Source organism: Coregonus clupeaformis, unplaced genomic scaffold (genome assembly GCF_020615455.1).
Source record: "Coregonus clupeaformis isolate EN_2021a unplaced genomic scaffold, ASM2061545v1 scaf1916, whole genome shotgun sequence".
Lineage (NCBI taxonomy): Eukaryota > Metazoa > Chordata > Actinopteri > Salmoniformes > Salmonidae > Coregonus > Coregonus clupeaformis.
Genome location: NW_025535370.1, coordinates 5570 through 77658, shown reverse-complemented (window position 1 = coordinate 77658; position 72089 = coordinate 5570). Strand labels below are relative to the sequence as shown.

The following is a 72089-nucleotide window of genomic DNA, read 5'->3' as shown; positions in this document are numbered from 1 at the left end:
GTTTTAAAATAATTAACAAAATGTTAATGATTAAAACAAAAACTAAATCAAACCCAGTTCAGAACTATTGCCTTTTTGAGTGAACTTTGGAGATGGCGGCCCTGTGGAAGTCCTTTGTCCAAAGCTTGTTGAATGCATGCACTGAAACAATCAGAAAACTAAATGTGGATACTGTAAACCATTTATATTTTGGCATCTTAAAAAGGTAGAAATTCAGTTATGCCTAATATGGCAATTCATATTTTTTCCCCAAAATGAATTATTGTTTCTCTAAAAAATGCTGGGTTAAAAATAACCCAATTTGGGTAATTTCGACAACCCAGCGCTGGGTCAAAATTGCCCAAACACAGCATTGGGTTAATTCAACCCAGTGGGTTTGGGTTGTGCTTCTAACCCAGTGCCTTGGGTTGAGCGCTTGACCCAACTGCTGGGTAAATTAGACTATATTGGGTTAAAACAACCCAGTGTGTTGGGTTGTGACATAAACCCAGCACATTGGGTTGGGGGATTGACCCAGCAGCTGGGTAATTTATGTAATCCTTCGGTTATTTTCAGTGTCATCCTAATTTCAATGTTGCTTGCATGTGTCTGCCTTCTCTACCATCCCACCCCCTCCCTTTCCTACACACACAATCAATATACAGATGTTAAATTTCAAATTTATATTACCTGCATTTCAGAACATCCATCACATCAGAGAATGTACAAGAATATATAAATATTTTTAAATAGCACATTGAAACAAAGCCCTATTGTCTAAATATTTTACAAGATTTTATAAGATAGGATTGATTAGAATGTATTTACATTATTTCATGAACCAAACAGTCCAAACATCAGACTAAAGCCTCAGTTGAACTTGATGTGCACACTCAGATTGCAATTTGAGAAAAACAAAGCATGTGTGTGTGACACTGTCTGTCTTAAGTGGTATTAACACAGATCTGTCTATCAGACAGTGCCAGAACTAATCAATGGATATTCACATTCACTGACACACTTCGGCTATCTTAGGTGACAGCACACACACACCATGCTGTTTTTCCATACAATAATGGTCTATATTTGGGTCGAGTTAAAATATTGTTACACAGAACAAGTGTAAAATATTACATTTGAAGGTCATTCTACTAAGGACATGGACTAATGACTCATTCCTTAATAACTGTATTTCATTCATAAAGCACTTTTCACAATCCCCAAAATGTAACATTTGTATTTAAAATATATTGTTGTGATAGAATGGAAGCGTACCAGCACGCGCTTCAGTAGTTGAACTAAAGGCAAGCGAGCCACATACCGTACTGTAGGCAAAAAGCAGGCACAAATGTACTGAAAACAAACTAAAAGTAAATCTAACAGAGCTATAAATAGTGCCTTATGAGCATATTAGCATTGGCTCATCCATCCATTGATCTATTAATTCACAGGAACACATCAGCCGGAGGGCTTTGCTTCCTCCTGTCACTTCTCTCACTACATACAAGAGCAGATACTTATGCACTATTGTTCAGTGGAAAAAATACATTCACGCAACAGTCTTACTGCAGGGGATTCTGTTCCTGGCAGCTGATATAATGTGATCTGTAGGAATTCCCATGCTGGGGCACAGTGGGAAAGTTGATAAACACAATAGGACTTGAAACACACATCCAGTGCCCAAAGCAGTGTACCTTGCTCCAATGCCGGTCCACTAATGAATATAAACACCTGTGAGCAGTCCCCAAGAGCCAACACAAATGGGTAGGGTCTGGTCACCGCGCCTGTTGCAGGTACTCAACCATGTTGGTCCCAACCTGTTAGAGAAATCATTTGATTTTAGAATATGAGGACTTGTGCAAAGTATGGAGGCACACTGACAATGCCATCACTTACACCATTTATTTTGTATATTTTATAGCCATTTTAAAGCCATCAATCAACACCCAATCCCTGTTTGATGCCTACATCTTCCATTGATTTGGGGCTGGGGCTCATAGGTTCATTTACACAACCCTAACCATGTTACCATCCAACCATTTCCTGCGGATGAATTACCTGATGCATGAAAAAAGCAACACAATCTCACACTCAATTCGTGCAAATATGTACAAACAGTATTTCAGCAGATTTTGTGCTGCTTAATTCGTGTGAAAATACATACATTTTTGTGAGTCTTAATTTGTAGGAAAATACACAGATATTTGTGCGACTTCATTCATAGAAATGGGGGCAAACTTCAGAATAATCTTTTGAACGTTATTGGAGCAATGCATTTTGGGCAATGGTGTTCTACACTGCCTTTTTTTGTGTCCCACATTTATTTATATTGGGGAAAAAAACTTGTTAACAACCCCAAATTGTTAATCAACCAGGTTGTCACGGAATATTTACAATATAATAGCAGCCTTAAGTTTATTTTCCATTTTTATTGATGCCAATGCTGTTTTCTATGCTTGTTTTTGCTTAATACTTTGGGATACCGGTGCTATGTCGGATTGATATATCTAGTGAACAATGGATAAGCAACAATGGGCTTGACAGATAGAAGTAGTCACTACAGGTGTGATCAAGCCTTACATCAAAGTTGCCTGAAGCTGAATGGAAAGTGCTATGCCCTGACCAGTTATTCAGAAGAAAATCCTCTGTAACTAGACATTTATATAAGTTAACTTACCAGTGTGGACCCAAAACAAACACATTCTACACAATTACAAACAATTACAAATGACCTGTTTAAAGTGTTATTAAAACCATGGTGTTACTGAAGCTTATATATCAAATAACCTAACAATGATCCAAATCATATGGGTAGACAAATAATGTGTGTTATGCAACAAGACACAACTAACCTTTTTTTAGAATGCAAACCAGTAATATGAATCACTGTTGATCCATCCTGTTCTGATCTAATGAGATGGATGTAGGATTTCCTATGGCCTAGAATAGAGAGGCCTTTCCCAGTCTTGAAGGATGAAGCTGACACACCAGCCTTCGCTTTAGCTTCCCATCCTGTCCAGCTCCGACCTTCTAGCTGCTGCCGAACCTGCTGCTGGCAAACGCCCTTCACTCATCAACCCCAGACATGTCTCATCATCATTACACACACCTGGTTCCAATCCCCACTCTATCACTGTATATATACTCCCTCTGTCATTTGTCTTTGTCAGTCATTGTATATGTTGCTTGTTTTTCTGAGAGGAATCTCTCCTATTTCCTGAGTACTTTATATTTTGCACTGTGGGTTTCGTCCCGCTTTAAGCTATGGCGCTTTAATAAATTCAGTAGTTCTAAACCTGCGACTGCCTCCTGCCTACTCCTCTCTACACTTGTGACAGAAGCTAGGCCCTTCTTGGTTCTCATTGGAAAAGATTGAACTCAAGTTAGGGGTTATACAGTGCATTTGGAAAGTATTCAAACCCCTTGACTTTTTCCACATTTTGTTACATTACAGCCTTATTCTAAAATGGGATGAATTGTTTTTTCCCCTCATCAATCTCAGCTATCATAGCACAAGTAAATAAATCTTCAAACATGCTATTCTGTTATTTTGAAATAAACTGTCTTAGTATCATGTTTTTTTATGACCTTCCTAAACAAAATATGAATGGATTTGTTTGTGATTGTGTATATTAAATTGATTTATTAGACTGGCGGCTATTGGTAGGCTACTCATCGAGTCCCGGCTATTCTACTCTTAATATGCATATGGTGCAGCAGACATCACATGCTTATATTCCCCAGCCACTTACAATATGAATATGATGGAATATAACAGAATACAAAATAAAGGATATTTCCCCCAAATCGGTATTTGCTGATTGTTATAAGTAGGCATGGAGCTGTGGTTATTGTAGGAAAACAATATATTTTGAAAGAGAGACCATCTGTAAAACATTTTGTGTTGTTTGGCAAAACTAGGTTAATTAAAAACCTTGGAATATGCTCTTTCGGATAGGGTATAGCAATCAAAACGTCTGGCCTGCATGGACCTCTGTAGGATTATTTGGAAAAGTAAACAAGCACCAACAAGCTTCTCAAAGATGCCCTCTGGTGGTCGAACTATCATTAATGGAAACAATGGCTGACAGTAAATACTATGATGTCATGCACTCCAACATGCCATACCATTCCGCAGCATCCCCGCAAGCTCTGTTATTAAAACCATTGTCTTACTGAAGCTTATATATCAAATAACCTGAATGTATGACGCACATTTTAAAAGAAGACCCACTTTATGTAAATAAGGTATTTCTGTTTTTTATTTTCAATACATTTGCACAATTTCAAAAAAATCAGTTTCACTTTGTCATTATGGGGTATTGTGAGGATTTATATTTATTTAATCAATTTTAGAATAAGGCTGTACTGTAACAAAATGTGGTAAAAGTGAAGGGGAATACTTTCCGAATGCACTTTATGTCAGACTCTCCTGTACCCCAGAGGTTGTAAATAAACCCCTTTTAAGGTGATACAACTTGTATCATTATTACAGGGCTGTGAAACCCATAGCAGAATGGCTTCAGACTGAGCATTTCTCACCATTAATTTATGGAGAGCAATTTCCGTTTTATAACAGGTAGTGTCCATTTATTTACAGTAGTGTGTTGATTAATTATTGCTTTCTTCAGTTGAAATACAGAATATGTATAAAAATGCCAAATATACCAAAAGCTAAATCAAGCAGAGATGTATGACTATTTAACCATGTTAATCATTACTGAAACATGCAAACTACAAACATTTAACCAGTTAAAGATAATGAATACATGACAACTAGATAAATATTTTATAAAATATCAGAGTTGGCTATAACATGAGTACAAACAAAGTGAGTGTGTGTATATCGGTGTAAGTGTTTGTGTGCGTGTGTGTATTATGGTGTGTATTATAATTTCCCATCATAAAAATGTATCCCCATTCCCCAATCAAATACCTTAATCGATACCAAAAATAAATAAAACATCTGTATTTTTTCTCCAATTTGGCAACCCGCATAAATTTCAACATACCTTGTATAAAATGCATTATGAAAGAAATAGTGTAATGTACACGAAAAGGTGGAGCCTTGTATTAAATGCATTATGAAGAAAATTATGGAATGTAGGCTCCACAAAATATGAAATGCGTTATGAAGAAAATTGAGTAGGCCTACTGTTGCCTACACGAAAAAAGGGCCTTTCTGACTACAAATGCACCAGTATCCCAAAGTATTAAGCGAAAAAAAAGCATTGAAAACAGTATTGGCATTTTTTTTTTTAAAGCAACGTAAGACTACTATTATATTATAACTATTCCAGTGACAACCTGGTTGATTAATAATATTGGGTTGTTAACACGTTTTTTTTTAGATATATAAATAAATGTGGGATACAAAAAAAGGCAGTGTAGAACACCATTGTGTTATATCTAGCCTAGTTGTAAAAGAACGGACATCTGCACAGTTTCACATTGAACATCACTCTGTCGTTTAATGACATGTGCCACGCATTCTGACAACCCATTCATCCGTAACGCAGCACACTGTCGTAAACCATAACAACGTACAGTACGACGTACAGCACGTCGTACCATACATAACATTTCCCCCCTTTTCCAAAACCAGGGACTGGTACCATATATAAAATGTCCATAGGGCAAGAACCTAGAGTGATACCTGTAAGAAATAAACATTAACCCTTAAACGGATGGACTCTCCAAACTAGCCAGTTCAGTCCATTAACCTGGAGGTTGACTAAGACACCTAACGGAGCCTAAGAATGAAAAGAGGTTAAGTAGTCCCCCAGATAAGCAGGGCGAGTTCGTGCCCGCATAGGCCTTTCTTCCACCGTCACCGCTTGTGGCTCTGGCCCTTGGGGAACCCACAGAGGCTGGGGCTCAGGTGGTAGTGGTGGAGGAGGTCCATCCGGTGGCGTCTCTGGCCTGCATGTCTGTTTTGTGTGCCTTCGTGTTCCTTGAGGGGCAGGGACTTTTCTGAGGCGGCTGGCGTGCCAGCGTGATCCATTGCTCATCATGAATGTGGCGGGCCCCAGTTGTCGACTGACCTGCAAGGGGTCCGACCAGAATGAGGCCATTTTGTTGCACCGCTGAGGCCGTCGGGCTCGGACCCAGTCTGACACTTGAATGATCGACTTCTTCACCCTGTGTGCCTTGTCAAAACGCTGTTTCATTGCTCTTTGGTGCCTGGTCACTGCCTGCTGTTCTTGGGTGCGCCTAGTCGCCGGTTCTGCTACTCTCTGTGTTCTGAGTCTGTCCAGTGGCAGTTCCATCTCACGACCTAGCATGAGGGATGCCGGGAGACCTGTGTTGTTGTGTGTTTGCTTGCTCTGTAGTGCATTAGCGTTTGATTCAAAGCAGTTTGGAACGTGCACCCCTGGACCAGGTGCGCTCTGATGCCGTTCTTCAGCGTTTGGTTGAAGCGTTGCCCACCCCTCCGTTAGCTTGTGGGTTGTAGTAGGCCGTGCGGATGTGTTTGATTCCCTTGTTGCTGAGATATGAGGAGAACTCGGCAGAGGTTAGCTGGGGCCCATTGTCCGTGGTAAGGGTGAGGGGTAGGCCCCACCTTGTGAACAGGCTGTCTAGGATGTCCACGATGGCCTGTGCTGTGACAGTTCCGACAGGAACCACTTCTGGCCACTTAGAGTGGAGGTCATACACCACCACCAGGAAGCGCTGATGGTGAGGGACTGCGTGTCCATGGATCTCGCCACAGATGTCCAGTTGGATGTGCTCCCAGGGGTGGGACGGCCATGCGAGAGGCTGCAGGGGGGTGGGGCGGACTGTCCTGTTTTCCCACTGAGGAGGCATGCAGCACAATCCCCTGACCAGGGCTTCAATGTCGTGGTCGATGCCTGGCCACCACACAAGGTCTCGACATCGCTGTTTGACCTTGACTATGCCCAAGTGACCCTCGTGCGCCATGGATAGAACACGCGCACGCAGGCCACTCGGGACCACAGTGCAAAACCCTCGAGAGACACAGACTTCTTCCCAGCAAGAAAGTTCGTGCTTCACTCTGGCGAAAGTCGCCAGCTCTTCCGGCACATGTGCTGGCCATCCAGTGCGTATGTAGGTGCGCAGGGTAGACAGTGTGGGATCCTGTTCCGATGCTTGCTTCAGCTCCTCCAGTGAGACGACTGACTGAAGAGGAGCGTAGAGCATTTGTACAAGCTCTGTTTCGTTGTCGTCTGGCAAGACGGTTGGAGTAGGAGCGTCAAAGGAGCGTGAGAGGAGGTCTGCCACCACGTTATCCCTCCCCGGAGTGAACTTCAGCTGATAGTCATACTGTCTGAGGCGGTCGGCCCATCTGTGCAGCCGAAGTGGCTTGTGGCCAGTTCCTGATGCTGACAGTAGCGTTGTGAGGGACTGGTGGTCGGTTCGGAGTGTGAACAGACGGCCATATAGGTAGAGGTGCCACCTTTCGCACGCCCAGACACAGGCCAGTGCTTCTCGTTCGCCCACAGAGTACCGTTGTTCTGTGGGGCTCAGGGCCCTTGAGGCGAAGGCGACGGGCCTCTCAATGCCATTCTGCAGCTGTGAGAGGACAGCTCCTAGTGCTCCAGCTGAGGCGTCACATGTGACAATGGTGTGGCAGACGGGGTCAAAGTGAGCCAAGACTGGGGCTGTGGTGAGCTGGCTCTTCAGTGAGCGGACCGCGTCTGAGCAGGCTGCCGTCCAGGCCCATGGCTCATCCTTCTTGAGGAGCTGGCGAAGGGGCGCTGTGGTCTGAGAGTAGTGGGGCAGAAACCGGAGGTAGTAAGCTGTCATGCCCAAGAATGAGGCCACCTGAGAGGCTGAGGTCGGTTCCGGGATCCGGTGGACGGCTTCAATGTTCGACATGAGTGGGGCAATGCCTTTGGCCGACAGGCGGAAGCCCACAAACTCGACGGCTGGAGCTGCAAAGGTGCACTTTCCACCGTTCAGGGTCAGGTTGTTCCGCAGTAGAGCACTGAATACTCTGTGGAGTCGATAATCATGGATGTGGAGGTCAGGGCCGTGGACCACGATGTCATCCAGATAGACCGCCACCCCAGGTATTCCAGCGAGGATGGTGCTCATCACCTTCTGGAAGCAGCTGGGGGCGGAGCTAAGTCCAAAAGGCATGCGTGTATATCTGAACACGCCAGCGTGTGTGACAAAGGCCGTGAGGTCTCTGCTAGCTGCATGGAGGGGTACCTGAAGATAACCCTGACGAAGGTCAAGCTTCGTGAAGATCGTGGAGCCATGGAATTGTGCGGTCAGCTCCTCAGCTGTAGGCAAGGGGTACTTATCCGGGACAACGGCCTTGTTCACAGCACGGAGATCCACACAGGTCCGGATTCCACCGGACTTTTTGGTTGCAATGACCAAGTTTGAAATCCAGGGGGCAGCGTTGACTGGCTCAATGATGCCTGCATCCAACTGTGACTGGAGATCTTTTGTGACATCATCACGCAGTGCAAAGGGAATGCGCCGCAGGGGCTGCATGACTGGGGTCACTTCCGGATTCACTAGGGGCCTGTGAGTAAAGGCTGTGAGGCAGCCCAGTCCATCAAACAGAGTCGGCCAGTTCTGTTGCCATGTGCAGGTAACCTGGTAGATAGCTGACCCACTGTCATCTCTCAGTGTGAATCCCAAGCCTGTGAAGAGGTCGAGGCCCAGGAGGTTGGCACCCCGCTTTGCAACATGAAATGTGAATGATGGCAGATGTTTGGTGCCGTAGTGTACTGGGACCTGGAGGGTGCCTACAATGTCTATCTTAGATCTACCGTACCCACACAGGGCAGTGGAGGGCTGTTGGAGTGGTAGGTGACTGAAAAACTTGTAGTAAGTGGCAAGGTTGAGCAACGACACCGCAGCGCCAGTATCCAGCAGCAAAGGCAAACCCACCTCACCCAGCTGCACAGTGCATGTCCTGAATGACACATGGTTGGTGGAGACGGTTCGGATTTCCGTGTGTTCATGTTGAGAGTGAGATGAAACGAAGGGCCTGTTCTGGGTGGAGCTAGTAGCAGGGGCAGAACGACACACTTTCGCAAAGTGATTGTATTTTGAACAGTTCTTGCATATTTTCCCACGGGCTGGGCAGTTTGAAGCCCTTGAATTGTGAGAGCTAGCCCCACAGTTGCCACAGCTAGTTCTGTTTGTTTGTCTGTGTGCCTGCTGCACGGGCATGTCGGTGTCTGTGTCCATGCAGCTATCGACGCGGGAGGGCGTGCGCAGCGCGTGATCGTTGTAGTGCGCCTGCTCGGGCTGAAGCTGCTGTGTGAGAATGGCTGGGGGCCGAGTGTATGCTGCAGAGCTGTCTGTTAGCATAGAAGAGCATTCCAACGCCGCTTCAACCTGGAGTGCTATTTTAATAGCTCCATCTAGTTGTAAATTATCCGATTCCAAAAGCAGTTTCTCCCTTGTCTTTTCACATAACGTCCCCTCTATCAACTGATCCCTGATGATCTCGTCCTGAAGTGTCCCGTAGTTACAAGAGCTAGCCAAATCCCTCAGATTAGCCACGTAGCTTTGAATGGACTCACCCGGCCGTTGGTGTCTCTTCCGTAGCCGGTAGCGTCGGAGGAGCACTCGCTCTTTCCCGGCGAAGTGGTTCCGTAAGAGGCTGACTGCAGCAGTGAATGTAGGAGCCGATCCAAGCGCTCTGAAAATCCTCTGTCCCTCTGTACCAAGGCAGTGACGGAGCAGTGCTGTCCTCCGCTTGTCGGAGATTGTAGAAAAGTCCATAGCTTCTAAATAAGTGTTAAAACTATCAAGCCAGTTATTCAACGGGACTGGAGGTTCGCCAGGCACGGCGAGGAATGGTGCTGGCGGTGGTAAACTGAATTCAGCCATCTTCGTCGCCAATGTTATATCTAGCCTAGTTGTAAAAGAACGGACATCTGCACAGTTTCACATTGAACATCACTCTGTCGTTTAATGACATGTGCCACGCATTCTGACAACCCATTCATCCGTAACGCAGCACACTGTCGTAAACCATAACAACGTACAGTACGACGTACAGCACGTCGTACCATACATAACACATTGCCCATCATTCATTGCTCTAATACATTTCTAAAGATTGTTCCTAAGTTTGCCCCCCAAATTTATTTTCCTATGAATTAAGTCGCACAAAAGTGTGTATTTTCTATAGAGCGAGATACCTGCCAAAAGGTTAAATGTACGTATCGTTAGGATCGTAAAAAAATCCATACATAAATTGATAGGATCATAAGAAAAGCCTTGCATGAAACATGAAACTGAAACGTGAAATTTCATCTGTGAACATACAAACACCATGTTACGATTACGGACTAACATTTTAGGCTTGAACAAATCTTGTGTTGCAATTCTGACGTACAATAACACCTTTTTCAGAGTTTTGGCAGTTTCATCTCACCAACAAAAAAACATCCACCAAACGGCCTGTGAGGAGTGCTACCAGAACAAGCGTATAAAAACCAGAAGTCAGGGAAACCGGAAAGAGGTATCCTGCACGTTTTCAAGTTAAAAGTCTTCATCTCTATTACTCAGTTGAGTTTACTTCACATTTAGGTAGTTAATGTAATGGATTTGTTTGCCAGCGCAAGTCTAGTTAGCACTAGCTGTATTGTACCTACAACAGTGACGTTTCAGTCAGATAGGTATATCTCTACAGCATGGGCATCCCCATGCATGCACCTTATCAAAATATGACTAATTCAATATTGCACCATCCCATTCTCTGGGCTCTGTCTGTAATCATAACCAGCGGTATCTACCAGGAATAATTAAACATAAAATAATAATATATGTTTGATGAGTGTATGAATTATGTATGATCACTGGAGTCTTTGCCACTATTTATTTTATTTTTATAGAATATTTTTTAATTTATTTCATCATTCAAAATCTTGCTAAAGCATATTCTGTAGGAGGGGTTAATATGATTTTAAAATAATTTGACATGATTTATATGAATCAAGTCATGAACATATGGACTTTGAAATGAACAAGGGAGAGGTTAAACGTAGGTTAAGTCTGGCATAAACGTATTCCCACACTTTACAATAACTCTGTTGCAGTGGTCTTAGGTAATCTCTGTATAGGCTATTCCCTCCATCGCAACACTGCTGCCCAGTTGAAGAGCTTGTGATCTCCATGCAGCACCACAGGACTATGCGCCTTTGGAAAAGCACCCCTCAGCCTCAGAATATGCCCTTCTGGAGGCATGCAGCCATAGAGTCATTATACCCTAATGTAGGCCTATTTGCCTACTAGACAATTAAAGTTCAGAGCATGCATGATGCGTGCAACTCGTCATTCCAACATATTTGAACATTTCATTCATCCTTCATTCAGTTCAGTCAGTCAGTATGTCATCCATTGTCATTTGTCAGAGTAGGAACTAAATCAAAGAGAATAGAACAGTCTTATCCATTTGTTTAAATCCAAGTCCAATCCGACTCCCGAGTGGCGCAGTGGTCTAAGGCACTGCACCGCAGTGCTAGTTGTGCCACTACAGATCCTGGTTCGAGTCCAGGCTCTGTCGCAGCTGGCCGTGACTGGGAGACCCATGAGCGGCGCACAATTGGTTTGGCCGGCAGGGATGTGGGTTCGTTTCCCACGGGGGGCCAGTATGAAAAAAAAAAAAAACATGTATGCATTCACTAACTGTAAGTTGCTCTGGATAAGAGTGTCTGCTAAATGACAAAAAAAAAAAGTGTGTATTGAAAATTATCTAAATTCTCCAAAGTTCTTTAGCCTATCACTTTAATAATTCAATGTTTAATTTAGGCCTATCCAAATAAAAAATAGGCCTTCAACTTGTAGGCATTGTAATTTAGGCTATCATTTTGGGTACTGGTGTCTTGTGGAATAACTTGTTTACTCTATTTGTGTTTTATATCTTTTTATTTTAGGGCTACCCTTAAAAAGAGACACTAGCTCACAGGCCTCTAAATATAGCCTCTAAACAAAATAGTTGAAGAAGCACGTGTAGTGGCTGATGGGGAAAACAGATCTGGCAATAAGAATAGGCTATAGATAGTATTGACCATTTGGGACCCCTTGGCTATTTCGCTCAGGACAGGTTATAGCCAAGACTTAATTAATATTTTGTTGTGTCTCATTTATTGATATGGATATAGCCTCTTCGTGATCGGCTGTGCAATGAAAATGCCTATAACAAGCCTACATACAGAATGGAATTCACTAATAAAACAGTAAAAATGCCTAATATAAGGCCTACAGTCCGTGCTCCCAAATACTGGAAAAAATGTGATTCATTAGGTTACATGATCACCACAGTAGCCCCATGTGGCTATAACAATAAATGATGCAATTATATGGCCATTAAATAACACACAACAGCATGGCATGTTTAGATGGCAGAATAGGCCTAAATCATATTTACTTTCTATTTTGCAGCTCAGGCAGTTATTCTAGACAAGGTTCTTCTGTGTCTATTATTCTCACACAAGTCATTTGCTGAAGGCCCAAGCCTATACTACACCATCTACTGGTATAACGTCGTTATTGAATACAGTTCTACAACAAGCTCTAGACTTTTATTTTGGAAATTAAACCGGAAGCTGCAAAGCAACTCTAACATCTGGGCTAGAGTTGCTTGATAGACTAGCTAACTTCGACTAGCTAGGTTCGGTTCAAGTCCTTTCCAGATGCCACATTACTGACAAATGTTTGTATGCATAAAAAAAGGCCTGTAACCGAGTAAATGGAGACTAAATAAGAATTTAACGTGTAAATGTTCATTCATAGTCGTAACATAAGGTTTGAACGTTTACAGATCTAATTTAACATTTACTTTACATGTTTCACGCATTGCTTTTCTTACGATCCTAACCATTTACATATGGATTTTCTTACAATCCTAACAATACATACGTTCAACCTTTTGGCAGCTATCTTGCTCCATACTTTTCCTACGACTTAAGTCGCACAAAAACGCACAAAATCCACTGAAATACTTTTTGTTCATATTTGCACGGATTGAGTGTGAGATTCAAAAAATGACACAATTGTATAAATGCCTACAGACAATTTGTTCGATGGACATGGTGGTTGTTATTGTGTCATTAAAATTAAGTATGCGAGAAATGGCGGTGGAAACTCCTTTATGCGCAAATATTGATATAATAACCATCATATCGAAGTAAACTTGGAGTCACGCAATGATATGTTGTGTGGTCCTCCCACTACGACTCGGGAAAGCATGCAGTTTGTTAGGCTACAGATTAAATACATTTTGATGAACTTCACAGGATGATGAATGAGCTTGATGCTCCTTTCCAATAAACATTGAGGGTCTTATTGAGGTGACATGATGAGCGATACTTGGCTGCCGTTTGACAAATACTATCGCTCTTATCCATAATAATCTCATAATGTAGATAGCCTACCCCCACTGTATGTGAGAGCTGTTGGCTAGAGCGCATGTGCCCAAAACCAGAGTGGGCACATTTGCTATATGGGTCAATATCACCATAAGGTGCCTTTGAGACTTCCCCATTTCCCCCCCAAAAAGCTGAGATTTTCCATTGAACTTCATATTCATTGTATTAAGTATATGTTATGCTGTTAGAAATGCATATTGGTCAAGCTCCCACACTTTTTATAAATTAACTGCAAGCAGACAATTTACATGCAAACAGCAAAATATGTCCACCCTGTCATGGACAATTTCAAAGCAGAATAAATACATTGTAATTACATAGTGATTATAAAACGTACATTTTCAGAAAACTATTTAGTCACTGTTACGGATACAGGTATCCTGTGTTTTTGTGTGTTTCTCTCCTTCTGCCCTAATCACAGGTGTCCTGTATGTTCCTGATTGGTGGTCGTTGAGGTGTCTGCTGATTGGACCAATCAGTGAACATTCCTGTGCATTGCACCACCTGTTACTCGTTTGTTCAATCACACATCCCATTGTATAAAAACCAGTCTTGTGTTTGTTGAGAGAGAGAGAATATTTCCGTATGTGAGTATGGACACGGTGGTGTCCTGGTTTTGATTACTCACTAAGTTGCTGTTTACTATGATTGGTACTTCTGTTAGACTACTGTTTTGTATGTGAGTAATGGATACTGTGATGTCCTTTGTTTAGAGTACTCACTAAGTTGCTGGTTACTCTGTTTGGTAACTGTTGTGTGTTTCTGGGAAAAGGGGAGTTTGAGCTAGCTGCCCTTGGGCATACATTTCCCGTAGAAAGAACTGTCTATAAACACTAGTTAGACCTGAGCGGACCACCCACTGTATTTTTGTATGGTAGCAGTAGCCTAGCGGTTCTTGAGGCAGGCAAGATCAGTTTAGGGGTGTTTTACACTATGGTTTCATTTCTTGGGTCCTGCTCAGCCCTTTTTCCCCAATCCTTTACCGTGTGTTCAGAAATAAACCATTTGTGTTTGACGGTAGTTCATGGTAGTTGTGTCCTATTTGTTCTCACTGTTCCATGCCACACTCCTAATTTGCATAATTTATGTTACGGGTCTCATGTCCATCCACCCTAGACGTTTAGAGCCACGGGGTTCGTAACATAAAGTGGGGGTTCGTCCGGGATCTATCCCATGTTACTCATGCAAATTAGTAAGTGTCTGGTTCAGTGTTGAGCTTGGCAGCGGTACTACCTGTTTTTTTTTGTGTGTTCAGTAGTCGACGGCTCGTGTTGCTAGTAGGATGGCTACTTTTGAGTTGGAGGCATTTTTGGAAAACCCTACGTGGGAGGTTTTTGATAATTGCCGTAGAGTGGATCTACAGGCTTTGGCTGACCACTTTTCTGTACCCATACCGAGGGGTTTAGTGAAAGCAGAAGTTAGGGAAGTAGTGCTAGCGATATTGTTAAACGAGCGAGTGCTTGAGTTACCGCCGCCTGAGTCTGCTGCTCCTGTAGGGGATGTGGTTGCTGTTCCTGTAAGCCCATCAGTGTGAGGACGAGACTAAGGCTCCAGCCACATTGCCCCGTTATGACCCACTCTCCCCACTGACTGACAGTGATGCCAGGATGGATGTCCGCTCGACACGGCTCCAAATGGAGGCGGAAGAGCGGGCACAAATCAGGCAAGACAAGCTGGAGATGCGTAAAATGGAGCTAGAGGCAGAACAGGAGACGTGTAAGCTAGAGGCAGAACAGGAGACGCGTAAGCTAGAGGCAGAACAGGAGACGCGTAAGATGGAACTGGAGATGCGTAAGATGGAACTGGAGGTGCGTAAAATGGAACTAGAGGCAGAAACAGCGAGGTTAGTCTCTGCTAATACTATGCCTGCTAGTGAGCCATCCTCACCAGCTGTGTCATCTGCTACGTTTGATATTAGTAGGCAGATCACCTTGGTACCTGTGTTCAGGGAGTCAGAGGTTGATTCCTATTTCAGTGTGTTTGAACGTATAGCGGTAGCATTGAAATGGCCCGAAGAGGTATGGTGCCTATTACTTCAGTGTAAACTAACAGGTAAAGCCCAAGAGGTTCTGGCAGCGCTACCTCTTGAAGACAGTTTGAATTATGAAGTGGTCAAAGCTACTGTTCTTCGTGCCTATGAGCTTGTTCCTGAGGCATATCGACAGAGATTTAGGTCTCATAAAAAGTCTCCTACTCAGACTTATGTGGAGTTTGCAAGAGACAAAGGAAATCTGTTTGACAAATGGCACAGTGCTAGTAAGGTAACTGATTTTAACTCTCTACGGGAGTTAATCTTGTTAGAAGAGTTTAAAAATTGTTTACCGGAACGCATTGTAGTTTATCTGAACGAACAGAAAGTATCCTCACTGTCGGAAGCGTCTGTATTGGCAGACGAGTTTGTGTTGACGCATAAGAGCGTGTTTTCGGCTCGTACGGAGAGCAGGGCTGCGGAGTTGCTAACTTTTAATCCTAGTCGACCAGCAGTACATCCAGCACGCCCAAAAGATGTGCGTCACTGTTTCTATTGTCATAAGGTGGGACATATGGTTAATGATTGCTTTCTGCTAAAACGCAAACCGGGGATGCCTCAGCACGCCAGGCCGCCAACGGGTGTTGGGCTGATTCGTACGGTTGTAAGGCCGGAATCAAGACCGAGGCCTCATACTGAATGTGGTTTGAAAGTCCCTGTCCCAGATCACAGTTATGAACCGTTCATTTTTGAGGGGTTTGTTTCTATATCAGATGACGAAGCGTCTCAGCGTCCAGTTAGAATCCTCAGAGATACTGGTGCGGCGCAGTCGTTCATACTATCTGATGTGTTGCCCTTGTCTAATAATACATATTGTGGTTCCAGTGTGTTAGTACAAGGAATTGAAATGGGTTTCGTCCCAGTGCCATTGCACTTTGTGAACGTACACTCTGAGTTAGTCAGTGGATTGTTCAGAGTGGGCGTACGTCCTATGTTGCCAGTAAAAGGTGTGACATTTATAATGGGCAACGATATTGCCGGAGGAAAGGTAATACCCGTATTGGAGGTATTGGATAAAAGTGACCAGTCTCTCTCCGAGGAGCTGGCACAGGGTTATCCAGATGTGTTCCCCGCTTGTGCTGTCACACGTGCTCAAGCACGACAAGTGGGTGAAGTGGTAGATTTGTCAGACACGATTCTATTCAGAGAGTGTGACCCAGAGGATAGTTCGGGTGCTACCTCTGGTAAGCTGGTGCAGTCTGACCAACAGCCCAGAGAAAGGAAGAAGGATGTGGAACTTGTTGCTGAGGCAATACAGTTACCAGTTACTCGTGAGCAGCTGATCGCTAACCAACTGGTTAACACAGTATTGGCTGGGGTTCCTAATTGTAGTGCTTACCTTGATGATCTGGTAATTTATTCAACTGAGTGGTCTGATCATGTTAACACTCTAAGGGTAGTGTGTGAACGTCTAGCAACCGCTTCTCTAACCCTGAACTTAGCAAAGTGTGAGTTTGGGAAGGCCACTGTTACTTATCTTGGTAAACAGGTCGGCCATGGTCAGGTGCGCCCTGTAGATGCCAAGGTCTCGGCTATAAACGCATTTCCCGCACCTACCACCAGAAGAGAGCTACGCCGTTTTTTAGGAATGGTTGGCTACTACCGTAGTTTCTGTAAAAATTTCTCTGCTGTAGTTGCTCCATTAACGGATTTGCTCAGTCCGGCGAGAAAATGTGTATGGTCTGAAGGGTGTCGTACTGCTTTCAACACTGCTAAAGCACTCTTATGTAGTACTCCTGTTCTTGCTGCGCCAGATTTTGAACGACCGTTTAAACTGGAGGTAGATGCAAGTGCCAGAGGTGCTGGGGCTGTTCTACTGCAGCAAGACCAGAGTGGAGTGGACCATCCTGTCTGTTATTTTTCACGGAAATTTAACAAATGTCAGACAAACTATTCCACCATTGAACAAGAAGCTCTAGCTTTGTTGTTAGCTCTGCAGTACTTTGAAGTTTATGTTGGTTCCAGTGCATTACCAGTGATAGTGTATACTGACCATAACCCCTTAGTTTTTCTCCACCGGATGTACAACCAGAACCAACGCCTTATGCGTTGGGCACTTGTCGTGCAAAATTATAATTTGGAGATCCGCCACAAAAAGGGGTTGGATAATGTGTTGGCAGATGCTTTGTCTCGTGTGTAATGATCTAGGTTTTTTTTGTTGTTATCCCGGCAGGATGATTTGTGAATTTGGGTGTTGTGATAGTACGTGTGTCGCAAACCATTGTGGTTTGCTCTTTTAAGGGTGGGAGTGTTACGGATACAGGTATCCTGTGTTTTTGTGTGTTTCTCTCCTTCTGCCCTAATCACAGGTGTCCTGTATGTTCCTGATTGGTGGTCGTTGAGGTGTCTGCTGATTGGACCAATCAGTGAACATTCCTGTGCATTGCACCACCTGTTACTCGTTTGTTCAATCACACATCCCATTGTATAAAAACCAGTCTTGTGTTTGTTGAGAGAGAGAGAGAATATTTCCGTATGTGAGTATGGACACGGTGGTGTCCTGGTTTTGATTACTCACTAAGTTGCTGTTTACTATGATTGGTACTTCTGTTAGACTACTGTTTTGTATGTGAGTAATGGATACTGTGATGTCCTTTGTTTAGAGTACTCACTAAGTTGCTGGTTACTCTGTTTGGTAACTGTTGTGTGTTTCTGGGAAAAGGGGAGTTTGAGCTAGCTGCCCTTGGGCATACATTTCCCGTAGAAAGAACTGTCTATAAACACTAGTTAGACCTGAGCGGACCACCCACTGTATTTTTGTATGGTAGCAGTAGCCTAGCGGTTCTTGAGGCAGGCAAGATCAGTTTAGGGGTGTTTTACACTATGGTTTCATTTCTTGGGTCCTGCTCAGCCCTTTTTCCCAATCCTTTACCGTGTGTTCAGAAATAAACCATTTGTGTTTGACGGTAGTTCATGGTAGTTGTGTCCTATTTGTTCTCACTGTTCCATGCCACACTCCTAATTTGCATAATTTATGTTACGGGTCTCATGTCCATCCACCCTAGACGTTTAGAGCCACGGGGTTCGTAACAGTCACTTTCTCAACAATATATTTTAGTTTATGGGAAAAGTATTTGGATAATAATGAAATTATGGCAAACTATTTGTTTCTCTATAAAATCTGCGAGAGTTGCACTTTCTTTTCTAAATAAAATCTAACAAAAAAGATATCTGGTCAAACTTTCAAACAATACTATTTGGCCCTCATTTGTTTATAAAGGAATCACACAAAAGATTTTGCTAACTTGTGAAAATAATTTGTTTATTTTCATAGAACATGAAAATAACAGGGTGGACAGTGACATGACCGGGTGGACCCTGGGCATGACAGGGTGGACACGTTGTGAAATGTCATTGAATGGCCTCATAAATGCAAGGAACAATGCAAGAAAATGATGTAAAAATGCCTTTTCCCATGTAGGGGGAAATTACAAGTTGAACAGACTGTTTTTGATCCACTCTACCTGCATGCAGCCACTGAATAAAGATGCCCAAAATGAGACATTAATGTGGCCTTCTAGCGTTAAACTCTGTACATCATTCTGCACAGTGAAAGTCAAACATTCAACTGTAGAACAAGAAGAAAAATGTTTTTTAAGTGGAGAACAGTTGATTTGAAAAAACAGAATATTACAGAAAGATCACTTGGACGCATCTCCAAACAGTCTCTCCCTTTCTGCAGAGACATGGCTCAGTTCTGCAGTTGCTGTTCCACATACTTCCATGCAGACACTTCAATCTGTACAGAGCGCTTGTTCAGAGCCTGTGGTTCTTGTATTAGGCAAAGTACCTGCCAGTCATGGTACCAACAGATGTCGTCCCGAAGACTTGGCCATTTGAACTTGTTTATGCCATGGCGTTGCATTCACTTAACTTTCACACTGTGCCCTTCTGCATCCATGATGATACCTGGGTATGCTTCATTGTCATAATTAACGACGCACCACTCTCCAATGTGCTTTACCTCAATCATTTCTGGTCTCCTAGGATTATCTGGTGTCTTTCCACATGCTGGGGACTTGTCAGATGAAACAGGAACATTAGCTAGAGTGACCTCTTGAAGGTTAATGCAGGGGCAGTCCAAAACACCTTCCTCCCTTTTACACAGACATGAAATGTCTCTGTATTTCATTTGGCCGGGTGTCAGACTGATAGCTTGGTAGATTCTCATAGTGCCTTTTATGGCAGCTATTGCAGGTACCTCAGGCAGTAGCAAAGCACTGGCCCTGTTTCTGGCTCTGGCTTGACTTTTTGCCTCTCTCCATTTCTTTCTTTTTGCCCTCTTCTCTCTCTCACTGAGCTCATTGACACCCTTCTTCTTTCCAGTCTCTCTGTCTTTTTTCCATTTGACCCTTTCTTTCTCAAGGTACTTTCTTCTTCTGTCTGGGTCAGCATCACGACGTTCCCAATATCTCCTTGCTATCTCAGCTCCTTTTGATCTCATTCCTTGAAAAAGATGATTCAAAATGTTCCCTTACACACTTTAATTGGCAGTCCCGGTAAACTAGGCTTGCATTATCAAACTAGGTTTGCTGATACCGATATCGCCAAAAAAATTGTCCATATTGTCCATTCTTACTATGTATAGCATGTTATAAAATGTGTGTAATAGCTGTTGTAATATGTGTAACATTATCAGTATGTGGCCTAAACTATGCACATGTCCTTCCTGTCATGAACCATGTCCACCCTGTCATGGAAGGCTTGCTGACAGGGTGGACAATGACAGGGTGTACATTTTTGGCTAATGTTAGCATTTAATGAGCACATGGTGGACCTTCACTTAGCAACATACTACAGTTAGCAAGCTGACTGTGTACTGTTTTACAAATATATTTCAAAGTTCTGATAGGTTTTTCTATCAATTGATATTTCACTATGACAGAGTGGACATGTTAAGCTTGACAACATCCAACTACACACATAATATGATAAATTATGAAACATAAGTGTAAATACTTACTCTGCAACTAGACACTGCTTCAGCCTTCATTGAAGAAAGACAAAATGCTCATAGTGATGTCACTGAAAACATCAGTGGGTTTCTTAAAGGGGCAGTTACCCCATAATGACAGGGTGGACAGCAATTTCAGGGACACATGCAAAATGTTCAATATGATTATGAAAATACAATATACATGATCAAAATTACTTGTTTTATCAAATAACTTATTGTGGACAGTAAAACCATGTAAAAAAGAATTGGATTTAGTATCATTTAACCACTTATTACACACACTGTAGTTAGCAGAGCAGTGTGTGGGACATGCCAAAATCACGTACATCCAATGAAAATTTTTTTTGAAAATGAAGGAAACACTTTTTTAGAGACTTATCATTCTACTGATATGTGTGCAAATGTTTGGCCACTTATAATAAGACCTCAGACTTTCATTATTCTGCTACATTTTCATGATGACTGAGTGAGTCTGATGAGGACACCAAAGGCACCTCATAGTGATATTGACTCATATAAAGCAACAGTTTGTGACAAAACCATCATTAGGGTTGAAATGCGTAAACGGCAAAAGTTATTTTTATGTGCACTATGTCATCATTTATCCTCTAAAAGTATGTTTACTGGAAACATCTCCGGTGAGAAAATGCACATATTGTTTTTAGCAGACTTTAGAATATTCACATGAAAAAATTGGATGGAAACCTTCCTAATGTCTTGGAGTGTGCAGTTATGCCTAACAGATTTTGGAATGCTGTTCCTTTCATTCAAGGTTTATAAAATGCCATAATCTAATTTCCCCATCAATCTATGCCTATCCACTATTTAAATGTACAGGCAGCTAGTCAATGAAGGACTTTCTTATCTCATTGAAGCTGGGTCAGAATGTCTTCCTGCCTATCTTGTAGACTGGTGTTGGGAGGACCACTGGCAGAAGTCTTAAAGCATGTCACCTTGTGTATCTGGAGTAGGGTTGACCCCAATTAGTCGACTAGTCCATTGTTTTGTCGATAGGCTTTTGGTCGACCAATATTTTGTTTAGTCGAGCAGTAGCAAATATATTTTTCTTTTTTTATGGCACAGGAGACACCTGTCTGATTCGCGCCCATCTCAGTGAACTAATCCATTGTGGAGGCTGAGCCTAATCCATTGCAGAGGCTGTGTGGATGGCACAGTCCAAAAAGAAGGGGAGTGTGGCTACAATGCACAATGCATGTACGCCCTCTCTCCCACCAATTTGTGCACATTCATTGTTTCATAACTTCATTGTGTGAATTGTTTGCCTTGATTGTTAGTGTCTATCAATTCCCCCTTACATACAGTACCAGTTGAAAGTTTGGACACACCTACTCATTCCAGGGTTTTTCTTTATTTCTACTATTTTTTTACAGAGTAATGGTGAAGACATCAAAACTATGAAATAACACATATGGAATCATGTAGTAACCAAAAAAGTGTTAAACAAATCAAAATATATTTTATATTTGAGATTCTTCAAAGAAGCCACCCTTTGCCTTGATGACAGCTTTTCACACTATTGATATTCTTGAGGTAGTAAACCTGGAATGCATTTCAATTAACAGGTGTGCCTTGTTAAAAGTTAATTTGTGGAATTTCTTTCCTTCTTAATGCATTTGAGCCAATCAGTAGTGTTGTGACAAGGTAGGGGGGGTATACAGAAGATGGCCCTATTTGGTAAAAGACCAAGTCCATATTATGGCATGAACAGCTCAAATAATCAAAGAGAAACGACAGTCCATCATTACTTTAAGACATGAAGGTCAGTGAATCCGGAAAATGTGAAGAACATTGAAAGTTTCTTCAAGTGCAGTCGCAAAAACCATCAAGCACTATGATGAAACTGGCTCTCATGAGGACCGCCAAAGGAAAGGAAGACCCAGAGTTACCTCAGCTGCAGAGGATAAGTTCATTAGAGTTACCAGCCTCAGAAATTGCAGCCCAAATAAGTGCTTCACAGAGTTCAAGTAACAGACACATCTCAATATCAACTGTTCAGAGGAGACTGCGTGAATCAGGCCTTCATGGTCGAATTGCTGCAAAGAAACCACTACTAAAGGACACCAATAAGAAGAAGAGACTTGCTTGAGCCAAGAAACACGAGCAATGGGCACTGTCTGTGATTTATTTAGAATTCAAGGCACACTTAACCAGCATGGCTACCACAGCATTCTGCAGCGATACGCCATCCCATCTGGTTTGGGCTAAATGGGACTATCATTTGTTTTTCAACAGGACAGGAATGAGTAGGTGTGTCCAAACTTTTGACTGGTACTGTATATAACAAAAAAAATAGGAACAAAAAGGGTCAATGCCAGTAGAGAAAGTACAAAAGAATGTACAGTATGTACAATAACAATATCAATAACGATAGTGATACTGGTGATAGACAAGGTAGTTACAGTATATGCATTCAATAAGGGGTAAACTCTCCTTCCAGACTCACATTAAGCATCTCCAATCAAAAGTTAGATCTAGAATCGGCTTCCTATTTCGCAACAAAGCCTCCTTCACTCATGCTGCCAAACATGCCCTCGTAAAACTGACTATCCTACCGATCCTTGACTTCGGCGATGTCATTAACAAAATAGCCTCCAACACTCTACTCAGCAAATTGGATGTAGTCTATCACAGTGCCATCCGTTTTGTCACCAAAGCCCCATATACTACCCACCATTATGACCTGTACGCTCTTGTTGCCTGGCCCTCACTACATATTCGTCGCCAAACCCACTGGCTCCAGGTCATCTATAAATCACTGCTAGGCAAATCCCTGTCTGATTTTAGCTCACTGGTCACCATAGCAACACCCACCCGTAGTCTGTGCTCCAGCAGGTATATCTCACTGGTCATCCCCAAAGCCAACACCTCCTTTGGCCGCCATTCCTTCCAGTTCTCTGCTGCCAATGACTGGAACGAACTGCAAAAATCTCTGAAGCTGGAGACTTATCTCCCTCACTAACTTTAGGCGTCAGTTGTCAGAGCAGCTTACCGATCACTGCACCTGTACACAGCCCATCTGTAATTAGCCCATCCAACTACCTCATCCCCATATTGTTATTTATTTTGCTAATTTGCAGCCCAGTATCTCTATTTGCACATCATCTTTTGCACATCTATCATTCCAGTGTTAATACGAAATTGTAACTATTTTGCACTATGGCCTATTTATTGCCTTACCTCCATAATTTACTACATTCGCACATATACGCACACACTGTATATATATTTTCTGTTGTATTTTTGACTTTATGTTTTGTTTACCCCATATATAACTCTGTGTTGTTGTTTTTCTCGCACTGCTTTGCTTTATCTTGACCAGGTCGCAGTTGTAAATGAGAACTTGTTCTCAACTGGCTTACCTGGTTAAATAAAGGTGAAATAAAAAATACATAAAAAAAGTGGCTGAGCAGCAGGATAAAACAATTAATAGTAGCAGCAACATATGGCGTGTGTGTGTGTGTTAGGAGAGATTCATGTAATGTGCATAGAGGCACTGCAGATAGTCCAGATGACTGGGAACTCGCCCCCAGTGATGAACTGGTTCGTCCGCACCATGCATGAACAAGGGAATCTATATTCGGAGTGCCTGCTTCTGTCCTGCCCTTGATTTTGTGCAGGGCATGTGATGTCCATGGCCTCTTCATCGCAAAACTCCCTGATCTTCTCAAAAATATACGTTTGTCTAGTTGTGTCCAGTCCAGGTGGTGCTTGTACAGGCAGACCATCTATGGGAGGAAGGACGTCAGCGTTGCGCAGCAGCTGAAACCTGGTCCCGACTGAGTCCGAATGCTCCTTGGCGACAACACCGGCCTTCAGAGCTGTAAAACAATAGACAACAAATAGTGCATAACAACCTTGCATAACATCAATTGACCTCCCAAGTTTAGATAATAAGAATAACCTCATACAATGCAATGAACATGATATTCACCTGAAGTGCTGGTACTGCTTGATCTGTGGCAGCGGCCTGAAATACGGAGTCAGGTGTTATTGCCAGCGATAGCTTTCCACCAGCACCGTACCATCCTCCAGTCTAACCAGCTGTGGGATGTTGACCCCTTTCACAGTGCTGTCCTTCACCACACCAGCAATCTCTCCACAGATTCCTGAAGGAAGACAGCCCGACTACATGTACCTCTGAACAATACACAAATGTGAGATCAATAAAAGTAGTGACAATCATGTTGGAGGGAAATGAAATAATCAAAATATGTTGTTTATGCTTTACATACCAAGTGTTGTCATCGATTCCTTGAGAGGATCCACACCACTGTTTTTGTCACATGAGATGGCAGCAGCTTTCCACCAAAGTATTTGTGTCCTGGGTGGCGTCCTGGTAATACTATTGCATTATCCTCTGCATAGTTGTTGATGAAGTTCACAACTCGCTGCAAGTCCACGTTTCAGGTGTAACCTGTGCTTTCTTGGGCCGGCTCTCTTTTTGATGGGAGGCATTAGACCATTGTCCTTGTATGACTGGTGGAGGAGAGTCAGGCGTGTTCTACTGATGCTAAAAGACAAATTCCAGATACAAATATTTTAGCATTATTATACAATAGATGGCCGTAATCACCACCAGACACACCTAGCTAATTTGATGGGTCAATCTGGCGAAGTGGAGTATTGTTAAGACGTAGCTAGCTAGCTAGCTAGCTAGCTAAAGAATGAACCATAATCCCAACCCATAGAGTACTAGCAATACAAACCAATTGTCTTAGCTAGCTAAAGATAACCAACTAGGTTCAATGTTAGTTAGCTAGCTAACATTAGGCTATAACTAGCAATACAAATGGATTTCTGAGATATTATTACTACACAGATCATACACGAAATGTTAGCTAGCGAGCCAGCCAGCTAACATTAGCTAGCTAGCTAACAGTACGCATTAACTTGCAATGAAAATGACTTTCTGACTAAATTAGAAACATATAATATCTGAAAATGTAGCTAGACTGTTACCTGTGTACATGGATGAACGCTTCACGGCAGACTGCAACCCCTTTCATTAAATAAGACGTCCTGTGTCGTTTTTGTTTTGTTTGTACAGCTTGCTCGGCCCATTGTGTCAAGTCACTCTGGTTCACACTAACCGTGTGCAATGCCTTAAGAATCAACAGACCTTTCTCCCTCTCTGTCACGGATGCCATGGTTGCCCTTAGTTTGAAGATGTAATACAGAGAAACACTTTTGCAGTTCTCCATAATATATTTGTAAAAAGCTTCAGTAGAAAATAATATGTACACATACCTTGCAGCTCATGTTTTAGACAGAAGGTGCTACATGGCAGACCAATCCGAACTCATCTCTCGGCATGTCCAGCCCATTCATTATCTCAGCCAAGCATGTCTAGCGGGAAGGTTCCTGTCTTTTTCCGTGGCTAAACCAACTAGTTTCGTAATTTAACAATTGTATTTGTATTTACAGATGGCATACAAGTTTGTTATTAAGGCACATGAAAGTTCACATGTTCCAGAAGGCATTTCTGCCAAAAAACGCATTTTGATACAAATAAACGTCCAAATGCCTCTCCTGTGAAGTATGACATGCCTATTCTCCTAAAACAAGTCACAAATAGCCCCTCCCCCCCAAAGCTCTGTCCCCACTCTCGAAACATCTATTTATCTGTTTTACTTACCCTCAAACTTTAGCTAGCTACTGTTACAGACACTGACATAGTAAGCTAGCTAGCCAAACGTTGACAAAAAACATACAATTAGTTATATTCCACGACAACACTTGCAAGGCTAACATTAGCTAGCTACTGTAGTTAACTTTACAATATCGCCAAAGATATTAGCACAGAAAATTTCTAACTACAGTAGCTAACGGTCGTTAGATAGCTAATGCTCAACCTAACGTTTGCTGGCTACCTAATTTTTTTGCGTTATTTGTAACTTATTTTGTACATAATGTTTATTTATTATACCCTGATGAAGACAGCTTGTCTGTCGAAACGTTGGTTATTAAGATATTAAATTATTGCATCTGAGCTCCTAGAGTGTGCGGCTTTCCTTTTCTTTTTGAAGTACATAATGTTTCTGCCACCGTCTCTTATGACCGAAAAGAGTTTCTGGATATCAGGACAGTGATTACTCACCTCGTACTGGACGAAGATTTTTTCTTTAAAGAGATTTTCTTCAGACACCCGACAAGGCCCAAATGCCCGTCATTCGCATGAGAAAGAAACAGAGATATCGGGGACGTAGGTCGGGGTGCCTTGTAAGGATCCGACGGCGAGTGCATAATCTGCATCTACCATCAGTCCTATTAGCCAATGTACAATCATTGGATAACAAAATAGACGAACTAGGTTCACAGATATCCTACCAACGGGACATTAAAAACTGTAATATCTTATGTTTCACAGAGTCGTGGCTGAACGATGACATGGATAACATACAGCTGGCAGGATATATGCTGCATCAGCAAGATAGAACAGCTGCCTCCGGTAAGACAAGGGGTGGTGGTCTGTGTATATTTGTAAACAACAGTTGGTGTACGAAATCTATATTTTTCGTAGCTGCCTATTTACCACCACAAACCGATGCTGGCACTAAGACCGCACTCAATGTGTTGTATAAGACCATAAGCAAACAGGAAAACGCTCATCCAGAGGCGGCGCTCCTAGTGGCGGGGGACTTTAATGCAGGGAAACTTAAATCCATTTTACCTCATTTCTACCAGCATGTTAAATGTGCAACCAGAGGAAAAAAAACTCTAGGCCACCTTTACTCCACACACAGAGATGCGTACAAAGCTCTCACTCGCCCTCCATTTGGCAAATCTGACCATAACTCTATCCTCCTGATTCCTGCTTATAAGCAAAAACTAAAGCAGGAAGCACCAGTGACTTGGTCAATAAAGAAGTGGTCAGATGACGCAGATGCTAAGCTACAGGACTGTTTTGCTAGCACAGACCTAATTTCTACCAGCATGTTAAATGTGCAACCAGAGGAAAAAAAACTCTAGGCCACCTTTACTCCACACACAGAGATGCGTACAAAGCTCTCACTCGCCCTCCATTTGGCAAATCTGACCATAACTCTATCCTCCTGATTCCTGCTTATAAGCAAAAACTAAAGCAGGAAGCACCAGTGACTTGGTCAATAAAGAAGTGGTCAGATGACGCAGATGCTAAGCTACAGGACTGTTTTGCTAGCACAGACTGGAATATGTTCCGGGATTCTTCCGATGGCATTGAGGAGTACACCACATCATTCACTGGCTTCATCAATAAGTGCCTCAATGACATCGTCCCCACAGTGACCGTACGTACATACCCCAACCAGAAGTTATGGATTACAGGCAACATCCGCACTGAGCTAAAGGGTAGAGCTGACGCTTTCAAGGAGCGGGACTCTAACCCGGATGCTTATAAGAAATCCCGCTATGCCCTCCGACGAACCATCAAACAGGCAAAGCGTCAATACAAGACTAAGATTGAATCGTACTACACCGGCTCCGACGCTCGTTGGATGTGGCAGGGCTTGCAAACTATTACAGACTACAAAGGGAAGCACAGCCGCGAGATGCCCAGTGACACGAACCTACCAGATGAGCTAAATCACTTCTATGCTCGCTTCGAGGCAAGCAACACTGAAGCATTTACATTTTTACGTCATTTAGCAGACGCTCTTATCCAGAGCGACTTACAGTTAGTGAGTGCATACATACACTTTTTTATTTTTCATACTGGCCCCCCGTGGGAATCGAACCCACAACCCTGGCGTTGCAAATGCCATGCTCTACAAACTGAGCTACATCCCTGCCGGCCATTCCCTCCCCTACCCTGAACGATGCTGGGTCAATTGTGCGCCGCCCCATGGGTCTCCCGGATGCGGCCGGCTACGACAGAGCCTGGATTCGAACCAGGATCTCTAGTGGCACAGCTAGCCTTAGACCACTTCGCCACTCGGGAGGTGGCATGAGAGCATCAGCTGCTCCGGATGACCGTGTGATCATGCTCTCCGTAGCCGATGTAAGTAAGACCTTTAAACAGGTCAACATTCACAAGGCCGCAGGGCCAGATGGATTACCAGGACATGTACTCCGAGCATGCGCTGACCAACTGGCAAGTGTCTTCACTGACATTTTCAACCTGTCCCTGACTGAGTCTGTAATATCAACATGTTTCAAGCAGACCACCATAGTCCCTGTGCCCAAGAACACTAAGGTAACCTGCCTAAATGACTACCGACCCGTAGCACTCACATCTGTAGCCATGAAGTGCTTTGAAAGGCTGGTCATGGCTCACATCAACACCATTATCCCAGAAACCCTAGACCCACTCCAATTTGCATACCGCCCCAACAGATCCACAGATGATGCAATCTCTATTGCACTCCACACTGCCTTTTCCCACCTGGACAAAAGGAACACCTACGTGAGAATGCTATTCATTGACTACAGCTCAGCGTTCAACACCATAGTGTCGAGAGCATCCTGACTAGTTGCATCACTGCCTGGTATGGCAACTGCTCCGACCACAAGGCACTACATAGGGCAGTGCATACGGCCCAGTACATCACTGGGGCCAAGCTTCCTGCCATCCAGGACCTCTATACTAGGTGGTGTCAGAGGAAGGCCCTAAAAATTGTCAAAGACTCCAGCCACCCTAGTCATAGACATTTTTTACTTATTAATTTTTTTATTCAACACTTATTTTTCTTAAAACTGCATTGTTGGTTAAGGGCTTGTAAGTAAGCATTTCACTGTAAGGTCTACACCTGTTGTATTTGACGCATGTGAGAAATACAATTTGATTTCATTTGATTTGACTATTTATACAGTCAAATTAATTACTGTGATTTCACCATAGTGGGTTGTTGAAGTTTTCAAATAGTGTTTGAACAGCTCAATGTTAATATATTTGTATTTTCTGTATTCAATTGCCAGTGTATGTGGCAATCTTTTATGTATGTGCAAGACATTCCCTACAATGGCTTTCTGTGCTACTCTACAGTCGTGGTCAAAAGTTTGGTCTTCACAAAGTTTGCTGCTTCAGTGTTTTTAGATATTTTTGTCAGATGTTACTATGGTATACTGAAGTATAATTACAAGCATTCCATAAGTGTCAAAGGCTTTTATTGACAATTACATTAAGTTTATGCAAAGAGTCAATATTTGCAGTGTTGACCTTTCTTTTTCAAGACCTCTGCAATCCGCCATGGCATGCTGTCAATTAACTTCTGGGCCATAATCAATCCTTGGAGTTCTCAATGGGATTAAGGTCTGGGGAGTTTCCTGGCCATGGACCCAAAATGTCGATGTTTTGTTCCCCAAGCCACTTAGTTATCACTTTTGCCTTATGGCAAGGTGCTCCATCATGCTGGAAAAGGCATTGGTCGTCACCAAACTGTTCTTGGATGGTTGGGAGAAGTTGCTCTCGGAGGATGTGTTGGTACCATTCTTTATTCATGGCTGTGTTCTTAGGCAAAATTGTGAGTGAGCCCACTCCCTTGGCTGAGAAGCAACCCCACATGAATGGTCTCAGGATGCTTTATTGTTGGCATGACACAGGACTGATGGTAGCGCTCACCTTGTCTTCACCGGACAAGCTTTTTTCCGGATGCCCCAAACAATCGGAAAGGGGATTCATCAGAGAAAATAACTTTACCCCAGTCCTCAGCAGTCCAATCCCTGTACCTTTTGCAGAATATCGGTCTGTCCCTGATGTTTTTCCTGGAGAGAAGTGGCTTCCTCTCTGCCCTTCTTGACACCAGGCCATCCTCCAAAAGTCTTCGCCTCACTGTGCGTGCAGATGCACTCACACCTGCCTGCTGCCATTCCTGAGCAAGTTCTGCACTGGTGGTGCCCCGATCCCGCAGCTGAATCAACTTTAGGAGACAGTCCTGGCGCTTGCTGGACTTTCTTGGGCGCCCTGAAGCCTTCTTCACAACAATTGAACCTCTCTCCTTGAAGTTATTGATGAGCCGATAAATGGTTGATTTAGGTGCAATCTTACTAGCAGCAATATCCTTGCCTGTGAAGCCCTTTTTGTGCAAAGCAATGATGACGGCACGTGTTTCCTTGTAGGTAACCATGGTTAACAGAGAAAGAACAATGATTTCAAGCACCACCCTCCTTTTAAAGCTTCCAGTCTGTTATTCTAACTCAATCAGCATGACAGAGTGATCTCCAGCCTTGTCCTCGTCAACACTCTCACCTGTGTTAACGAGAGAATCACTGACATGATGTCAGCTGGTCCTTTTGTGGCAGGGCTGAAATGCAGTGGAAATGTTTTTGGGGGATTAAGTTCATTTTCATGGCAAAGAGGGACTTTGCAATTAATTGCAATTCATCTGATCACTCTTCATAACATTCTGGAGTATATGCAAATTGCCATTATAAAAACTGAGGCAGCAGACTTTTTGAGAATGACAAAAATTAATATTTGTGTCATTCTCAAAACTTTTGACCACGACTGTATGGTGTTGTGTTGGGCCAGTATTTGGTCCTGCTTTCCTGTGCACATTGTTATGGGTGCTATTCTCCACAAGATGGCAGCAGCACACAGTACTGCCAAGAGGACCCGGCTAGCAGGTTTCCCAAACAGCTCTGCATAAGTCTATGGAAGGTTGCTGGGGCGCTGCATAAGGGGCATGTGTTCAAACTCTTAAAGGCCAAACGTTTTCTTACATTGAAAGCAAAGTATCACTTGCTGTGTTCAGACAGTGCTTTGTTAAACATGTATTTTATCTACATCCCTCAAACACAATGACTTCAAAGAGATATGAAAACGTCCCATTCCAAAGGTGAGAGTGCCGGTGGCTATCTGAAAGCAATGGCTGATACGGAAAACTCACCACCTTTCTTTTCACATCCCCTTTAGAGCAACTTCCTGTTGTTGTTTTATAGGGGCTTGACCAACGTCTTCAATCTTTTCATCTAGGAACCATTTGAAGAACATTTGTAAGGATTGTTCTGAACTTTCACTCTCCTGGATGGGATTTTATCTCCCAGAAATTTTTCCATCACTTTCCAGAGATCCCTAAAGTCTGGAACAAGTTATTTTACTGTCTCTGTCACATGTAGAATTCCAGTTGCTGGTGTCAGTCGTAACAATTCCCATGCTGATGAAGCATATTCTCCAATTCATTACATAGATTGGTCAGCACATTTCCCAGCTTGTCCCTAGCTGTGACTCATCATTGAACTGAATGACTGGTCAAATTCAGGTTGACAGCCTGTTCTCCTATTTGTCCCATTGGCAGGAAACAAAGAGGCAAAGTTGTCCTAATTGGGCAAAGGGAATAACGGCCCTACAGTATTTTGCCAACGGAGCAAACTGAGTGAGCCCTCTTGCCACATCATTGTGGCTTGAAACTACATGCACTGTGCTGATGTCATGTCCCCATCTTTGTTGGAGTGATGGGTTCAATTTGACACCCCGCTTTCATGCTGTGCAACGAGCCTTTGTGTCAACCTCAATGACAAAATGGTACCCTTGATGACTGGGACAAGAGGGGGAGAGAAAGTGAATGTGGGGGTACTTGTTTTGGGTACACTGGTCACAGTCTTTTGCCACCATCCACCTCCGGATCAGGTCTTGATCTTCCTGTTTGAACTCAGTGAACTGGCAGATCCCATCCCATTCAACTTTACTACTGTACAATACACTTGCTAGGCACTGGTTTAAAGGAGTGAATACCAGTAGTTGTTTTGAGGGAAAATATCCTTGCGCCAGCCCTCCTCAATATTTGTGCTCTGCCATGTCACCTATACATCCTCCTTGACTGTTCTACCCATGGCCTTGTGTGTATTTACTAGGCCTACTTTCATGATTTATTAATTGTACATAGTATCTCTCAAAGCACTTATACCATGTGTCTTTTCTCTGTGCTCTGGATTGGCCAGTTTGGATGTCCTTCTCCTGTGCTTGGCTGGGATTGGAGGTTGGAGGTAGGATGGAGACAGGATGCTGGATTAGGCAGCAGGAGCAGGTGGTCCTCAGGTGTCAGAGCAGGCAGGTGGGGAGGAGATCAGGTTCCCGTCATGTGAGGGTGAGTCACCCTGGAGGCAGGGACTATTCCCATGAGCTAGCAGCACTGTGGAGGTCACATGACTGCCTGGATTAGGTGTCATGTTTTTACCCGGGCTCATCCTCTCTCAAGGGAAGTCAAGGTGGCCATCGGCCAGTTCACACCCAGCCACAGCCCTCAGCCCTCACCAACAACACCTGCAAGACAAAGGTGTGCATCTCAAACTTGCATTGGTCTCACATGCAAGATGTTCCAAGAAAAATGTGCAGTTGTGTTTTTTCAGAGGGAATAAAATGAAACACAAAGGTAAAATAAAAGTTAGGATTGAGTTTAAATTAAAACAACACTATTGTTTAGCTTTTAGAAATTATTCCCTTCTCAAAATGATAGGTGGTAACTTTGCACAAGTGCAAATGCTTTGTAAATCTGGTCCTAAGACCTGTATGTTGCATCCTGCCACAGCATCATCCCAGTGTCAGAGGTGCTGGTATCAAACCATTGTAAAGCATTTCCTTAAAATAGCAACTGTACCCAAGGGAATTACAGTCAGCACTAGGAACTGTCCAGATAAGCGCTCTCTCACCTGTACCCGCATGAGAGAAACAATGCGACACTGCCAGGACAGGTGGGAGGGAGGGATAGACAGACAGACAGACAGACATAAGAAATTATCAAATTATCCTGAAACAAATGATCAATGTCATTATTATGACAGTGCAGACCTTGTTCTTTCTTGTGAACATCAGTTGACTGCCCTAGCTTGTTCTGCTATCCCGGTGAAAGAGACAGGCTCATTCATTCCAAATAAAGCCTTTTAGAAGTTTTGTCTCATCATGAAAAAGCTGTTTGTAGTTTGTTTGGCTAGCACACAACTTGGTAAAAACATAATGGGCTCTCTCTATAACTGCAGCCTCTGTGTGGTGGAAGTCCTTTCAGTGGTAGATGACGCCATGCAGGTATTGGATTGCAAATGCCCAATGTGCTCTCCTCTATACTGTTTCCATTCTAGCATTGTGGCCTGTAGTGGGTGTAATGACCCGAAATACATAAAATAATTATCACTGAAAATACATAGCTGCAGTAATAAATCAAACGTGCTTTTGGGGAATTTGTTTACAGGACAAAATGATTAAACTAGACATTGCTTAGCTTAATATGTATGCAGTATTGTCCTGCCCAAGGTGCAGTAGTAGTTCACCAACTAACATGTAAACAAGCAATAATCCCTTAGGCCTATTATCATGACAGAGGACGACCCAGTGTCTTGCATGCAAGGGCTATCTATATCTTCACAAATGATCGCAATGTAAACATTTGTACAAACTGGTTACAGCACAACCCATTCAATAACAACCAGTCTGGTAGGTGGAAGAATGGGATTCCCTTTTCTGCTAAATGACTAATTAATTACCCTGATTCTGTCTTTCATTGTATACTGTAATAGTTTGCTTTGTATTAAACTATAATCTGTACTGTTTTGTATTAAGTGTTTTATCATGTTGCATGGCTTTTGTCACAAGGTGTTCGCAATGGCTTGTATTCAAGTATTCTCTTTTGATATATTAAAGTTAATTTTTTCTATGTAATGTTCATGTGAGGGACAATTGCTCCACCTGATGTTCAACAGGTTCACTTCTCAAACTATTTACAATGCCAATCTTGTATTAGTGGGGTGGCTAATTTGGCAAAGAGGTAGATTTATGTGTTCTGAGAATATTTTGATATCATGCCATCACTGATCTGGCACCTGAGGGCGGTGGCACCCATCTTACAAAGTAAAGGTTGAATATAAAATGAAATAAAAAATAAATGAACACATCCAGGAAAGAACAGCTTGGCATTACCACAATGCAGGAATAAACAGCATACGACTGACAGGAACGACTCGTAGGGAAATGTAGCAATTTTTTCTAAATTAATTTCCTGCCATCCTACACATTTTGCTATGAGTTATGCAATATTCATATGATATCTGAGTGAGAGTGACAAACAAAATCAATTGGGGCCCACTGGAGGTCAGGGCCCCTGGGCCCATGCCTTGCGTGCCCAGTCAGTAATTCGGCCATGATTACTACAAGGTTTAGATAGCTGGCTAGACTCACCTAGCAATCTATAAAATGTTAGTTGACATGGCCTAATTAAGTGACTGTCAGTGACTGACACAACAAGAGAAAGACTGCTGCTTTATTCATGTATTTATTTTTGGTTGGGGGGCCCCCTAGCGGATGCTTATGTCGCTTATGTCTGGAAACAGCACTGCTGAAAGTCATTGCTGCCAGTACGACTCCTGGGTCAAGTCATTGACCAAGGAGTCGTTCCTGTCAGTCGTGTGCTGTTTACTCGTACATCAACGTTCATGCCAATCTGCTCGTTCAAGGATTTGTTTATTTATTTATTTTTATCAGTCAACCTGTATTATGCTGGCCCAAAACAAGGGAGGGAATGTTCTGATCAGTGGTATAGTGGTGGGTAAACACACATAAACACAGTTTACACAGCTCTTTAAAAATTTTGCTCAAGCGTTTACCCACCTATTGCAAAAAAATTCATTAAAAATATAGGGAGCGTTACGTAATTCACAGTGAACGGCGACCAGCATTTACACACTTTTTTTATTACAACTACATCACTGGTTCTGATGGTATTTCATGAAGACATTGACACTGCACTAGCTAAAACATGTGCGCTAGATAACATCCTACATGTAGTTCACCTAACACGTGCTGCTGCAAATATTGTGCGTCGCCAAATGTTCACCTCTTGGTTCCTAGAGAGGGATCTCAAGAAAAATCTGTGCCACCCCTACAGCTTTCCCTTGTAAACATGGTTCTCCAGAGTCCCAGTCTGACCCTAGTGACATCTTATCAGAACAATCTGACATTTAGAAAAATCCCTGAAAAAGTATTGTGGGAGTTTGTAGAATCGTTTTTATTTATATTAATACAAAATAAAAGCTCCAGCAGCTATAATTAATCTAATTCCCAAGTAAGTCAACATTGACCATGTTCCTAAATCAACCACCAGAGCACATGCCACTCCGTTCCTCAGTCCTTTTAGAGCAGCCCTACATCTAAACATCTTCAAATCAAATCAAATCAAATGTTATTTGTCACATACATGTGTTTTGCAGATGTTATTGCGGGTGTAGCGAAATGCTACAGTAATATCTAACAAGTAATATCTAACAGTTTCACAACATTAACACATCCAGGAAAGAGCAGCTTGTCTTTGTCTTTGTTATCATTGAACTTCATAACAATTTCATGAAAGACATTTGAAGAAAGTAGGCTTATAAAGCCTTTACTTCGGTTCATGGATATGCCTCCTTTAATTTAAAATAAATTATGCACATGGTGAAGGTTATACCTTTTAAAGTAGCCTAACAATAAATAATATTACAGCAATAAGGTACAGTTACTAATGGAGAATTGAAATGCTAATCTATTAACAAGTGCTCTTGCCTTAGATACTCGAATTACTTTTTCACAGTAACACATGCAACATAAATATGGACTGAAGTGGGAAAAGGTCTCTGTCCATCAGAGAAAACTTTATTCTAGTATGCAACGATCTACGTCATCTGCCGAGCTATCCACAGCCAATCAGAACCATATTTTACAAACAGGCTCTCTCCCACTCCTCCGAATCACTGGCTCCGAAGCTGCCGACAGCCAATCACATGGAAAGCTGATTGAATAATATTAACCGGTTTATGTCCAGTAAGAGCATGTCAATGGGAGCCTATAACGAACGGTCTGTATACTTGCGTACCATACAAGAGATAATGAAAGACCGCATAATGAAACTGTAATAATGAATTGCGGATTTTAAATATTTAAAAAAAACTTTCATGTCAGTATTTAAAAAGACTAACGAGTAGTAAGCCCTGTGGATTTTAGTTTCCTCACTGGATATAAAAGGAACCTAGAAGACTCTTCTGCATAATTGTGTCCTGTCCAATAGGCTACTACAAGCAGGAGCTGCGAGTTATCCCGACAACCATCGATACTTCACTGATCAATCACAATGGAAGGCGAAGGAAAGGTAATGACAAAGAGATACCCCAAAACGAGTCAAATTAGCCGAATAGCCAAAGTATACTGATGGCCAATGGATAGTCTTGTTAGCCTGTGCTGCTTGTTTTGTCTACATGAGTTATGGATAGTCTACTAATTAAGATGCTTTGTTGTAACTTTTTTGTAGAGTATATGGAATAGCCTGGGCTGCACTGTAATATAAACCTTTGACAATATGTAGTGTTGTTGGGTTAGGGTTCATCGGGATGGTTCAATTTGTTTGTGGGACCAAAGTCTCAAACTAGCATATCAGTCTAGACTGGATCCTTATACTTAAAGCAGAGTCTATGATAGATTGTTTATTTTGTGAATTACATAAAACGAAATGCTTACAATTCTTTACTTTATTTGAGTTAGACCAAGTGTCAAAACATAATCTATGTGTGTGTGCGCGCGCGCGTGTGTGTTGACGTCCTATGTCAATCGTGCATGCATGTCCCCTGCCTGACAACATTTGAAACAAATCATGTTTTTCTTTTGTTATTACTCATTGCTCACACTGAGAAATTATAGGCCTAATCCTAGTTAGATGAACGCCTTATATGTTATAATCACCAGATTAATTAATGCCTTTTGGGGAACCCTGTCCCCATATGGCAGTAAACACGTGGTAATATTCTTACACATATGAATCCACTTTTCAGCATCCTTATACAGTGCATTTGTAAAGTATTCAGACCCCTTGACGTTTTCCACATTTTGTTAAGTTACAGCCTTATTCTGAAATTGATTCAATTGTTATTTTTCCTCATCAATCTACACACAATACCCCATAATGACACAGCAAAAACAGGTTTTAGACATTTTAGCAAATATTTTCAAAATAAAAAACGAAAATAACACATTTACATAAGTATTCAGACCCCTAACTCAGTACTTTGTTGAAGCACCTTTGGCAGCGATTACTGCCTCGAGTCTTCTTGGGTATAATAATAATATGCCATTTAGCAGACGCTTTTATCCAAAGCGACTTACAGTCATGCGTGCATACATTTTTGTGTATGGGTGGTCCCGGGGATCGAACCCACTACCTTGGCGTTACAAGCGCCGTGCTCTACCAGCTGAGCTACAAGCTTGGCACACCTGTATTTGGGGAGTTTCTCCCATTCTTACATTTACATTTACGTCATTTAGCAGACGCTCTTATCCAGAGCAACTTACAAATTGATGCATTCAACTTATGATAGCCAGTGGGACAACCACTATTTTTAGGTGGGGGGGGGGGGTAGAAGGATTACTTTTATACTATTCCAGGTATTCCTTAAAGAGGTAGGGTTTCAAGTGTCTCCGGAAGGTGGTCAGTGACTCCGCTGTCCTGGCGTCGTGGGGGAGCTTGTTCCACCATTGGGGTGCCAGAGCAGCGAATAGCTTCTTCCCTGCAGATCCTCTCAAGCTCTGTCAGGTTGGATGGGGAGCGTTGCTGCACAGCTATTTTCAGGTCTCTCCAGAGATGTTCGATTGGGTTCATGTCTGGGTTCTGGCTGGGCCACTCAAGGACATTCAGAGACTTTTCCCGAAGCCACTCCTGTGTTGTCTTGGCTGTGTGCTTAGGGTCGTTGTCTTGTTGGAAGGTGAACCTTCGCCCCGGTCTGAGGTCTTGAGCGCTCTGGAGCAGGTTTTCATCAAGGATCTCTCTGTACTTTTCTCTGTTTACCTTTCCCTCGATCCTGACTAGTCTCCCAGTCCCTGCCACTGAAAAACATTCCCACAGCATGATGCTGCCACCACCATGCATCACCGTAGGGATGGTGCCAGGTTTCCTCCTTGTTTCTCATGGTCTGAGAGTCCTTTACATGCCTTTTGGCAAACTCCAAGTGGGGTGTCGTGCCTTTTACTGAGGAGTGGCTTCGGTCTGGTCACTCTACCATAAAGGCCTGATTGGTGGAGTGCTTAAGAGATGGTTGTCCTTCTGGAAGGTTCTCCCATCTCCACAGAGGAACTCTGGAGCTCTGTCAGAGTGACCATCAGGTTCTTGGTCATCTCCCTGACCAAGGCCTGTCTCCCCTGATTGCTCAGTTTGGCCGGGTGGCCAGCTCTAGGAAGAGTCTTGGTGGTTCCAAACTTCTTCCATTTAAGAATGATGGAGGCCACTATGTTCTTGGGGACCATCAATGCTGCATACATTTTTGGGTACCCTTCCCCAGATCTGTGCCTCGACACAATCCTGTCTTGGAGCTCTATGGACAATTCCTTCGACCTCATGGCTTGGTTTTTGCTCTGACATGCATTGTAAACTGTAGGACCTTATATAGACAGGTGTGTGCCTTTCCAAATCATGTTCAATCAATTGAATTTACAACAGGTGGACTCCAATCAAGTTGTAGAAACATCTCAAGGATGATCAATGGAAACAGGATGCACTTGTGCTCAATTTCGAGTCTCATAGCAAAGGTTCTGAATACTTATGTAAATAAGGTATTTCTGTTTTTTACTTTTAATACATTAGCAAAAATGTCTAAAACCCTGTTTTCGCTTTGTCATTATTGGGTATTGTGTGTAGATTGATGAGGAAATGTTTTTATTTAATCCATTTTAGAATAAGGCTGTAACCTAACAAAATGTGGAAAAAGGGAAGGGGTCTGAATATTTTTCAAATCCACTGTAATTATATGTGCCTTAGAGGCTGCCAGGAGGCACACATTCACTATCTCTGAATTATGTGGCTAGTTGTATAAAACAGAGGTTGCCTTGGTTCATCTGTCATGCGTGTGTGTGGGGTTTGGTTTACATCCTGTTTTGTTGGTGTTTAAAGAATGTACTCGTTGACCCTTAAAGCTAGTTTGCTCTCTCTCATTTACTGATGTTTACATTTCGGTAAAGCCCCCCCACCCACACTTTCCATTCAGACTCCTCGGCTCGTCCTTCACAGGGGACAGTTTTCCCTCACTGGGCTCGTCCTTCATAGGTTGACAGTGTTCCCACACTGGACTCGTCCTTCACAGGGGACAGTCTTCCCTCATTGGGCGGCCAGGATGCTAATGGGCATACAATACGTGTCTATGGCAACGGTGAAGAAGGAGGAGTGAGCATGACACAGCAGCAGCTGATCCCTGACAAAGCTGCACGCTGGCCAACTCTGCTTCCCTGCATATAACCTCCACACAGGAGCACTGTCAGACACAAGATAGGAGCCAGATTACTAAACTATTAAAAGGCCACTGATGTAACATGTTCAAGCCTGGACAGATAAGATGGAGAGTGTTTTGCTGTTTAATCATGGGCAGGACATATGTTTTTGTTGATACCCAATTTTAAAAGAAGTTATTGTATTTATTGGTGTAGTGCATGCTGTATAAGGTCCAAAGGGAATTTCACTAAGAAGATTTGAAGGAGTAGGAGTAAAGCTACTCTCAGTGCGTCTGTCTTTTGACATAATATATTCTAGATGCAGATTCTAGAAGGTGAAATGACTGAGAGATTACTGTCGATATGAGTAAGAGGGAAACTTATATGGATGTCATTGTGGCTGCAACTATTTCACATGGGGTTGAATAGCTTCCTGTTAATGTGATCCCAACATGTGTGGCTAGATCTTGGAGATTGTGTCACTCACTAAGACGACCTGACACAAAGGATGTTTGTGATGTAAAACTTTGACAATATACACTGATTGTACAAAACATTAGGAACACCTTCCTAATACTGAGTTGCACACCCTTTTGCCATCAGAACAGCCTTTCGTCTGGGCATGGACTGGGTCGAAAGCGTTCCACAGGGGTGCTGGGCCATGTTGACTACAAAGCTTCCCACAGTTGTGTCAAGTTGGCTGGATGTCCTTTGGGTGGTGGACCATTCTTGATACACACAGGAAACTGTTGAGCGTGAAAAACTCAGCAGCGTTGCAGTTCTTGACACACTTAAACCGGTGCGCCTGGCACCTACTACCATACCCCGTTCAAAGGCACTTAAACCTTTTGTCTTGCCCATTCACCCTCTAAATGGCACACATACACAATCCATGTCTCAAGGCTTAAAAATCCTTCTCTAACCTGTCTCCTCCCCTTCATTTACACTGAATGAATTTAACAAGTGACATCAATAAGGGGTCATAGTTTTCACCTGGAATCACTTGGTCAGTCTATGTCATGGAAAGAGCAGTTGTTCCTAATGTCTTGTACGCTCAGTGTATATTGCTGTTGAGTTAGGGTTGAACGGGATGGTTAAATTTGTCTGTGGGACCAAAGTCTTAACTGGATCCTGATACCTAAAGCAGAGTCTATGATGGATTGTATATTTTGTGAATTACATAAGGAAAATGCTTACACTGAGAGATTCCTGTCGATATGAGTAAGAGGGAAACTTCTATAGACGTCAGTGTGACTGCAACTATTTCACATCTTGGAGATGGTGTCACTCACTAAGAAGAGCCTACGCGTTTAGGTGTGTTTGTTACGTAAGGTTAAGTGTTCGTGTGTAGCTTGGCGCAGTGTGGCCTGTGTAAGCAAGCTGTCCTGTTTGCATGCCCAGGTTCTGATGTTCCTCATTCCTTAAGGGGATTATACTGAATGGACCACCAGTCTCAGCCAGTGTTACCATCAATCAAATAAAATCAAATACAATTGTATTTGCCACATGCGCCGAATACAACAGTGAAATGCTTACTTACAAGCTCTTAACCAACAAGGCAGTTTTAAGAAAATAAAAAAAGTGTTAAGTAAAAAATATATAAGTAAAAAATAAAAATAGCAAATAATTAAAGAGCAACAGTAAAATAAAATAACAGTAGGGAGGCTATATACAGGGGGTACCGGTACAGAGTCAATGTGCAGGGGCACCGGTTAGTTGAGGTAATTTAGGTAATATGTACATGTGGGTAGAGTTAAAGTGACTATCCATAGATAATAAACAGAGTAGCAGCAGCGTAAAAGAGGGGGTGGGGTGGGGGGGCAATGCAAATAGTCCGGGTAGCCATGATTAGCTGTTCAAGAGTCTTATGGCTTGGGGGTAAAAGCTGTTAAGAAGCCTTTTGGACCTAGACTTGGCGATCCGGTACTGCTTGCCGTGCGGTATCAGAGAGAACAGTCTATGACTAGGGTGGCTTTGACAATTTTTAGGGCCTTCCTCTGACACTGCCTGGTATAGAGGTCCTGGATGGCAGGAAGCTTGGTCCCAGTGATATACTGGGCCGTACGCACTACCCTCTGTAGTGCCTTGCAGTCGGAGGCCGAGTAGTTGCCATACCAGGCGCTGATGCAACCAGTCAGGATGCTCTCGATGGTGCAGCTGTATAACTTTTTGAGGATCTGAGGACCCATGCCAAATCTTTTCAGTCTCCTGAGGGGGAATAGGCTTTGTCGTGCCCTCTTCACAACTGTCTTGGTGTGTTTGGACCATGATAGTTTGTTGGTGATGTGGTGTCATGAGAATTTCTATCTCTAATTCAACCTAAGCTTGAATCATTACCAGGGGTTGTAAGGCTCTGGTTATAATCATAAATGATTCAAGGTCCACAACCAGCAAGAATTATCTGTATTTTTAATCATGGAGAGCTCTGCCGCCAAAAAACATACAGCTTTATACCCCTTGACGCACAAAGGCACTTTGCTCCGCCCACCTTTAGGAGGCTTTTTTTAACCAGTTTTCTCAGTCCCCTTCACCCTGGAATGTTTAGTCCCGCCCCCCTCTGTTAGTGGGTTGACACTACATTATAACTCTAACACCGTTCACACATTTATACTGTATTTGGGGTGAAATCCTTTAGTCATTATTCTAAAAATACAAATTAATCTATCATGTGGACACCAAGGAACTTGAAGCGCTCAACCTGTTCCACTACAGCCCCGTCGATGAGAATGGGGGCATGCTTAGTCCTCTTTTTTTTCCTGCAGTCCACCATCATCTCCTTTGTCTTGATCACGTTGAGGGAGAGGTTGTTATCCTGGCACCACACGGCCAGGTCTCTGACCTCCTCCCTATAGGCTGTCTCATCATTGTCTGTGATCAGGCCTACCACTATTGTGTCGTCGGCAAACTTAATGATGGTGTTGGAGTCATGCCTGGCCATGCAGTCATGGGTGAACAGGGAGTACAGGAGGGGACCCCTGAGGGCCCCCCGTGTTGAGGATCAGCGTGGCAGATGTGTTGTTACCTACCCTTACCACCTGGGGGTGGCCCGTCAGGAAGTCCAGGATCCAGTTGCAGAAGGAGGTGTTTATTCCCAGGGTCCTTAGCTTAGTGACGAGCTTTGAGGGCACTATGGTGTTGAACGCTGAGCTGTAGTCAATGAATAGCATTCTCACGTAGGTGTTCCTCTTGTTCAGGTGGGAAAGGGCAGTGTGGAGTGCAATAGAGATTGCATAATTTGTGGATCTGTTGGGGTGGTATGCAAATTGGAGTGGGTCTAGGGTTTCTGGGATAATGGTTTTGATGTGAGCCATGACCAGCCTTTCAAAGCACTTCATGGCTACAGACGTGAGTGCTATGGGTCGGTAGTCATTTAGGCAGGTTATCTTAGTGTTCTTGGGCACAGGGACTATGGTGGTCTGCTTGAAACATGTTGGTATTACAGACTCAGTCAGGGACATGTTGAAAATGTCAGTGAAGACACTTGCCAGTCGGTCAGCGCATGCTCGGAGTACACGTCCTGGTAATCCGTCTGGCCCTGCGGCCTTGTGAATGTTTACCTGCTTAAAAGGAGCCGGTGTAGGACAATTCAATCTTAGTCCTGTATTGACTCTTTGCCTGTTTGATGGTTTGTCGGAGGGCATAGCGGGATTTCTTATAAGCGTCCGGGTTAGAGTCCCGCTCCTTGAAAGCGGCAGCTCTACCCTTTAGCTCAGTGCGGATGTTGCCTGAAATCCATGGCTTCTGGTTGGGGTATGTACGTACGGTCACTGTGGGGATGACGTCATCAATGCACTTATTGATGAAGCCAGTGACTGATGTGGTGTACTTCTCAATTGTATCGGAAGAATCCCGGAACATATTCCAGTCTGTGCTAGCAAAACAGACAGATTATGGCCTTATACAGCTCATTGAGTACAATCTTATTGCCAGCATCGGTTTGTGGTGGTAAATAGACAGCTACGAAAAATATAGATGAAAACTCTCTTGGTAAATAGTGTGGTCTACAGCTTATCATGAGATACTCTACCTCAGGCGAGCAAAACCTTGAGACTTCCTTAGTATTAGATTCTATGCACCAGCTGTTGTTTACAAATATACACAGTCCGCCACCCCTTGTCTTACCGGAGTCAGCCGTTCTATCCTGCCGATGTAGCGTATATCCCGCCAGCTGTATGTTATCCATGTCGTCGTTCAGCCACGACTCGGTGAAACACAAGGTATTACAGTTTTTAATGTCCCGTTGGTAGGATAACCTTGATCTTAGGTCGTCCAATTTATTTTCAAATGATTTAACATTGGCTAATAGGATTGATGGAAGAGGCAGTTTACTCGCTCGCCGTCGGATCCTTACAAGGCACCCCGACCTACATCCACGATATCTTCGTCTCTTTCTCATGACGGGGATTTGGGCCTCGTCGGGTGTCTGTAGAATATCCGTCGCGTCCGACTCGTTGAAGAAAAAATCTTCGTCCAATACGAGGTGAGTAATCGCTGTCCTGATATCCAGATATCCAGAAGGTATTTTTGGTCATAAGAGACGGTGGCAGAAACATTATGTACAGAATAAATTACAAATAACGTGAAAAAACACACATAATAGTACAATTGGTGCACCTGCAAAGCTCAAGGATGTGACAGGTGTCCAGATCAATTAATACTTTTAATAAAGCTGATACTCTTTGTTGTGAACAGTTACAGACTTCAGACTTGTTGTTCCAACGTCAGACATAGCTAGAACATTTGTCATCAACTGTTCCCTCCAGAACACACTACTCTCCTCTTACTCCCACTACAGAAATATCATTCTCCGAAATAAAAGTCATAACAGGCCTCACATTAGAGCCACCCATGAAAAAGAAATGTTCACCGCATTTCAAGCATAAACAACTAAAACAAGGACAACTGTAGCATATTACTGTAACTGAACATTACTGATGTTCCTCAGTCCCTAAGGGGATTACACTGAATGGACCACCTGTGTCAGCCAGTCACTTGTTAACACAGAAGAGTCCAAGTCAGGTCTCAATTTCTTGTGCACATTTATTAAGTCTTAGTCCCAATTCACCTGTCCTCTCATCCATGTCAGAGATTTCTTGTATAAAATCAGATTAGGCTACATATACCCTCTCTCAAAGATAGTATAAAACAACAACAATTACTTGTAGGATAATGCTTTAATGCATGTGTTCTGAAGCGGCTAGAGCTTTTCTTTGTAAAACTGAAGAGACATTTGTTTGTTTGTTTTTCCTCTGTGCCCACAGGGGTTGACGCTCAAGCTGATGATGGCAGTGGGAACAGCTGTGATTGGCTCCCTGCAATTTGGCTACAACACAGGGGTCATCAATGCTCCCCAAAAGGTGAGTGAGAAATGGCCAATTTCAAATGGCACCCTAATCCCTATATGGTGCATATTTTTGGACAGAGCCATAGAGGCCCTGTATAGAGAATAAAGTTACATTTTGGACGCAGATTCTATGTTTGTGACCCGTAGAAGCCTGTCCAAATCCATTGAATGTAAAGACAGTATTCTTCCTATTCTTTCTTGACACCCCTGACTAGCTCAGCAGGTTATGTTCCTCAGAGATGCATACAGTGGGGAAAAAAAGTATTTAGTCAGCCACCAATTGTGCAAGTTCTCCCACTTAAAAAGATGAGAGAGGCCTGTAATTTTCATCATAGGTACACGTCAACTATGACAGACAAAATGAGAATTTTTTTCTCCAGAAAATCACATTGTAGGATTTTTTATGAATTTATTTGCAAATTATGGTGGAAAATAAGTATTTGGTCACCTACAAACAAGCAAGATTTCTGGCTCTCACAGACCTGTAACGTCTTCTTTAAGAGGCTCCTCTGTCCTCCACTCGTTACCTGTATTAATGGCACCTGTTTGAACTTGTTATCAGTATAAAAGACACCTGTCCACAACCTCAAACAGTCACACTCCAAACTCCACTATGGCCAAGACCAAAGAGCTGTCAAAGGACACCAGAAACAAAATTGTAGACCTGCACCAGGCTGGGAAGACTGAATCTGCAATAGGTAAGCAGCTTGGTTTGAAGAAATCAACTGTGGGAGCAATTATTAGGAAATGGAAGACATACAAGACCACTGATAATCTCCCTCGATCTGGGGCTCCACGCAAGATCTCACCCCGTGGGGTCAAAATGATCACAAGAACGGTGAGCAAAAATCCCAGAACCACACGGGGGGACCTAGTGAATGACCTGCAGAGAGCTGGGACCAAAGTAACAAAGCCTACCATCAGTAACACACTACGCCGCCAGGGACTCAAATCCTGCAGTGCCAGACGTGTCCCCCTGCTTAAGCCAGTACATGTCCAGGCCCGTCTGAAGTTTGCTAGAGTGCATTTGGATGATCCAGAAGAGGATTGGGAGAATGTCAGATGAAACCAAAATAGAACTTTTTGGTAAAAACTCAACTCGTCTTGTTTGGAGGACAAAGAATGCTGAGTTGCATCCAAAGACCACCATACCTACTGTGAAGCATGGGGGTGGAAACATCATGCTTTGGGGCTGTTTTTCTGCAAAGGGACCAGGACGACTGATCCGTGTAAAGGAAAGAATGAATGGGGCCATGTATCGTGAGATTTTGAGTGAAAACCTCCTTCCATCAGCAAGGGCATTGAAGATGAAACATGGCTGGGTCTTTCAGCATGACAATGATCCCAAACACACCGCCCGGGCAACGAAGGAGTGGCTTCGTAAGAAGCATTTCAAGGTCCTGGAGTGGCCTAGCCAGTCTCCAGATCTCAACCCCATAGAAAATCTTTGGAGGGAGTTGAAAGTCTGTGTTGCCCAGAGTCTGTGTTGCTCTAGAGGAGTCTGTGTTGCTCTAGAGGAGATCTGCGTGGAGGAATGGGCCAAAATACCAGCAACAGTGTGTGAAACCCTTGTGAAGACTTACAGAAAACGTTTGACCTGTGTCATTGCCAACAAAGGGTATATAACAAAGTATTGAGAAACTTTTGTTGTTGACCAAATACTTATTTTCCACCATAATTTGCAAATAAATTAATAAAAAATCCTACTGGAAATCCTTCTGGATTTTTTTTTCTAATTTTGTCTGTCATAGTTGACGTGTACCTATGATGAAAATTACAGGCCTCTCTCATCTTTTTAAGTGGGAGAACTTGCACAATTGGTGGCTGACTAAATACTTTTTTCCCCCACTGTAGGTCTCCTACCCAAAGGTGCCGTAATGCATGTCCGACGGATTGCATCTCATCTCTCCAGCAGGAGCCCTGCCAGGTCAATCAAAGGTGATACATCACATTCATGTAGGATCTTTGACTGACATGGTGAGACTCGCTGGTGAGAGGAGATTAGATGCAGCCCTTCTACTGAATTTAACACTTGGCTAAGTGACAGTCTGGCAGATATACTAGAGAGACTCTGGTACTGTATGTACTTTACTCCAGCAGCTTCTTAAGAATGTTACTTGAGGTTTCACTGACGCTGTCACGTGAATTTCTATCTCTAATTCAACCTAAGCTTGAATCATTACCAGAGGTTGTAAGGCTCTGGTTTTAATCATCAATGATTCAAGGTCCACAACTCACAAGTCTTATCTGTATTTTTATTCATGGAGAGAGCTCTCCTGCCAAAGACACAACATACTGTTTTTATACTTCTTGACAAACAAAGGCACTATGCTCCTCCCACCTTTAGGTGGCTTTCTTAAACAGTTCCCGCCTTCCCCCTTGAATGGTTAGTACCGCCCCCTCTGTTAGTGGGTTGACACTACATGATAATTCTAACATTTATACTGTGTTTGGGGTGAAATTCTTTAGTCATTATTCTTAAAATCCAAATTAATCTAACAGACGCCTGCTCTGTTAATAAGAATGTGTATTACTGTGTGAGTGCGTGTACTTACATATGTGTGTGTGTGTGTGATTTGGGAGGTGTAAGGCGATCGGTGAATCCTGGAGCCTCTTCAGGACACCTGAGCACATGAGCACTGTAAATAGTTGCATAGATTAAAGATTACAGGAGGTGTGTAGGCCAGTGAGGTAACTACTAGGATCCAAGCCTCTTTGATACTTTGTTATGCAAGGCGTGTAATTGCCTCCACGGTCTGGGGTGGAAAGTCACCATCTATTATAGCGAATTCCAGTAACTTTCCCAAAATTCCCAGGTTTTCCTGAAATCCCGGTTGGAGGATTCAAATATTTTCATCTTATTCCAGGAAGCCTCCAACTGGGAAGTTTGGGAAAGGTTTACCATTGTGATCAGTTCACTAGAGGTGTGTCCATTACACGTGGCAGAGATAACGAGGATTATTGTCAAATTCACAGGATTAAAGGAAAGGGGAGGCTAGAGGAGTGTAACTGAGTTGTCCCATGAACGAGTGCCTTTTGCGTCCCTCTGATATTTTAAGTAGAAATTGTGCACCAATATTGAATTTTAAAAGCCTGTTATATTAAATGAAGTGCCCTTTAATATAGACCACATGGAAAATTCTATAAATCTCATTCAGCATTTTGACATGTCCTTCCGTGCACCCTTTGTGACTTCTAGGAAGGTTTTAACCCACTTAACGAAAAATGTCACCATGTCATTGGATTTAGTTTCAAAGTTGGGTGAAAAGAATACGAAATTCCCTTACGTTGATGACTTTTTTCAAATCCAATCAGTTTTCCACGTTGATTCAACGTCATCACATTTACTTTTTTTGTTGAAATGATGTGGAAACATCTTTGATTCAACCAGTTTCTGCCCAGTGAGCTGAGTATTACATAGTCAGAGACCCAGGGCATATTCTTTGGAGGGCAATAAACTCTGCCTGACTCATGCGTATATCAACGGCACCCTGACTTTTGTTTGTCAACATGAAGTCCTGTAATGAACTATCTTGCTTCCTGAATCTCCGGTGCTCTGATGTTTCGTCACTGATTATTTGGACAAATCACGATTTCACAGATGTTCACATCGTTCCAATTGCGGAAGGGGAGGGGACATTTGGCCCATACTTGCCCGTAACTTGCAAAGAGAGGAGTGGAGCTACCGCCCTACTTCCGCTCCTCGTTCTGGTATCTTTTATAACACGTCTGCCCCTAGAATTTAAACAAGCATCCGACTCAATTATGCAAGATTTTAGTTCTGTGCAATATCTATAATTTCACTGTATAGTTGGTAATTTACTATGAAGTGAATTGTGACTGTATGTATGTATGATAATTATATTATTTAACGTCTCCATCAACCTTCAATGATGACTATAGTTAATATATGTTCTTCATGTGTTATGTTGTATTGTACCGTAGATCATCGAAGGCTTCTTGAATGACACGTGGAACAGCAGGTACTCTGAGCCCATCCCTACGACATCCCTGACCACCCTGTGGTCCATCTCCGTAGCCATCTTCTCTGTCGGGGGCATTTTCGGCTCCTTCTCCGTGGGCCTGTTCGTCAACCGCCTGGGCAGGTAAAACTGCAGTGTTAATGTATTTTAGGCTGGTATTCACATTAAAAGGGTGTGGTAATCAGTGGCGAGTTTAGCATGTCAATCTTGGTGGGGCAAACTCAAATATTATGTTTTTGATGCAAGCCAGCAAAGACACTACACAACACTAAACAATACATTAATTGCGCTATAATGGTGACAAATGGTGCCCACAAACTGTTAGGGCCTACATAATGCTGTCACAACAGCAGAGTCCCAACAGCAGTCCCAACATCTTACCACTGCTACAACTGGCTATCAGCGGAGCCTTGTCTGGCAGCGAAACAGTTAATTCAGCCTCATTTACTGCCTTTAAAAAAAACATAGCTGGAATCACTGGCTTGCTTAAACAAATGTGGTTTCTACTGACAATTGAGATGTACAAACTATGGCATAAGGGGAAGACGAGCGGATAAGAGGCAATCCATAATTTCGATTAAGACATTAATGAGCGAGCTAGGACGGACGTAGTCAATATAACTATTTGTTCAGCCCTTTTGAAATGTACAGCGACAGAATCCAGAACATGGGCCCTTCTTACAGTATTATCCCTGTACCAGTCAGAACCGTAGGATAAATAAAGGGGGCATATTAGCAGACAATGAAAGCTCTTACAATATTAGATGATGACATTTCTCTAAAAAGTGCCTTGCAAAAGTATTCATCCCCCTAGGCGTTTTTTCCTATTTTATTGCATTACAACCTGTAATTTAAATTTAATTTTATTTGGATTTCATGTAATGGACATGCACAAAATAGTTCAAATTGGTGAAGTGAAATGAAAAAAATTACTTGTTTAAAAGAATTATACAAAATAAATAACGGAAAAGTGGTGCGTGCATATGTATTCACCCCCTTTGCTCTGAAGCCCCTAAATAAGATCTGGTGCAACCAATTACCTTCAGAAGTCACATAATTAGTTAAATAAAGTCCACCTGTGTGCAATCCAAGTGTCACATGATCTGTCACATGATCTCAGTATATATACACCTGTTCTGAAAGGCCCCAGAGTCTGCAACACCACTAAGCAAGGGGCACCACCAAGCAAGCGGCACCACGAAGACCAAGGAGCTCTCCAAACAGGTCAGGGACAAAGTTGTGGAGAAGTACAGATCAGGGTTGGGTTATATATATATCAGAAACTTTGAACATCCCACGGAGCACCATTAAATCCATTAGAATTTTTTTTAAATATGGCCACAACAAACCTGCCAAGAGAGGGCCGCCCACCAAAACTCACGGACCAGGCAAGGAGGGCATTAATCAGAGAGGCAACAAAGAGACCAAAGATAGAGCTAGTTCCCAGTTGTCTTGAACCCACTGAAGTCTGAGATTTCCCAGTTCCAAGTTTCCAGTTGTTTTGAATGCAGCAGAAGTGATGCTGTATTGACAGCATGGCCAATGTTTTCAAACTTTTCTGGCCCATGGCGTTACCCCCTTTTTCGTGATATCCAATTGGTAGTTACGATCTTGTCACATCGCTGCAACTCCCCTACCGACTCGGCGAAGGTCGAGAGCCAAGTCGCACTGCTTCTTGACACACTGCTCGCTTAACCCGGAAGCCAGCCGCACCAATGTGTTGGAGGAAACATTCGACCTGACGATCAAATTCAGCTTGCAGAAGCCTGGCCCGCCACAAGGAGTCTCTAGAGCACGATGAGACAAAGACATCCCGGCCGGCCAAACCCTCCCCTAACCTGGACGACGCTGGGCCAATTGTGCGCCGCCTCATGGGTCTCCCGGTCACAGCCAGCTGTGACACAGCCTGGGATCGAACCCAGGGCTGCAGTGGCGCCTTAGCACTCCTTGTTGAATTTGTGATTTCCAACTTGTTGTGTAATGTTTATGTCCAATGGCTGATGAGCACCAATACGTTTTATCTATATTTTATCTTCATATGACAAGGATTGAAAAGGATTTGCCAGTAGATTGTCTACTTGATTCATGATGATGACTGCTAGCTTGCTAGCTAAGATGTTTAACGTATGATGTTGACATGATCAGTCCAATAAAAGCTACTGTAGATATACAGTGGGGGAAAAAAGTATTTAGTCAGCCACCAATTGTGCAAGTTCTCCCACTTAAAAAGATGAGAGAGGCCTGTAATTTTCATCATAGGTACACGTCAACTATGACAGACAAAATGAGAAGAAAAAAATCCTGAAAATCACATTGTAGGATTTTTAATGAATTGATTTGCAAATTATGGTGGAAAATAAGTATTTGGTCAATAACAAAAGTTTCTCAATACTTTGTTATATACCCTTTGTTGGCAATGACACAGGTCAAACGTTTTCTGTAAGTCTTTACAAGGTTTTCACACACTGCTGCTGGTATTTTGGCCCATTCCTCCATGCAGATCTCCTCTAGAGCAGTGATGTTTTGGGGCTGTCGCTGGGCAACACGGACTTTCAACTCCCTCCAAAGATTTTCTATGGGGTTGAGATCTGGAGACTGGCTAGGCCACTCCAGGACCTTGAAATGCTTCTTACGAAGCCACTCCTTCGTTGCCCGGGCGGTGTGTTTGGGATCATTATCATGCTGAAAGAGCCAGCCACGTTTCATCTTCAATGCCCTTGCTGATGGAAGGAGGTTTTCACTCAAAATCTCAGGATACATGGCCCCATTCATTCTTTCCTTTACACGGATCAGTCGTACTGGTCCCTTTGCAGAAAAACAGCCCCAAAGCATGATGTTTCCACCCCCATGCTTCACAGTAGGTATGGTGTTCTTTGGATGCAACTCAGCATTCTTTGTCCTCCAAACACGACGAGTTGAGTTTTTACCAAAAAGTTCTATTTTGGTGTCATCTGACCATATGACATTCTCCCAATCCTCTTCTGGATCATCCAAATGCACTCTAGCAAACTTCAGACGGGCCTGGACATGTACTGGCACTGCAGGATTTGAGTCCCTGGCGGCGTAGTGTGTTACTGATGGTAGGCTTTGTTACTTTGGTCCCAGCTCTCTGCAGGTCATTCACTAGGTCCCCCCGTGTGGTTCTGGGATTTTTGCTCACCGTTCTTGTGATCATTTTGACCCCACGGGGTGAGATCTTGCGTGGAGCCCCAGATCGAGGGAGATTATCAGTGGTCTTGTATGTCTTCCATTTCCTAATAATTGCTTCCACAGTTGATTTCTTCAAACCAAGCTGCTTACCTATTGCAGATTCAGTCTTCCCAGCCTGGTGCAGGTCTACAATGTTGTTTCTGGTGTCCTTTGACAGCTCTTTGGTCTTGGCCATAGTGGAGTTTGGAGTGTGACTGTTTGAGGTTGTGGACAGGTGTCTTTTATACTGATAACAAGTTCAAACAGGTGCCATTAATACAGGTAACGAGTGGAGGACAGAGGAGCCTCTTAAAGAAGAAGTTACAGGTCTGTGAGAGCCAGAAATCTTGCTTGTTTGTAGGTGACCAAATACTTATTTTCCACCATAATTTTTTCTCAATTTGTCTGTCATAGTTGACGTGTACCTATGACGAAAATTACAGGCCTCTCTCATCTTTTTAAGTGGGAGAACTTGCACAATTGGTGGCTGACTAAATACTTTTTTCCCCCACTGTAACGTGATTTGACGTCATTTTATCTGTGGCCAATGACCTTGAGCCTTCTTGGGTTGGCACTTCTAATGTAAGTCTATTACAGCACCCAAGGGGCTTGAATTTTTTAGCTCTACCTGTAGATATTGCGGTGACGTAGTGTCCCCATGACTGACAGAACACTGAGCCAATCACGGCGCAACTAGAGAACATTACCAACCCCTACGCTCCATATTTTCCGCTGGCTGCCTCACCACCACAGAAAACACCTGCATTTTGGAGCTGCCTTACTCAAGAAAGCAAAAAAAATGCCATGTTTGTATGCGGCTTTAATAACTAAATGATTAATTTTTTACATTGTTTGCAAACTGATATGTGACACGAATTAATGCCAAAATAATAACATGCAAAACAGGCAAAAATAATAATAATATATATATATATATATATATATATATATAGTGAGGGAAAAGTATTTGATCTCCTGCTGATTTTGTACATTTGCCCACTGACATAGAAATGATCAGTCTATAATTTTTATGGTAGGTTTATTTGAACAGTGAGAGACAGAATAACAACAACAAAATCCAGAAAAACGCATGTCAAAAATGTTATAAATTGATTTGCATTTTAATGAGGGAAATAAGTATTTGACCCCCTCTCAATCAGAAAGATTTCTGGCTCCCAGGTGTCTTTAATACAGGTAACGAGCTGAGATTAGGAGCACACTCTTAAAGGGAGTGCTCCTAATCTCAGCTTTTTACCTGTATAAAAGACACCTGTCCACAGAAGCAATCAATCAGATTCCAAACTCTCCACCATGGCCAAGACCAAAGAGCTCCAAGGATGTCAGGGACAAGATTGTAGACCTACACAAGGCTGGAATGGGCTACAAGACCATCGCCAAGCAGCTTGGTGAGAAGGTGACAACAGTTGGTGCGATTATTCGCAAATGGAAGAAACACAAAATAACTGTCAATCTCCCTCGGCCTGGGGCTCCATGCAAGATCTCACCTCGTGGAGTTGCAATGATCATGAGAACGGTGAGGAATCAGCCCAGAACTACACGGGAGGATCTCAATGATCTCAAGGCAGCTGGGACCATAGTCACCAAGAAAACAATTGGTAACACACTACGCCGTGAAGGACTGAAATCCTGCAGTGCCCGCAAGGTCCCCCTGCTCAAGAAAGCACATATACAGGCCCATCTGAAGTTTGCCAATGAACATCTGAATGATTCAGAGTAGAACTGGGTGAAAGTGTTGTGGTCAGATGACACCAAAATGGAGCTCTTTGGCATCAACTCAACTCGCTGTGTTTGGAGGAGGAGGAATGCTGCCTATGACGCCAAGAACACCATCCCCACCGTCAAACATGGAGGTGGAAACATTATGCTTTGGGGGTGTTTTTCTGCTAAGGGGACAGGACAAATGCACCGCATCAAAGGGACGATGGACGGGGCCATGTACCGTCAAATCTTGGGTGAGAACCTCCTTCCCTCAGCCAGGGCATTGAAAAATGGGTTGTGGATGGGTATTCCAGCATGACAATGACCCAAAACACACAGCCAAGGCAACAAAGGAGTGGCTCAAGAATAAGCACATTAAGGTCTTGGAGTGGCCTAGCCAGTCTCCAGACCTTAATCCCATAGAAAATCTGTGGAGGGAGCTGAAGGTTCGAGTTGCCAAACGTCAGCCTCGAAACCTTAATGACTTGGAGAAGATCTGCAAAGAGGAGTGGGACAAAATCCCTCCTGAGATGTGTGCAAACCTGGTGGCCAACTACAAGAAACGTCTGACCTCTGTGATTGCCAACAAGGGTTTTGCCACCAAGTACTAAGTCATGTTTTGCAGAGGGGTCAAATACTTATTTCCCACATTAAAATGCAAATCAATTTATAACATTTTTGACATGCGTTTTTCTGAATGTTTTTGTTGTTATTCTGTCTCTCACTGTTCAAATGAACCTACCATTAAAATTATATACTGATCATGTGTTTGTCAGTGGGCAAACGTACAAAATCAGCAGGGGATCAAATACTTTTTTCCCTCACTGTATATATATATATATATATATATACACTACCAGTCAAAAGTTTGAACACACCTACTCATTCCAAGGGTTTTTCTTAATTTTTACTATGTTTTACATTGTAGAATAATAGTGAAGACATCAAAACTATGAAATAACACATATGGAATCACATAGTAACCAAAAAAGTGTTAAACAAATCCAAATATATTTGAGATTCTTCAAATAGCCACCCTTTGCCTTGATGACAGCTTTGCACACTCTGCCTGAATGACGTGTCGCCACTGGTGGTAATCATGGGTTATTTCGGTTCGTTGTGCTGTCCTGTGCACCTCAACAACAGTATAGCATTTTTGTGCCTTTAGGAAGTGAAGAAGACCTCTCTGTGAATGATTTGCAGGAGAAACTCGATGCTCATCGCCAACGTGCTGGCGTTTATCGCCGCCGGGTTCATGGGCTTCTCCAAGCTGGCGGCGTCGTGGGAGATGCTGATCATCGGGCGCTTCATCGTGGGGCTCTACTCCGGCCTGTCCACTGGCTTCGTGCCCATGTACGTGGGGGAGATTGCGCCCACCTCGCTCCGCGGGGCGCTGGGCACTCTGCACCAGCTGGGCATCGTCCTTGGCATCCTCATGGCACAGGTAGGCACTGTCCGTCGGGTGACTTTATTTTTTAAAGCTAGTGATACAGCACAATCATCTTGACAAATATGCTCTTTCCACCAACATACAGTGCTCAAGTAACCTCACAACCTTACCACAGTGTATTTCCATGGTAGTTTATCTTTCATTGACGGCATAATTAGTGTCGTTTTGTTTCTTACAGGTGTTTGGGATCGAGTCGATCATGGGGAACTCCACTCTGTGGCCCTTCCTGCTGGGCTTCACATTCATCCCAGCCGTGCTGCAGTGTATCCTGTTGCCCTTCTGCCCCGAGAGCCCCCGCTTCCTCCTAATCAACCGCAACGAGGAGCTCAAGGCCAGAGAAGGTGAGCCTCCGACCAGCTACTGCTACATCCTTACACCCTATTCCCATGGAAAGCTTTTGTTCCAGCCCTGCTCTAACACACCATTCAACTTATCATGGTCCTGACCAGAAGCTTATTAATAGATTCTGGTGTGTTAGAGTAAGGCAGGAACAAAAGGCTGCACCTCCAGTAGCTCTCCAGGAGGAGGGAATGGAGCTGAGTCCTGAGTATTTCCCTGCAGTGTTGGAGAAGCTGCGAGGCACTGAGGAGGTGGGCGCCGACATGCAGGAGATGAAGGAGGAGGCCAGGCAGATGATGAGGGAGAAGAAGGTGACCATCCTGGAGCTGTTCCGCTCGCCACTCTACCGCCAGCCCATCTTCATCGCCATCATGCTCCAGCTCTCCCAGCAGCTGTCTGGCATCAACGCTGTGAGTGTGGGACACTCTGGGAGACACACACTGACATGCAAATACACACACATGCTAACTCATGCACACACACACTTCAAACTATATGATCCACTCAATTATTACCTTTTTGTGCAGGTTTTCTACTACTCCACCAGGATCTTTGAGAAGGCGGGGGTCTCTCAGCCAGTCTACGCTACGATTGGTGCTGGAGTGGTCAATACAGCCTTCACTGTTGTGTCTGTAAGTCTGATAAACACTGTACAACATCCATAAATAGGAGCCCAGTCCCAGTGATCATATGAGCATCTCAACAATGTGTGAAGATTTTATGGTGGGACTGAAATTGATTAAATATGATTATTGTTTCCATTAGAATAGATAAGGAGATATATGTGTTGTCCATCTGACTGTAACAACAGAAATGTGTCTTGGAAATGTATCCACTCCACAAACCCCACTAACACCACCATTCTTCTCCTCTTCCTCTCTCTCTTTATTTAGCTATTCGTTGTGGAGCGTGCTGGGCGAAGATCCCTTCACCTCACTGGGTTACTGGGGATGGCATTCTCAGCTGTCCTGATGACAGTAGCCATGGCACTGCTGGTATGTATAATGGCGCAATAAAAAAACATTCAAAAAAATCACTGGATTTGTATATATCATATTTTATGTACATGACTACCTCAGCCAGCTTCCTCCACTGATGTTCCCCCATGTTTTTCCTCAGGACCAGCTGCCGTGGATGTCCTACGTCAGCATCATAGCCATCTTCAGCTTTGTGGCCTTCTTTGAGATCGGCCCGGGCCCCATCCCCTGGTTCATTGTGGCTGAGCTCTTCAGCCAAGGTCCTCGGCCCTCTGCCTTTGCTGTGGCTGGATTCTCCAACTGGTCGGCGAACTTCATAGTGGGCATGACCTTCCAATACGTTGAGGCAAGGAGACAGAAAAAAAACCTCACAGATTTCTGGGTTACTGCCTTGATGGCTCTGTTACATATGTATATTAATTATTATAAACTTTGTAGTTTGGGTCCTGGATGCTGATAGGCTGAAACAGCATTTCAGCTGTGTGTATATCAGACAATATACCACGGGTTTATGTTGGTAACCAGTTTATAATAGCAATAACGCATCTCTGGGGTTTGTGGTATATGACTTAGCGTTGTGCCTAAGAACAGCTCTTAGCGATGGTATATTTAAGCAATAAGGCCCGAGGAGATGTGGTATATGGCCAATATGCCATGGCTAAGGGCTGTTCTTAGGCACTTATGACTTTATGAATTGAAACATTTGAAAATAATGTTACTTTTCTATCTTCTCTGTAGCAACTGTGTGGCCCCTACGTCTTCATCATCTTCACCTTGCTGCTGCTGGGCTTCTTCATCTTCACTTATTTCAAGGTGCCAGAAACCAAGGGACAGTCGTTCGACGAGATCTCCGCCGGCTTCCGCCATGAGGCCGGACAGTCAGGGGAGAAGTATGCGCCTGACGAAATGAACAGCCTTGGGGGAGCCGACTCCCAACTCTAACCTCTCCTGCTCTCTGTGGTAAACAGATGACTGCAGTATGCCTGGGGTTCCAGGAGGGGGCGACGAGAGACTGTGTATTCACCATAGAGATGTATAGAGATCGCAACGTTGTGTCATTATGGCGTCAGTGACAGCATAAGCAGCGCCATTGAGGCTATCTCCATTTTAAAGTTGTACATTTTCTTCTTTTGATGTTTAAAAAAAGTGCTGCAGTGTTGGAGTCTTGAACCAAATCTTGTGTCATTCATTTATTGTGGCCACTAGATGGCAGTGATATAGCTTAAAAGCCCTTTACAAACTAGGCAAACCAATTTGAAGAAGAGAATGCTCTGATCATTGGGAGAATCTCAATTGCATACTCCTCGCTTCCTCTCTCCTCGCCTCCTTCTCTAAACCCATTGGAGGAGAAGGTCAGAGGGGAGGGATGCAATTCAGATTCTCCCATTGGCTGATCCCCACCCAGTTGAATACTTTAAAATGGTGGAAGACCTCAATGGCAATGTCCATGCAAAAATTGGTTATTTCCAAGTAGTGATCTCTATACATCACTACTTGGAAATAACCCATTTTTGCATGGATCTCTATACATCTCTATGGTATTAACAGGAAGTAGAGGCTCTCCTTGTGAACCCTTGGGTAATATTGGCAGATATCCATATCAGAGACGGAAGAGAAAGCGAGACAGAGCGGGGGGCTTGGGGGAATAAGTAGACCAGAGCCAGCTGTTATAAAACTGTCTTTATGAGACATCTTCATTATCCACCATCTTTGTCCATATGTTGTCTTGTTGGTTTAAATCCCCATCAGCCTGAAAGGGAAAATAGCTTTTTATCCTCTTTTTGTCTCTTGCTGCAGCTTAAAAGGGCTGACCAGGCTGCTATTAAGATAACAAAGTGAAACATGGATTAAACAATGCTTTCCATTCCACTTATCCAATACTTAATATCACCACAAACTATGCAGTTATTAGTGAGATAAATTCTCAAGTCCAACTGTTCATCCACAATTTACTTCAGGAATCTCTGACAATAAAAACAAAAACACCTGAAAAATCTTATTGACAAAAGGTTAAAACAAGGCACCATATCCCTGACCTAGCCGAGTTATATTTGTTCATATTTGACTTATTTGTGTCTTTGCTCCTCAGTAACAGAAGAGCCATGTGAACAGTCTTGGCTAAAGCATTCTATTTACTCCATGAAAAAATTAATTAATTATGAAGCCAACTCTATTCTCTAACTCTATTTCCCTCAATTATTTTGTTTATTAGGTGAAGTGTTATATTATATCTTAATATATGACTCTGGTAGGACCTAATGCTTGTACAGTGCATTCGGAAAGTATTCAGACCCCTTGACTTTATCCACATTTTGTTACGTTACAGACTTATTCTCAAATGGATTAAATATATATTTTTAATGTCTTATCAATCTACCCACAATACCCCATAATGACAAAGTGAAAACAGGTTTTTAGAAATGTTTGCAAATGTATTACAAATTCTAAACAGAAATACCTTATTTACATAAGTATTCAGACCTTTTGCTATGAGACTCGAAATTCAGCTCAGCTGCATCCTGTTTCCACTGATCATCCTTGAGATGTTTCTACAACTTGATTGGAGTCCACCTGTGGTAAATTCAATTGATTTGAAAAGGCACACACCTGTCTATATAAGGTCCCGCAGTTGACAGAGCAAAAACCAAGCCATGATGTCGAAGGAATCGTCCGTAGAGCTCCGAGACAGGATTGTGTCGAGGCACAGATCTGGGGAAGGGTACCAAAACATTTCTGCAGCATTGAACGTCCCCAAGAACACAGTGGCCACCATCATTCTTAAATGAAAGAAGTTTGAAACCACCAAGACTCTTCCTATAGCTGGCCGCCCGGCCAAACTGAGCAATCGGGGGAGAAGGGCCTTGGTCAGGGAGGTGACCAAGAACCCGATGGTCACTCTGACAGAGCTCCAGAGTTCCTTTGTGGAAATGGGAGAACCTTCCAGAAGGACAACCATCTCTGTAGCACTCCACCAATCAGGCCTTTATGGTAGTGGCCAGACGGAAGCCACTCCTCAGTAAAATGCACGACAGCCCACTTGGAGTTTGCCAAAAGGCACCTAAAGGACTCTCAGACCATGAGAAACAAGATTCTCTGGTCTGATGAAACCAAGATCTAACTCTTTGGCCTGAATGCCAAGCATCACGTCTGGAACCAAACCTGCAACCATTCCTACGGTGAAGGATGGTGGTGGCAGCATCATGCTGTGGGGATGTTTTTCAGCGGCAGGGACTGGGAGACTTGTCAGGATCGAGGGAAAGATGATCGGAGCAAAGTACAGAGAGATCCTTGATGAAAACCTGCTCCAGAGCAGTCAGGACCTTAGACTGGGGTGAAGGTTCACCTTCCAACTGGACAACAACCCTAAGCACAGAGCCAAGACAAAGCAGGAGTGGCTTCCGGACAAGTCTCTGAATGTCCTTGAGTGGCCCAGCCAGAGCCCGGACTTGAACCTGATCTAACATCTCTGGAGAGACCTGAAAATAGCTGTACAATGACGCTCCCCATCCAACCTGACAGAGCTTGAGAGGATCTGCAGAGAAGAATGGGAGAAACTCCCTAAATACAGGTGTGCCAAGCTTGTAGCATCATACCCAAGAAGACTCGAGGCTGTAATCGCTGCCAAAGGTGCTTCAACAATGTACTGAGTAAAGGGTCTGAATACTTATGTCAATGTAATATTTCAGTTCTTTTTTTTTTACATTTGCAAAAATTTCTAAAAACCTGTTTTTGCTTTGTCATTATGGGGTATTGTGTGTCGATTGATGAGGGAAAAAACAATTTAATCAATTTTAGAATAAGGCTGTAGCGTAACAAAATGTGTAAAAAGTCAAGGGGTCTGAATACTTTACGAATGAACTGTATGTAATAGAATACCAAGACCGTCACAGTAATAATGTCACTTTAATCCCTTTATTTAATGAATTAATTTAAGTTAAAGTTTTACAATAGTCTTGATCATTGCACAGACCCTTACTGTGACTATGTGGGACCTAGTAGTTTCAGCACACCATTCCCTGAAAATAACCTTGCATTTCCTCAACCACTGTCTATTGGCGTAATAATACTGCACATTTGGTTTAAAATGAAATGTCAAACTATACTAGCACCAGTGTTGTAATGGAGGGTAAACTCAGTTTACCCAGCTTTTTTTTACCGTGGTCGTGTCAAATTGTTGAACTAGATGACATTTTATAATTGTTTAATCTGTTTTTTTCTCTCAACACAATATATTTATATCAAACATTAAAATAGAAACGTTAATATTATATTGCATAATTAGATCATGTCAACTAACCAGGCCTATCAAGTGTATTATTGAACTATATTTATAATGTTTCTGTATGTGCCCTTTTATCTGTTTAACAAATTGTAGCTGTTGTTGATCCTCAACGTTACTTTTGGAATATGCAATGCGTTCACCACCCCAATATATAATAATACAAGGGGTGTTCACAGGGTAACCTTTTCAAATGAATTATTGAGCAATACAACCTTTTATTATGGTATTTTCTAACATCTATACACAGAAGACTAAGCTTCACAGGTAATAAGTAGGACAATGATATCAGCAAATGTGAATATATACTTTTACTAGCAAATGTTACATACACTCCACTTGAACCTATGGATTTTAGAGGGTGACTCTGCTTTGTGGCTACAAATGGGGATTTGTAGTGTCCTCTGATTTTCAGAAGTATAGCTACTGTAGTCTGTCAATCATCTGAGACATTTAGGAATGTACTGATTTTATCCTTGTTGTCTTTGATCAATACAATGTATAATGTTTTCCCTACTTGTTTCAAGCTGTGTGTGTGTCCGTGCATGCATGCATTGCAATTGTGTCCCTCTCTCTTTCTCTGTGTGTGTGTGTGTGCGCGTGCGTGTGCGTTTGTGTGTTCATGTACACACCACAAGTCACTAAATTATGTATAGTGACTTTTCTTTAGTATTGGAAACTTGCTGTAAATAACATAAAATAGAAGTCATTGTAGTTGTATAACCAGAAAAAGAGAAAATCCCATGTAAACTCTAACTTGTCAATTACAGAGTGGGGACATATATCATTTCTAAAACAAATCATTTATTAGTGAGCTGTACAATTTTATTGTATACAAAAAATAAAACGCAAATCTGTGTGTAGTGCCAAGGGGGTAGATGTTTTGCTTTCTTTCTTTTTTATGTAAAAACAATGTGCCAAGACTGCTATATTGACCGCTTTTCCCCTTTTTATGAGATATTGTATCATAGCTGGATATTTTTCTCAATAAAAACAAGCTGCACACAGGGAACCACGTTCATGGTTGTGTCTTTTCTGTTATTTTTGTTGTTGGAAGTTACCCAAATAACATCATATAAAATGGTAATTTTGCTGTATAATTTTGCCATATCTTTACCACACCTTGCATAGATTAAGGACGATCCAACTTGTAGTAACCTGGTATATTTATGTTAAGTATTATGTTTACAAATAGATGGCAGTATTGACTCAATATGGAGTTTGCTTTCCACTATTCGTAGCCCTTTAAATGTCTGCCATATAACCGTAGCTTATGCAAGGTGCATTCCTGTAATGTTACTCTATGTTACAATTAAATACTAAAACGTACTTAGGTGTCCGTAGTCATCGATCTAAGTAGCATCCTAAAATACTCCACAACTGATTCTGAATTATATTTACTTTGTTTCATTCTCAACTCCTTGCCTGCGCCTGCGGTGAGTAAGAGGATCCATGTTAAAACTATTCAAATCAAATCAAATCAAATTTTATTGGTCACATGCGCCGAATACAACAGGTGCAGACATTACAGTGAAATGCTTACTTACAGCCCTTAACCAACAGTGCATTTATTTTTAACAAAAAAAGTAAAAATAAAACAACAACAAAAAAAGTGTTGAGAAAAAAAAGAGCAGAAGTAAAATAAAATAACAGTAGGGAGGCTATATATACAGGGGGGTACCGTTGCAGAGTCAATATTCGGACGTAGCCCACATACGGCTTTGCAACATTGTTGCCCACATTGCCACAAAGTTTCTCATTCCTAATTGGCTAATTAACACATACAACCCCAGATTGAACCACATTTAATAGACGTATCAATGAGTAAATAATGAGAAATATAATAATCCGATTTTCATAATTCATTATTTATTTCTGTCTTTATTGCTTCCTATTCAGGCATTATTTTGGCCGACTGCTTGCTGGTGCGAAAGGACCTCTGTTTATTTTCATGTCTTACCGTTATTATATAAATCTTTGGTCTCACATCTCAATATTGAGAATATATATTGAGAATATATAGTTATAAGCAGTGTTGTGTTCGAGACCACCTAAAGCGAGAACGATTCAAGACCAAGACCGGAGCAAATCGAGTCCGAGTCAAGACCGAGACCGGGGAGAGGGACAAGGGTTTCAAGGCCAAGACCAGAAAAATGCGAGTCCAATTCAAGACCAATCACCACCATAATAAGAGTTCAAAATGTCCAGTATTTCTGTGTTCATGTTTCAGAACAACATATGGATTCTTTAGACATTCAGAATACTGAAAAAAAATGCATGCTAAGGGAAAATAGAGCCACTCTACAAATTATTACTAACCCAAACACAGTGGGGAACAATGAGCCTTCTATGTCTTCAGCTTGCAATAGCAAGCAGTAGTTTTCCCACGGTCTAGCTAGCTAGCTTTTGTTGTCTGCTAGTTTGCAGCTGCTGCAACAGGTGTTATCAAAGAGGATGTTGTTGCTAAGTTGTTAGCTTCTCCCTTTTCAAGAATAACTTTCAACAAGTTAAGTTTCAAATGATCATCATCTGGTGAGTGGAACTGTGTTTTTTATTGTAACTTGTGTGTGAAACATTGTTGCATTTAAAGTGAAACTGACAGCATTTTAGCAACATGAAATCTTATTAGAATCTGTTCATATACACCCCCAAGAAGAATATGACACTTTAAAAAAATATTTTCTGTCAACCGACCACTTAGATATGGTCATTTTCACATTTTCATAAATTCTTAGCATGTTTGGTAATTACGTATACTAAGGCATTTGTACAAAAGCCATTTGCCACACGGGCCTGCCATCATTCACTTGTGTGTTTACAGGCAGTTGTAACAGCGCGACTTTAGATAATTAGAACGCATTCGCCAAAAGCCACAAAATACACCTGAATGGATTTCTGCAAAATATGTGAACACCACAGGAGTCCTCTTACATTTGGGAACTTTACAGTCCTATTGATCAAACAAACATGAAAAGGTAGGCTCTCTCTCCCTCAGTTATGCACATCAACAACAACAAGATCAACAACTAATGCTAGCCAGAGCAAGATGAACTAAAATCTAATGAAGGAACATTAACCCTCTCAAACGTTTTCAGCTAGTTGGCCGTCAAAATTGCACTGATAAACGATGGGGAATTGTAGCCTCCTCATCCTTCTGCAGCTTGCCTACCAAAGCATGCTTGTCCCAACCAAGAACCCAAGCTAACTGGCTAAAGTTGGCTAGCTCGCTAGCTAGCTACTTCCGGACACAAATGAGAAAACACCTCACCATTTTACTTGCTATATCAGAGCTGGTTAGGCTGTTTACATGTTATCTAGAGCTTTCTTGACTAACTATTTTTTCCCCCTACTTTTACTGACACCGGTCATATTCAGCGGGTGTTGTGCGTTCATAAATTCATCAGTTGTTCTGCGTTCTGGCACACTCAGATGAGAGTGCTCTGAAATCGGAGTAGATAGTGTGGTGAAAAGACAAACGTTGCTGATAATGCCGTGATGATAAGAAGATCCGCTGACACTGTACTTTGTTTATAAAAGTTTATTATAACAAAGAGTTTCAGCGTCAGATTTACAGATACCTGCAGATATCTGAAGAACAGCCGGACCCAATTCTGTAATTTGCTATTCTCCTCTCCCTTGTTCAAGACCTGGCATTTATATCCTATGTGACATAGTATGGCGTGATTTTAATACCCAATCCCTGGCTTTTAACATTTCATCCCATATCCTTTTTTCCAGGAATTTAGTAATGCTTTCCAGATGTTTCAGCAAGCAGAGCCAAGTTTCCTCTAACACACTTTTTGCAAACGTCAGCACAATCATAGACCCTAAGACACTACATATTTCCCCCCTTCGAGACTAATTAAGTCTCGAAAACAAAAAGAATAGGATTATGACAAATAAAATTTTTTGTTCTTGAGTAACTTTAGCAATAAACCTAAATTTATGGAGATTAAACACATGTTTATATAAACACATTTTTGTATGTAGTGTAAATACATTGTTATGGAGTGTAAATAAATTGTTATGGAGTGTAAGAGCGAAAAACCTGTCTGGCAGCTTTCATTCCAAATAACCATCAGTCAGTCAAGACAGGAAAATTCTCTCACGGCCCCTCTGCCCTAGGCGACCACCTAAGTACTCCAGATCAATTTATAAATCTTTATCAATACATTTTAAGCTATGATGCAATTGAATACATATGAAAACCCCAGCAAACAAAATACAATCAAAATGTCCACATTCAGGCTGGTCGACCCATCGGACCCTCCTGTGGATTCTCTCTGTCCTTGCCTAGACCCCATATCCCTAAACTTCAACGAAATAAACAAAAACATCTGAGGTCCCCACATGTACCCAACAACAGAGAACATAATTCTTCAAAAATTAATACAGAAAGAATATAACACTGGAATGTAGTCCACTACACTTCATCTCCTCCACAGTGTCGACTTTCAATGCGACGTCGATGATGGAATCTGAACATTTCCACACCTTCCTTGTTCCACTTCCTCCAGTCCATTCATATTGTCCATGTTTGAGTATTTGAGTCCCTCTACATATTCCCCCATATGCTTCTGGAAGAAAAGAAAAGACCAAACAGTATCTTTTGCAAAACAATACATGCAAATTAAAACATCAATATCAGCAACAATATAAGAATGATATATAAGATTATATATAAAATTAATCACATCCCATTTCCCCCTTTGATTCATAAGAAAATACTAAAAATCACAATAATATGTAAAGACGTGAAAAATGATCGGATAATCAAAATGGATATCTATCCATCAATACTCCATCTAGTCCTACCTGTTTATCTCCATCTAGATCAGTAACAGTTAACAACGGCATCTGAGTGTTGTCCCCAGGCATCACAACTCCAATCCATCTCAATATCATAGCCTTCGCAAAAGTCAATAACAGAGTACAAAAGCAAAACATTACACACAGCGCTATAAGAGCTGCTACTAAAATCTGAACTATCACTGCTCCTACTGGGCCTAACTGATCTTGCAACCAAGCCTTCGCTGACCATCCAGCTCCTTCAGATCTACCAAACGCATCCCTTATACTCTTCAATGCATCTATAACACTAGTGATATTATCGGAACTATCGGGGATCAAAGTATAACAATCATCTCCCATCAAATTCATAGCCAAACATAAGCCACCTTGTTTGGCTAAAATATAGTCAAGAGCCATGTCATGTTTCAACAACGTCAGTCTGTGACTTCTTTGAGTATTTGACAGAAGATCAAACCCTCGTATCGTTTCATTTGCAAAACCCTGCAAAGTATAGGTAATATTATCAATGTGATCTGCCAAAAATGTTACACCATACCATGGAAAAAGTCAAAGTCCCCACTTCTCTCCTAGACTTATCCTCCAATGGTAGGATTCCAAACTATGAAATTGTGCCATTTCTCTTTTCACCCTATTTCCAGACCTAGAATCAGATTTAGCAGTGTCCGATGCCTTTCCCTTTTGAATAGTATAAACCTCATATAGAAGCCTCAACGTCGACATGTAACAACATCCTGTCCATCCATAGGGTAAGAATATATATGCTTTATCACCACAAACCCACCAAATATCTTGAAAATTCCCAATAGTCACATTTCCAGGCAAAAGCTGATCTTTTACCATCAAAGTCCTTCTGTTCTTACTAAATGGAACATAAAAAGTTACTTTATATGTCTCACCACTAACCTTACGTTCATGCTTACCCAAAGTCATCATATAATCATCACAATCTGATATTCCCATTAACATACCCGGTCCATCATATGTTTTATTTGAACAAAAACAGCTTCTAGCCCTTACTGGTTTCACCTCCAATGCTTCAGGAATCGCTGTTAACTGATTTTCATTCTGATCTAACAAATTGACATAGGGTAATTCATTTAACCAAGAGCAATTAAACCTAGGCCTAAACAAATGCTTTGACAACGACATCATTATATCTGTTAATGATTGTTGCTGATACAACAACCATGATAAAGCATAAGATTGACACGCGGTTGATAGAGGTTGAGCCACTGTCTCTAAGATTGAACCCCACGTGCCTGGTGATGGAATTCTCAGCAGACATGGACCCTCAAGATTCCTCACTGATCTTACAGAATGAGTTAACTGCTGGAACCATAGATTCCTACCTGCCCATCCATCTTTAATTTGCAAAACAGAAGAATCAAATCCATATGCCTTCCATTTAATTTCTCTCTTCCCTAACGAGCGGTATTGATCAGATATATCTTCTTGTCTTCCATCAAAATTAAAGAACTCATCCTGTACCCCCGGGATAGTATTCTCCACTATTTCAGATGAATGTACATGATTCACTGCTACCATCTGTTCTCCTATTTCAACACTATCCTTACTACCATTAACAGTACTCTCCATCTGTATCATAGACTTCTGAGTCACGTTTACTACATCCTTTAGTTTCAGAAAAGTTGTTATTGGTGTCTCTGTCACATTTCCGGGGTGTGTTATCGCTGTTGTAACATTCATTTCTTCCAAAGTTATTGTTAAAATAGTGGCTTTAGTTGATGTATTAACACTTTTAATTAGATCCAGTGGCAAAGTTACAGATGTCCTCTGTGTATTATTTATTGTTGGAGTGGCTACTGTAATATACTGCTCCTGAACTCCTTTGGTGACTGTGGAAACTTCAACAGACTTTAAATCTTCCATCATAAGTGTCACCTTACGGGTTACATAGCCTTCTAACCAGTAATTCTTAACCGGAACAAATTTGAATGCTGGCTCTAAATAAGTACAAGTATATTCTCCCTGATCTTCCCATGTAATATTACGCAAAATAAGTGAGCAATCACTCATAACCCTCTTCCATTTCATATCGTTGTACAAAATATACTTCCTTTGACTAGGTGGCACAGCTTCTACTTCTAGTCCTGATAACAACACTTCTTCTCCATAATTATCTCTCCACGTGGGAGGAATGTCACCACCCCCACTCCGTCTCTCACATCTACAAGGAAGATGAGCTGTACCACCCATCCTAGCCCTAATGACAGTCTTTTCTTCTAAAATTGGTGTTGGCGCGAGTTTCTGAGGCGCCATTGTAATGAAATGTGATACATTTATAGCTTTAATAGCTGTCAATGTTGAAAGAGTTGAATTGCTTCTCACTGTTGTTGCATTAGGTTGAAGTGTTGATGTAATTGTTGTGGATTCATCTATTTTCCCTACACCTTGGAGCTCTTTACTTGTATTTCCATCTATCACCACTAGTGTCACTACATTAACTCTCAGTCCCGACTCTAATCCCTCACTTTCAAAGTGTGGATTATAAAAAATACATTTATAATCACCTTGATCCTCCTGCTGGGAATTGTACACATAGAGAGTACAATCACCCTCAATCTTCATTCTTCTCTTATCATTCAGCAACGCATACTTTCTCAATGCAACTGCTCCTAACAGATCTAAACTTCCCACTGAACTCTAAATTTCCCTTCACCACTGTTCTCTCTCGTGCACTGGCATGGAAGCTGAGCTGACTTTCCTAGGGTTACTTCAACCCTAGTTTTCGTAACGTTTTGGTCTGACTTTTCTCCTAGCTGGTCTGGGCCTACTTTGTCTAACTGAATCATCAGCTTCTCCTGTAACAGAGTTGCCCTTGGTGATCTCCGTGGTTTCACATTCCACTGAAATATTCCCTGTTGTGTCTGGGACGTATTGAAAATCAATGTCCCCAAATCTCTTTTCCTTTCCATCCATTGCAGAGTCATCTCTGGCATCATCAGAAGTGTACACATTATCATCAATGTTGTCCACAACATGAACAATCTCTCCTTCTGGGTTTTGACTCTGGATATTGTCAGGCATCTCTCCTTCCACCTGTCCTTCCCTATCTTCATCATGCTCTCTTGAGCCTTCAACATCCTGTCTCTCTGTGCGTGGCACCACTTCTCCAGGCGCTTTAACACAATGTGACAAATGATACCACGTTGGAGATCCTTTAACCTGGACAGCTGTTCCAGTACTACGAACAACTTCAAATGGTCCCTCACGACGTTCGTTATACCACTTCCTTCTAAATACCTTCATGAACACCTTGTCCCCCGGTTGCACTGTACTCCTTTTTTGCTCATCAAGCTTCTCCTGCACCTCTTCTTTTCTTTGCCTGTCAGAAACATATGTGGACAGCTTTTTATGAAAATTGGCCATATATGTAACGTACGCTCTCATTTCATCTTCCAAGAGAGCCAAGCTTGGACCCTTTCCGCTTGTTCGCAAACAAGGCGTAGGCATCCTTCTTCCTGTGACCAGTTCATGGGGTGTCATACGTAGATCACGCAACTCACTTGAGCGACACACCATTAATGCTAAAGGAAGCGCTGCTATCCAGTTTAGACCCGTATGCTGGCAAATTTTGACAATGCGATTTTTCAAGACACCGTTGATTTTTTCACAAATCCCTTGACTTTGTGGGTGATAAACTGCTCCAAGACGTTGCTTAATTCCCAATTTTTGCAACATCAATTTCACTGATTTATCCACAAATTCTTTCCCATTGTCTGAGGATATTCGATCGGGAAGTCCCCACCTGCTTATGACTTCTTTGCACAAGAACTTAGCAACCGACTGAGAATCTATCTACAACCACCAACATGTATCTTTTCCCATCAACTGGTTTTATCATATCAACAAAGTCGATAACCAACTCACGCATAGGACCTCTCGGTGTAGGAATGTGGCCAGGAAGAACAGTCACACCCCTGCGAACAATGTTTTTCAGACAAATTGTGCACCTGCCTATGACATAGTCAACTTGTTCAAGCAAATATGGTGCCCAAAAACCATACTCCTTTGTGATCTTTCTCTTAACCTCCCCCCTTGCAACATGAGCTAACCCATGTGCTTCCTGAATCATCAGACCTAATAGGTCTAGAGGCGCTACTATCAACCCCTCATGGTTTCTCCAAAGACCAGTAGCATCTTTGACGGCACCTCGGTCAAGCCATAATTGTTTGTCGATCGTAGAAGCAGCATCCTGCATCAAAATCACATCCTTAAGCGTAATTTTGTCTTCCAAGTCCACTGCATGAGTGACCAGAAAAACTTTGCCCAATTTGTCCGCTCCTGTGACGGCTTTTGCAGCTTCATCAGCAGTTTTGTTCCCTTGTGTGACTTTTGATACATCTGTCTTATGAGCTGCACACTTAGCTATCGCTATCTCTTTAGGCTTCATCATAGCGTGCAACAGTTACATTATTTGCGCATGATGTTGTATCGGAGAACCATCCGTTTTCTTAAACCCTCGACATTTCCACACTGCTCCGAACAGATGACATACACTATGTGCATATGCTGAATCAGTGTATATCGTCACTCGCTTTCCTTCCGCTAACAAACATGCTTCTGTTAGCCCCACAAGTTCAGCAAGTTGTGCAGACGCAGGCTGTGGTATTACTTCAGCCTTTTCGACGACAAATCCAGTTCCTTGGGCTTTGACTACTGCATAGCCAGCGCACAATTTATCTCCCACACGATAACAAGACCCATCAGTCCAATACTCCAGGTCTGCCTCATGTAATGGAAAGGCTTGCAAATCTGATCGAAGCCTTGAGTATTTCTCTGCTTCCTGGACACAATCATGTGGCTCACCATCCTCTGAAGTTGGCAAATTCTCGGCTGGATTCACCGTATCACACCTCACTAGGGTGACATCTTCCTGCTCTAAGAGCCTGTGATAGTCTCTGAGCCTAGGCATAGTCAATGTATATTTCCCAAAGTTCAGAAGATTTCTGAGACTATGATGGGTAAGAATTGTTACTGGGTAACCCATTGTAACAGATTATGCTTTGTTATACATTGAATATACTCCCACCATTGCTCTGTAGCACAGTGGTAGCCCTAGTTCTACTTCAGAATAGGCAGTAGAGTAGTAGGAAATAGGCTGAGGATTCATCCCTGTGCCTGTCGGCTGACAAAGAACTGCACATGCATATTTACCTCCAGTAGAAGTAGACACATATAGCAAAAAATTCTTAGAGTAGTCTGGTAATGTGAGTGCAGGTGCCTCCTGCAACCTCTGTTTGATCGTTTCAAATGCCACAAGGCCTTCCTGTGTCCAGGAAAGATTGCTATGGAGTTGACCATTTCCAGTATCCTTAACCATAGCTCTCAAAGGTCCTGTCAGACTAGCATAGCTCTCAACCCAAGCTGAAGAATATCCAGCAATACCAAGAAATGTCATCATCTCTCTGACAGTTCTAGGCTTCGGAGCCTTACGAATAGCTTCCAATTGACTATCCGAAATGCTTCTGTTTCCGTGCGTTATTTTCTGACCCAAATAAACAACCTTCTCCTGGCAATATTGCAACTTTTTCTGTGAAACCTTATGTCCCTTTTCTGCCAATACCTGTAGCAATTTAATTGAGTCTCTATGACATGTTTCCTTATCCTGTGAGCAGATAATTATATAATCTACATACTGAATGACAGTGCTTTGCAATATCTGATCTATCCCTACCAAATCTTCCTTCAATACTTTATTGAAAATGTGAGGGCTATGCCGGAAACCCTGTGGCAAACGATTGTACTCATAGAACTGTCCCTTATATGTGAACCCAAATAAACCCTGACTTTCTACACTAAGTGGAACACTAAAAAATGCACCACATAAGTCTAACACCGTAAAATGTGTCGCATCAGGAGGAATTTGGGCTAACAAGGTATGCGGGTTTGGCACTTCCGCTGGAAAGTCAGTTACTACCTCATTCACCGCTCTCAAATCATGAACCACACGATAAGTTTCATCTGGTTTTTTCACAGGCAACAAAGGTGTGTTACTCTGAGGATGTTTTGTTGTCCTTAAAACACCTGCTTTCGAAAGTCCTTCAATTTGTGGTTCAATCCCTTGGATTGCTTCATCTTTCAATGGATACTGATTCTTCCAAGGAGGTCTGGCTCCTGGTCGAAGTTCAACTTTCACCGGTTGGGCTGATTTCACAAGTCCAATATCGGTACTGTGTTGAGACCACAAACATTCTGGAACTTGTTGCAACATCTCCTCTTTCATAGGGTCTGAATCCATCTTCACACTGCAAATAGATTTGTGTGTTATCCGTACAGCTTGTGGCTCTCCTTGTCCTTGAGCCGAAATCATGATTTTGAGAAATCGATGATCTTCACTCCTCCAAATCGGCAAATTTTCTTTCATCGGTATGAAAACAGCTTTCTCTGCTGCTGTCATCATTTCTCCTATTTGCTTCTGCTCATAGCCTTCAGAAACCAACAAGGTCACATGTGGCACACTCTTCTCAATCTCAAATTCTTTATCCAGATAATCGTCTGTG

General features: G+C 42.5%; 1 protein-coding gene across 1 annotated transcript; it reads left to right on the top strand.

The window, feature by feature from the left end:
- Positions 1 to 36123: 36123 nt before the first annotated feature.
- Positions 36124 to 58766, top strand: LOC121545522 (solute carrier family 2, facilitated glucose transporter member 1-like). Its single transcript, XM_041856105.2, has 10 exons — positions 36124 to 36375; positions 44735 to 44830; positions 48763 to 48923; positions 54912 to 55152; positions 55337 to 55499; positions 55720 to 55907; positions 56025 to 56129; positions 56391 to 56492; positions 56617 to 56820; positions 57213 to 58766. Exons 1-10 carry the CDS (start codon positions 36358 to 36360, stop codon positions 57414 to 57416), a joined length of 1482 nt encoding a protein of 493 aa, XP_041712039.1. The 5' UTR covers positions 36124 to 36357; the 3' UTR covers positions 57417 to 58766.
- The last annotated feature ends 13323 nt before the right edge of the window (positions 58767 to 72089 follow it).

What these genes read in the sequence shown, in the direction of transcription:
- LOC121545522 (XM_041856105.2), top strand. An exon ending in TCATCAATGCTCCCCAAAAG is followed by an intron (nt 44,831 to 48,762) that starts GTGAGTGAGAAA and finishes ATTGTACCGTAG; the next exon opens with ATCATCGAAGGCTTCTTGAA. An exon ending in CAGCCTTCACTGTTGTGTCT is followed by an intron (nt 56,130 to 56,390) that starts GTAAGTCTGATA and finishes CTCTTTATTTAG; the next exon opens with CTATTCGTTGTGGAGCGTGC.